This window comes from Natrix helvetica, assembly GCF_964273705.1.
Source record: "Natrix helvetica genome assembly, chromosome: 11".
Taxonomy (NCBI): domain Eukaryota; kingdom Metazoa; phylum Chordata; class Lepidosauria; order Squamata; family Natricidae; genus Natrix; species Natrix helvetica.
Window position 1 is genome coordinate 12148620 of NC_138562.1, and position 69283 is coordinate 12217902.

The window sequence follows — 69283 nt, forward strand, 5'->3', positions numbered from 1 at the left end:
GGAGGAAAACGGATAGCAAAGTCATGCTAAGTACCAGTCAGAGAGGTGAAATAATAATGCCTGTCTGGCCGAAGCAGCCATAAGAACAATAAGGGCAGGAAAAGGGGGCAGAGGAAAAATTGATATTTTTCCTCCAGATTTTTGCTCATTTCCCTGACAGCTCAACCCCAGCCTTCAAGAATCAACACAGGGGAATCAAATCAGAAGTCACAGCTCTGGATGTGTCATTGGTGAGTCAATCATTGCATTTCGGGAATAGAACCAAATGTCCAATTTTTACAACCTGTCTTTTTTCAGATGAATGTAATTTTACTCAGTGAAGTTTCAGTTCCAAGAACCAGTTTCTTCAAGCAGAAAACAGTAGTCAGGATATGTGTTTTCTAGACTCAGGCATGGATGGAAGAAGCATGGCATGGCCAATGCGGAGGGTCCTTGACTTATAACCACATTTCTGTTTGCTGAGACATTTGTTAAGTGTGTTTGGGGGCCCTTTTCACGACCTTTCTTTCCACAGTTGTGAAGTGAATCACTGCAGTACTTAAGTTAGTAACACAGTTGACTTCCAATACTTGAGGGGCTGCCACAGAGAGCAGGGGATCAAGCTGTTTTCCAAAGCACCCGAAGGTCAGACAAGGAATAATGGATGGAAACTGAACAAGGAGAGATTCAACCTGGGAATAAGGAGAGATTTTCTGACAGTGAGAGCAATCAACCCATGGAACAGAAGTTGCCTTCAGAAGTTGTGGGAGCTTCATCCCTGGAAGCTTTCAAGACGAGACTGGACTGCCATCTGTCAGAAATGGTGTAGGGTCTCCTGTTTGGGCAGGGGGTTGGATTAGATGACCTACAAGGTCCGTTCCAACTCTGTAAATCTGCATCTATCTATATGTTTGATGAATCTGGTTTCCCCATCGATATTCTCCATAAAATCCAGAAATGGCTTAAATGCAAGTTAAAAACTAAATTGTAGCAAGGCTTGGAGACAGCTGTGTCACTCAAACCCGGTTGTGGCTGACAACCTATTAGGCACAACCTATTGGCTGACTGACTGTGGCAGCTAATTTGGTACCATAGTGCTGTTGAAGTCAGTATCCAACATTCAATCATGTCTTTATTTATCAAAAGGAGAGGGCGCGATGGCTCAGCAGATAAAGACACTAAGCTAGACAGCAAGAAAGCTGACAGCCCAGGTTCAAGACCAAAGTGCCACACAATGGGGTGAGCTCCCGTCCTTGCCCCCACTGGCAGTTCGAAAGCATGCAAATGTGAGTAGATAAATAGGCACCACTTCAGTGGGAAGGTAACAGCATTCAGTGTGTCTTTGGCATACAGCCATGCTGGACCCATGACCACTGAAAATGTCTTCGGATAATGCTGGCTCCCTCGGCTAAGAAACACAGACGAACACTGCCCCGTAAGAATGAAGACGATTGGACAGTGGAAGCGTTTACCTTTTTACTTAATATAGTCTTTAAAGCCACCTTGATTTACGGGACCGTGAAAATCCCCCAGCAACATGAGGCATCGGGAACGAAGCATGTTCATTTCCAGAAAATGAAAGAGGAGAGAGAGAGAGAGAGAGAGAGAGAGAGAGAGAGAAACTCCGCTGTTGGTTGTTTTGAAGATCACAGTTTGAGGTGTCTTAGAAATGCTCGGCTAGCAGTTGTGAACCACTGGGGCTGTCCCTGGTAGGATGAGTAAGAAGAGCAGAGATGGCCTAACCGAGGAAGGGGAATTCACAAGGTTTTGGCAGCCCTACTAATACCCTGGGTCTGTCCTGACATTCTGGTCACAAGAATCAGAGCAGGGTGGCCGTGACCAGGATGGGATCAGCAAAAGCTCTCGTGTCTTCCTTCCCGTGGAGGATGAAAGGATGGTCCATGGTTCCTCAGGCTGAAACTGGAAAGCAACCACCAAACAGACTGCTCAAGAAGAGGACCTGCTCCAAGAAGGGATTCACCACCTCCAAGTCTCTCCTTCCTGGACTTTTCTGCACTCAAGGTTCGAAGGAGCACCGCTCTACTCTGAGGTTAGTGGTCTCCCCTAAGCGGGAACAGATGCCTTCATAAAAATGCAATGTTCTCGCTGGACATTTGTGGTGCTGCAGAAAAGCCTGGGAAATGTGGGAGCCCGGGAAACGTAGTTTAAGAACTGGCCTTTGATTTCTGCCCTTGCTCCCAGCAGCAGGGGAAGTGCTAGGCAGGCCAGCCTTGACCCACAGATCAGTCATTGCACCCCCTCCTTGGCCGTCTTTCATCCTGCAGCAGGAAGGAAGAGCCTCCCTCTTCATCTGTGGCTGCCAGACCGCGGCTGAGCAGGTGCATCAATGCTTCCTCTCTTGAAGCACACGAGTGAAGCCCCGTTATACTCAACAGGTTCCAAGCTAGACAGATAATCTGCAATGTTTTTATACTGAGAAAGAATGGGCATTTACTTCAAGCAAGCAGAAAGGGCTGGTTCTGTAGTTCTAAGTCTTGGGATGTCAAAAAATGGTTGTGTGTGGTTATGGCTACAGCTGATACATTGCTCTGTAGCCAGAGAGAACAGGAGAATCTGAGAAATGCTCCATGCTGGGCCACCGCAGGCAAGCTTTGATTGTTAGGACAGTTAAACCCAGCTGCTCAATAGGCTGGAATGTCTAGGTGAGGAACAAGATAATTCTGCATGCCGTTGTATCTACAGCCAGATCCCCTGGGTTAAATCAGCAAGGTTTTGGAGCTCCCGTACGTGGAACTGCCATCCCACCTACTCAGACCTGTTGGGGAAAGGAATAAAGTTTGGGTAAACCGGAGTGAAGGGTTTGCATAGAAAGATGATAGCTCTGTTTAGTTAGAATGTTGTTCTTGTCTTAATTTAACTAAGTTTGAATTTATCTTGATCTTATTTTAAATTTAACGTACACATGTAACTTGAATTTAAGAGCTAAAAGGTGGTTGAATTGGAAGCATAAGCACAAGGTCCATTTGCTGGGATTGTGGGGGGAGGTCTACTCTTTGTTTCAAGGCCGAAATAGACCTTGCTGAATTTTCTTCCATACCAACCTCTAGATGATAAATTAAGCCATAAATGTTTAGATGTTAATCTATTTTATAACATGTCTATCCTCTTGCGGGATTTTCAATCCACCAAGTTTAAACTAAACTTGTTCATTGGCAGTCACAGGTGGTTTATTTTCTCCTTCCAATTTGAATAACCCGATGAGCAACCAGGAAGAACCCAGCACATAATGATGTTGCCCTTATTTTGCCAGGGGGAAAAAAATTATTAATATTTTTGAAACCCATCGCTGTTATTTTTTAGAACTGTACCATTTCTTAGGAAGTCAGAATTTAGCACAAGTTTTTTTTAGAAATGCCAGGGCAGGAGCAGAATAACAGAAGGGACCTTGGAGGTCTTCTAGTCCAACCCCCTGCCTAGGCAGGAAACCCTACACCACTTCAGACAAATGGTTATCCAACATCTTCTTAAAAACTTCCAGTGTTGGAGCATTCACAACTTCTGGAGGCAAGTTGCTCCACTGATTAATTATTCTGTCAGGAAATTTCTCCTTAGTTTTAACTTGTTTCTTTCCTTGATTAGTTTCCATTGCCTTGAGGTGCTTTGGAGAATAGCTTAACTCCCCCTTTCATTAAACTAGGATGTGGTAAAGCCACAAGTAGGACATCATAGCTCCAGATCAACTCAACTAAGATTTGTATAAAGGAAACCTAGAACTCCCCGGAGCTATGGTGGTTTCTAAACTATTTGACCCAATTACCACTTTTCTAGGTCTCAAATAATGCAATTACTTTCAACATGCATGTGCACAAACATACAGAGACTTGTTTAAACAAATATCTCAGCAGCAACAATTCCAAAATTGAGTCAATTCCAAACTGCTCCAATTCTCCCAGGATAAGTACCAATATTACTCCTTTGGGACAACTGCCCGCAATTTAAGGATGGCTGCTTTAGAGTGTTATGGTGAGGGTCAAATGAGCAGAGGAGAATGTTCTGAGTTGCCATGAGAAAACTCTGGGCATTAGATAAATGCAAAAAAATATGGATGCTTAATTTTGATATTAATTTTGATATTGTGCAAATGTACAAAATGAAGTGGAATATAGTAAACATGAGTGAATAGAAGCACTTTTTTAAAAACAGTGAGTCCAAATAAACTATTAGAATAGAATAGTATAGAATAATAAAGATAGAATAGAATAGAAAGAATAATGAAGATAGAATAGAATAATGAAGATGCAATGGAATGGAATGGAATAGAATAGGAATAGAATTGAATTCTTTTTGGGCCAAGTGGGACAAAAGGAATTTGTCTTTGGTGCATATGCTCTCAGTGTACATAAAAAGACATGATACATTTGTCACAAATCATAAGGTACAACACTTAATGATAGTCATAGGTTACTAATGCCACCTCAAGCTGTTCCACTGATAAATTGTTCTAACTTTCAGGAAACTTCTCCTTAGTTCTAAGTTGCTTCTCTCCTTGATTAGTTTCCAACCATTGCTTCTTGTCCTGCCTTCAGGGGCTTTGGAGAAAAGCTTGACTCCCTCTTCTTTGTGGCAGTCCCTGAGATATTGGAACACTGCTATCATGTCACCCCTAGCCTTTCTTTTTATTAAACTAGACATACCCAATTCCAGCAACTGTTCTTTATATGTTTTAGTCTCCAGCCCCCTAATCATCTTTGCTGCTCTTCTCTGCACTCTTTATAGAATCTTAACATCTTTTTTACATTGTGGTGACCAAAACAATGCACAATTCCAAGTGTGGCCTTACCAAGGCATTATAAAGTGATATTAACACTTCACGTGATCTTGATTCTATCCCTCTGTTTATGCAGCCTATGAACCACTGACTTTCTTCTACCAAGTGGTCTCTCTTTTTAACCATGATATTTTTTCTTTTCTTTTGTTCTGAAAGCAGTGGAGAGAACTCCAGATCCTGGTGTGAACAGGTTGCTCAGTAGTTGATGTAGGATCTGTCCGATAATACCAACAGCTACATCTGATTACTGGGTCTCCTGTGGCATCGCAGCCTACTGCCATCTTCGACCTTTGAAACAGCTGGATTTGTTCCTTTCAACCCTTGAGACATGAAACAGCTGGATTTGTTCCTTCCACAAGTGACTTTTCTACCCCTATGTTTCTTAACCATCCCAGCAAGAGGCAAATTTAAGAAATGTGTCCCGTCCACTGTCCCTTTGGAGATCCTCAAGGTGAAGTGGATTACCCTGGAAATGTCTTTCAGGAAGAAAGGTGCAGTGTTCAGTTTATGGTATAACCAGTTTGTGGCAGACTTGATAGCAAAAGCACTTAGACTTATATACCGCTTGATAATGCTTTTACAGCCCTCTCTAAACAGTTTACAGAGTCAGCCTATTGCCCACAACAATATGGGTCCTCATTTTACCCACCCTGGAAGGATGGAAGGATGAGTCAAGCTTGAGCCTGGTGAGATTTGAACCGCCGAACTGCAGCTAGAAGTCAGTTGACTTCTAGCTGCAGTTGAAATAGCCTGCAGTACTGCACTCTAACCACTATGCCACCTCTACTCTTATCAATAGAAAGGACCATGTCCACATCTAAGTCAACCTCAACCATTTTCTCAACCTCAACAACTTTAAGATGGGTGGACTTAGACTTCCAACATTTCCCAGCCAGCGTGCTTTACAAGGGGTGGACTTCAACTATCAGAATGGTGGAAGTCGAAAGCTATAGAGCAGGGGTGTCCAAACTTGGCAACTTTAAGACTTGTGGACTTCAATTCCCAGAATTCCCCAGGCTGGGGAATTCTGGGAGTTGAAGTCCACAAGTCTTAAAGTTGCCAAGTTTGGACACCCCTGCTATAGAGTTTAAAATTGCTGAGATTCAGAAAGACCATTCTAGCCCAATAAGGAACTAGCTCCCTAAGCATGATAAAAATAGTGAAGCAGGAGTTTCCTGGAGAATCTGATCCATCCATCCATGGTCCCCAAACATGTCTTATTTTACAGGCTGCTCGAATAAGCTAATCAGTAAAGTGTGGTGCATCCCTGGAACGGACAGGTCTCGATGCTATAAACCCGTTGTAATAATTATCATTCTCATTTAGGTATCCTTGTAAATAGGAAAAACATTTTGTGCTGCATTGTCCAGGACAATAAATACGATAAAGTGCTACAGAAAAATGAATTTTTCAGAGAGCGTTGCTTTGTCTTATTTACTTTCCCTGGCAGTGTAGACATTGTGGGATGTTATTTGGATCTGGCTTGGATCGGATTCCATTGATTGCATTCTCATCTAGCTATCATTGTAGATATGACAAGCAGGAAGGTCTGAATCAAAAGTTCACTCTTCCTTTCTTGCAAGGTATTCAATAACACAACAGATACACTCAAGGTAAACTGCTCCAAACCTGATTGCAGAAAATACGACTTCAGCAGCAGGGAGGTCAAAGCCTGGAGTGCATTACCTGGCTCTGTTGTTACATCTTCAAATCCTCATACCTTTAACCTTAAACTGTCTACTATTGACCTCAGCCCATTCCTAAGAGGTCTGTAAGGGGCGTGCATAAGCACACCATCATGCCTACCGACCCTGTCCTACTGTCCCCATTTATTCGTACCTATTTCATTCATACTCATGCTTATTTTTATTCCCATTATTTTGTAAACGATTGACAAATCAAAGAAATAAATGAGGTACTACAGGACAACTTTTGGTGTTGCACACAGCCCAGGACTGGGCAAATGTCAAAATTCTTGCAATAAATGACTTTTTCGGAGAATGTTGCTTTGTCTTAATTGACTTTCCCACGGCGGTGTAGACATTGCGGGATGCTGTTTGGATCTGGCGGGGGCCTTGAATAAAATAAAACGGGATTGCATTGATTATTTTTACATATTGCACGAATCGTTCCACACATTTGAAAAAGCGTGCTGAATGTGCCACATACGCCCTGAGCCACGTTATTTCAGCGAGGCGGCTGCTGCTGCTGCCTGGTTCCCTTGCACAGCATGGATGGCTTTCAGCGGCACGGGAGGGTGAAGAGGGGGGAAAAAACTCTGCACACGCTCAGAGGCACTGCTTCACCCACTCCAGGGAATTGAAAAACCGCCTCTAGCCGCCCAGAGCTCCTTTGCTAGCATTCAAAGGGGCGGGGCCTAGCCCGATGACGCCACAACCCCACCCACAAACAGAGCGCGCGTCGGCCCTGCCCACCGCGCCGTCGCCTAGGTGATCCACTAAAACGCCGCGACGCTCGGGGCGGTGCCGCTAGTCGGCTCCCTCCACGCGCAGGCAAGAGCGCGCATGCGCCTTCCGGAGCGCGATGGAGGGCTCCGCCTACCCGGGGGAGGAGGAGGAGGAGGAAGAGGAGGAAGGGGAGGAGAGGCCGCCTAACGGCCGCGGCGCCCACTCGTGCTCCTCCCTCATCCGCCTCGAGCAGGAGGCCAAACGCAGGAGGCGGGCGCGGCAGCAGCAGCGCCGGCTCTACACCATCATGCCAGGTGAGGGTCGACCGCCGCCATCCCTTTCCCTCCCCCTGCCCCCCCCCGCCGTTGGAAATAAAGGAGTGACGTCACCGCGGGATGAGAAGGGGGCGGTTCGTTCATTTGGCTCCGCCCCCTTATGCATTCCTCCCACCCCCTTTTAGGAAGGGCTTCCTTGAAGCTGTGCTGGGTGTGCTGGTGCCTTCTGTATCTGTTTGACTCCATTACCCATCTTCCCCAGCCTCTGGAAGGGAGGACCACGCGCCTCTACCCTTGCTGGCTGGTCCTACCTTACAGGGGTGTCAGGAAGATGCCCCAAAGGGCGGGAATGGAATCAGAGAGGTCCCCATGAAAGCTGCTGGAGGAAATCCATTTCCACTATGGGCCTAGAGAGGCAAAATGAAATTATGATTGCTATTTTTTAAAAAATAAATCCCTGGCTGAACAATTCTGGGAGTTGAGTTCCAGGTGTCTTAAAGATGCCAGATTTGACAAACTTTGAACTAGAAATTGTGGTCCTTTAATTTAGAAATGTAATTTAGAAATCCTTTAATTTAGAATAGGATAGACTTTGGAAATTGTGGTCCTTTAATTTAAGCTTGCTTGGGCTACTCTGAGGTGGCATTAGTAACCTATGACTATCATTAAGTGTTGTACCTTATGATTTGTGACGAATGTATCTTGTCTTTTTATGTACACTGAGAGCATATGCACCAAAGACAAATTCCTTGTCTCCCACTTGGCCCAAAAAGAATTCAATTCTATTCCTATTCTATTCCATTCCATTCCATTGCATCTTCATTATTCTATTCTATCTTCATTATTCTTTCTATTCTATTCTATCTTTATTATTCTATACTATTCTATTCTAATAGTTTATTTGGACTCACTGTTTTTAAAAAAAGTGCTTCTATTCACTCATGTTTACTATATTCCACTTCATTTTGTACATTTGCACAATATCAAAATTAATATCAAAATTAAGCATCCATATTTTTTTGCATTTATCTAATGCCCAGAGTTTTCTCATGGCAACTCAGAACATTCTCCTCTACTCATTTGACCCTCACCATAACATTCTAAAGCAGCCATCCTTAAATTGCGGGCAGTTGTCCCAAAGGAGTAATATTGGTACTTATCCTGGGAGAATTGGAGCAGTTTGGAATTGACTCAATTTTGGAATTGTTGCTGCTGAGATATTTGTTTAAACAAGTCTCTGTATGTTTGTGCACATGCATGTTGAAAGTAATTGCATTATTTGAGACCTAGAAAAGTGGTAATTGGGTCAAATAGTTTAGAAACCACCATAGCTCCGGGGAGTTCTAGGTTTCCTTTATACAAATCTTAGTTGAGTTGATCTGGAGCTATGATGTCCTACTTGTGGCTTTACCACATCCTAGTTTAATGAAAGGGGGAGTTAAGCTATTCTCCAAAGCACCTCAAGGCAATGGAAACTAATCAAGGAAAGAAACAAGTTAAAACTAAGGAGAAATTTCCTGACAGAATAATTAATCAGTGGAGCAACTTGCCTCCAGAAGTTGTGAATGCTCCAACACTGGAAGTTTTTAAGAAGATGTTGGATAACCATTTGTCTGAAGTGGTGTAGGGTTTCCTGCCTAAGCAGGAGGTTGGACTAGAAGACCTCTAAGGTCCTTCCATCTCTGTTATTCTACATTTATATTCTATTCAAAGAGAAGTTTGGGAAGAAGATGCAATCACCACCACTTAATCCGTCTACGGTCAGGTGTCTGTTACAACTGGATCTGTGGCTGGAAATAACAAAAGCCCTCACTTTGCTTTTATTTCACTCCCCACTCATCCTTTTGCATTGTACAGCAAAAATAAAACACTATATGATTTTCATTCGTGATTCAAAAGCCATTCTTAATGAGACATTATTGCCCTTCCCACAAACCCACCCCTGGCATTCTTCTTTTTTTAAAAAAAATGTTTTATTTATTTACATGTATATTTTGTTTTGGGGAAGAAGCTCCTAAAGATTGTTTAGATAGTCCTGCTAAGTGTGTTGAGTTTGAGAGACTGTGACTGTGATGATCAGAAGTTACTTGTCTGGTGTATAAATGGGGCATCTGACGCAACTGCATCCTAGGTATCAGTTACACAACACTTGGCTGCACTAAAAAAAATACTGCCCTTGAAAAATTATCCCGTCTTCTTTTATCTCCTTATCCTGTCTAATATTTCTATTTAATACCTCCAGTGTCAACACAAATAATAACGACAGGGGGCATCCCTGCCTTGTATCCTTCTTAATATTAACCTTTTCAGTCATATCTCCATTTACCATCACCCTTGCGGTTTGTTTATATTATATTGCCTTAATCATCCTGATAAATCTCTCGCCAAAGTCCATAACCTTTAGTTGTGTCAGCATGAATTGCCACTTCACATTGTCAAACGCCTTCTGTGCTTCAAGGAAAATCAGCGCCATTTGCTTCTCTTGGATGCGCTTCGTAGTATTCCAGTGTGTCCAAGATTATTCTCATATTTGATTAATTATCTTTAATTATCCCGGCTTAGCAATCAACTAATTTGCCAGTTCTTTGTATGTTTTAGCTGGAGGTTAAACATATGAAGACCTGTTGCAGGAATTGGGTGTGGCTAGTCTAGAGAAAAGAAGGATTGGGGTCGACATGATAGCAGTGTTCAAATATTTGAGGGGCTGCCACAAAGAAGGGGGGGTGTCAACCTATTTTTCGTAGCACCAGAGAGCAGGACAAGGAGTAAGGTGGAAGCTCATTAAAGAAAGAAGCAACCTAGAACTAAGGAAAAATTTCTGACAGTGAGAACAATTAATCTGTGCAATGCCTTGCTTCCAGAAGTTGTGAATGCTCCATCCCTGGAGGTTTTTAAGAAGAGACTGGACAGCCACTTGTCTGAAATGGCATAGGCCAGGTCTCCTGCTTGTTCAGGGGGTCAGACTAGAGGATCTCCAAGGTTCCTTCTAACTCTGTTATTCTGTTAAATTCTGTTAAAAAAGCAGAGGTTCTCAATATGCCTCTTTCTGGTTTTGCAGCTTGAAAGTAGATTGTGGGAAGCAGCTCAAAATCCATGGTTGAATAAAATCTTTAATAGGGACAGACCAAAACGGAATAAAAGAATGTGCAACCTCCCAAATTCTTCAGAACACCTAATTTTTCTTTTCTTTTTTTTTCTTTTTCCATTATTCCTTTGCACTTTCTTTTTCTCTAGTGTGGTCCTTTTTAAGTTTTTTCTTGTTTTTTTTTAATGTTTTTAATCTTTCCCAGAAATTTAATAACGTATATTTTTAAAAACCCAAGAAGCTGCAGAGGGAAGGAAAAAATGCATAGTAAGAAATAGAAAAAATACCAACACATTAGATCCTTTGCAACAATACAGCAGGTTTAAAACACCAATTTAAAAAAATATGGCAATGAGGTCAATAGCAAGAATTCATTTGACAAATTATAGAACATGTTAATTCAGATTTCTTTATGGCAGCTGAATAATTTCTTACTGAAACCTCAGCTGAAAACAAGCACAAGGCAAAACAGCTCAAAAGCTGTGATATTTAACTAATAGTAATTCTAAACTAAAAGACAAGGATTCCTTTTACAGTTTTAGATATTTCAGTTCACATTAGAATATAGAATAACAGAGTTGGAAGGGACCCTGGAGATCTTCTAGCCCAACCCCCTGCTTAGGCAGGAAACCCTACACCACTTCAGACAAATGGTTATCCAATTTCTTCTTAAAACCTTCCAGTGTTGGAGCATTCACAACTTCTGGAGGCAAGTTGTTCCACTGATGAATTGTTCTCACTGTCAGGAAATTTCTCCTTAGTTCTAAGTGGCTTCTCTCACTGAATTAACGTTCAGTATACATAGTTTTGGATGTAATGTTTTGGAAAGCAAAGTAGCAAATTAATGAAACTTTCTTTCCATTCTAATCATTAATATGTTTGCATTCCATGTTAGTGGGTACAAATGAACCCTATACGGATGTAAGAAGCAACAACTACTAATTGTATTTATGAAGAGTTTTGGAAAACGCAAAATGTCTGCACTCTTGAGCTATTTAGTTGGTCCTTGTTAAGTATTCAGTATTTCTGGATTTTCCCTGTCACCATGGCTTGCATTTTGTTTGTTTGTTATGACTGACCCTTTCTGGAAACTGACACTTTCTGGAAGGAAATTGAGATGAAAAGTTCTTTTCTGTATCAAGTGTATAATGCTGTTGAGCTTTGCACCCAATACAATTGTAGGCATTGTTGGTATTTAAGATGACAATAGTTGAGCATGTTTAAGCACAAGGTTGGAAATAGAATGTGCCATTTAGAGGAGCCTATAAAATAAGTCAGTATATTTATTACAGTTCTACAACCTCCTCTGTCTACATTCATCTCTATTCAATTCATATATTTGTAGACAAGACTGGCATAATAGAGATAGTATGACTCCTGACAGTCAGCAGTGAATTAGCTTGCAATGCTGCATTCTAACCACTGCACCACCAAGACTAAAATATGCTAAATTAAAATATGTCTGACTTGTTTCTGATTTGATTAGGATTTATCCATATTTTTGCCAGTGAAGCAAAACCATTGCTGTATTTTGATTTGCTCAAATGATGTCATTTTCCATCTACTCAATAAATTATGGGTAACAACCCACGGATGAGAGCAGTGTTTGAAAAGACCTCCAAGGTCCCTTCCAGCTCTATTCTGATTGATTGATTGACTGATTGATCGATTGAATTGCATTTGAGAAAGTACTGTACGTTTCTGCCACTTCACTTCTGTTTGCATTTTTGCTGCAGAGTAAACTTTCTTCTCCTGTAAGTCACAGACGTTATTTTGGCCTGCTTTTTTTTTTTTTTTAGGGAATCAGAACAGTGACGAGGATGTGCTGGACCTGTCTGAATACACCAAGAATCAACCGTGGTGGCGCAAACTGTTTGGGCCGAGTTCAACGTCCAACGAGGAAAAATACAACGTTGCCACCCAGCTGGCAATTGGAGGCGTCACAGGATGGTGAGGTTGCTCTGTGTGCAGGTTTTGCTTGGATTGATGGTGCTCTGACCGAGGCTTTTTCCCAAGAGCATGAAGCAAACTCCTGGTCCCAACAAAAAACCCTTTTATTAATTGACTGTGAATCCTGCTCATTCACATCTAGTCTTTCAAGGGAGGATTTACAGTCACAGACCTTATCTGGCTTGGAGAACCAATTAAGCGAACTAATTGTCTCCTGCAAACTCCACTCCCCTTTTGCTCCTCTTTTATTTCCTCTGGGAGGGGCCATTCACCGTCCACGTGTGACCTCACTCCCAAGTCGACCCCTGTTCTTTAGCTGTTCCCTTCGTCTGGCAACTCTGCGCAAGCGCACACTGGGAACAGGCTCCAGCTGTCCATCTGCCTCACTGATGTCTGACTCTGAAGGCAGCTGATAACTGTCAGACGGCTCTGTCCCCATCTCTGCCTCTGACACAGAGCCCTCATCAGAGCCTTCCCCAGACTCCACGACTGGCCCATGTCCCTCCCCAACCTCCTCACTCTCCGAATCTGCTGCCAGCTCCACTGGCCGCTGGCAGGCCACAACAGAAGGATGGGTGACGGATGAGCGAGATCAGTTGATGCCATAATTCCTGGGGTTCGAATATCCACTTTTTAAAAACAGACAGATCCTTTAGCGATGCTTTAAATCATGAGTTTGTTTTTTTGTGTGTGTTTTTTTTTTTTGTGCCTTCAAGTCAGTTTTTGACTTGGCTGATTGCCCGGACTGGTCCCTGCGGGTTTTTTGACAAGGTTTTTTGGAAGTAGTCTGCCCTTGCGTCCCCCTTCCTAGAGCTGACAGAGGGGGACTGGGCCAAGGTCATCCTGCTGACTTTGAATCTAGAACTCACTGTCTCCTGATGATTGGCTCAAAGTCACTCAGCTGCTTTTCATGACTAAAGTGGGACTAGACTTCCCAATCTCCTGGTGATTGGCCCAAAGTCACCCAGCTGGCTTTCATGGCAGCACTAGAACTCCCGGTCTCCTAGCGATAAATACATCAGGTCACCCAGCCGGTTTTCATGGCTATGTCAAGACTAGAATTCCCAATCTCCTAGTGATTGGCCCAAAGTCACCCAGCCAACTCTCATGCCTAAGGTGAAACTCCCGGTGATTGGCCCAGTTTTCATGCCTAAGATGGGACTTCAGTGTCCTAGGTTCTCAGCTGGTACCCAAACCGCTACATCAAACTGATTCTCATCTAGCCTTGTTTTATTTGACACTCTCTGTTTTAATTGGCAGGTGTACTGGATTCATCTTCCAGAAAGTTGGCAAATTGGCAGCGACCGCAGTGGGAGGAGGCTTCTTTCTGCTCCAGGTTGGTTTCTGTCCACCATGGACTTGGGAGTAGTTGTCAACACAAGAAGGAACCTCTCTTCAGCAAGAGCTTCACCCTCATGTTTTAATTCATGGTAGCAGTGATAACAACCCCGTAACCCCTCGCGGGATGGAGTCTGAGCAACTGAATGGAGCATAGTGTTTACTGGCCGAGTGCCCTTCCTGTCACCAGGGCGGAGTCTTGTTCAGCCGATACATTCTCATTGGGGCCCAGAGAGAGAGATATCTGCCTCTACCTAGGATCGAACTCACTGCCTCCTGATTGTGAGGCGAGAGCTCCACCTCTAGGCCACCGCACCGCTCGGTAGCAGTGATAGTAATGGTGGTAGTTTAATGGAGCCCTTAAGTCTCTTGCTTTTTGACTTGGCCCTGTAGCACCTTCAGATCTGACATACTCGCCTTTTAATATAGAACCTTTTTAGACTATGGACCTATTCAAGTCAGGGGCAGCCTTGTACTATTGTATCTCGTGGGATGCCCTGTTGTTACCTGTAGGGCATTTTGGCTTCTAGAGATCTGGACCAGGGAACATGTGACTCTCCTGTAGTTCAATAACATCAGGACAGTTCCTTAGGGGTCTGGATCTTTCATACCTCTACTAGATTTGCAGTTTGATAAGATATTATTGTGGCCCACCAGTGGCCAGCAGAGCTGGCAGCAGATTCGGACAGTGAGGAGGTTGGGGAGGAACCTGGGCCAGTCCTGGAGTCTGGGGAAGGCTCTGATGAGGGCTCTGTGTCGGAGGCAGAGAGGGGGCCAGGGCCATCTGACAGTTATCAGCTGCCTTCAGAATCAGACATCAGTGAGGCAGACGAACAGCTGGAGCCTGTTCCCAGTTTGCGCATGCATAGAGTTGCAAGACGAAGGGAACAGCTAAAGAACAGGGGTCGACTTGGGAGTAAGGCCAGACAATGAATGGCCCCTCCCATAGGGAATAAAAGAGGAGCAACAGGGGAGTGGAGTTTGCAGGAGACAGTTAGTTCATTCCTGCACTCTTGCCAAGTATTGCAGCGTCTGAAAGATCTCGGCCTGGCCTCTCTCCAAGCCTGATCAAGGTTGGTAATTGTGAGCTATCTTGAAAGACTGTGGGAGAGGAAAGACTTTGCTGGAAAAGAATTCACTGTAAATTAAATAAAAGGGGTTTGTTTGGACGAAGACTCGGCTTCGTGCTGCTGGGGAAGCTTAGGTCAGAACAGATATAGATGGTGGTATCCTTTGGAGCTGCCTGCAAAGGTCAGGGGGTTTGAGATCCTGGTTTACAGAAGTTCTGCTCTTCCCTGGGCAGAAAATGTCTGCCTTGCATGCTTTTTTAAAAATTTTTGGTCATGAAGTGAGTCAGCTGGGGAAAGGAGCACACTGTCCAGGGAAACCTGGTTTTACGTGCAGACCCTGGCTTCAATGAAACCTCTCCCTGCTCCAGCTTGCAAACCACACGGGGTACATCAAGATCGACTGGAAGATGGTAGAGCGAGACGTGAGCAAAGCTAAGAAGCATCTGAAGTTCTCTAGTAGCACCTCCAGCAAGCTGGCGCCAGAGGTGAAGAGCCAATTCGATGAGGTGAGACTGGAGGCCAAACCTGTGAAAAGACGGGTTTTGGAGGGCTGGTCGCTGGGGTGCGAGTAAGAAAAACAGAATGATTTATGCAATAGAGACGGAGAGAGAAAGAATTAGGGGTTAGCAATCTTCAGTCCTCCCAGGACTGTGATTTCCTTCCTAGCTAAGTAACAGTTGCTGTCAGAGTTCCCATGAATGCCCTAATTAATCCATTAGCTAACGAGTCCGTCCGTCTGGAAGATGAATAGTTGTCTGCCACATCTCGTCATCTCCGCCCCCTGCCTTTTATCCCCAGAGCTAAGATGCAGCTTCGCTAGCAGCGGTGGCTCTTCCATCCCAAGACCGGCCCATAGATTTCCTCTGCTCTCCTCTCCTCTGCTTTCTGCGCATCTGTGTGTCAGGCGCTGGACCCAGCTGTTCCTCCTCTTGCTCATCAGCAACCTCCAGGGCTGTTGACTGTCCATCTGAGGGCTGCCTCTGCCTCTCTCTCTCTGCCAACTCCATTCCCTCTTTCCCCCTCTGAGCTCTCAGGTTGCCTTGATGCTGGCCCGGACTCCCGGCGTCTGACAGGCCACAACACTCATCCCAAGTGGCTTCCTTTACTCAGTGTGTCATTTTATCTCCCCGTTGATCCCAAAGGAATCCAGCTTTGTGAGGACTTTTAATAGCCCTAGCAGCAGAAGTACGGAGAGTCCAAGTGCAGACTCTGTAAACTTTTTCCTTTCTCCCTCCAGGCGGTCAGTTTCCTGAAGAGGAATGTCCTCCTATCCGGAGGTTTCGTTGGCGGCTTCTTGCTCGGCATGGCCTCTTAGGAATCCCACCCAATCCGCCTCTCCACCGGCTGGTCTTGCAGCCCCCTCCCACTGCTTGGTCCCTCCATCGCCTGATTAGCCTGCTGAAGCATTCAGCCTCCTGACTGGCCTTTCTTTTGATACTTGCAAAGTAGCATCCAGAAACACCACCGCTGGCCTTCCTTCCCCCCCCCTCTCCCTTTTTAATTCGATGCAGGAGGGAAGTTGGACCGATCTTGAAGATGCTTTCGATCCCCGCCTGAGATGCCAAAATCTGCAGAATGCCCCCTTCCCTCCCACACATCTATTTTTTCTTCTTCCGTTACTGGCATAAACTAGACAACTTCACTGTGGAAGGACCCATAGCCCCTGCTTATGCGTCCGCCTTCTCATTAAGTGTCAAGAGTCTCTCCTAGCAGACCAAGGAAGCAAGCAGTTCAGCGAGGACGGGACGGGAGCATGTCCTGGAATAACTGCCTTCAGAAATGGCTGCTTCCTCCTGGCTTCCTAACAAAGCCCATGCCTGAGAGTGCAGCTTCTTGGACTCAACTCATCCAAGATTTGTTTTGCTTTTTTTTTTTTTTTTGAAATTTATACTACAAGATGACTGGAATAATCTGTGGAAACCCTCTGACTCTGCTGTGTGGAATTCTCTGTCCTCTTTGTCTGATCGGAGGAGGCCTGGAAGGCTCAGGTAGCGCGGCTGCCTCTCAAGGAAAATATCTTAAAACTGGGGTTCTATGTAGTGGAACGGCTCCAGAGTTAGAGCTTGGCCTTTTGCAGCTGTTAAAGATAAATTCGAGTCTTGGTAGCAACTGCTAGCGAATTCCGGGGAATGGAATTAATGTGGAGGGTCTCCACCGTCTGGTTCAGAACTCCTGGGCGGGCGGTGGGATGCAGGGGGTGGGGTGTGGGGGAAGCTGGGTAGGTCTGCTTATGCCCTGAGGTCTGCATAGGAGAATTAACTTTTAGCCCAGAGCAAAAGCAGCCAAATGCTGGGCTCCCAAGTTAGTTTCCCTTTATAGGAATTGCGATATTGAGCAGAGAGAGAGGCTTTAGGTCTGCTTTCTCCTGGACTTCTTGCCATCTTATCTGTGGGATAGGGACAATAGCTCGTAGTACTGTCATTCTTTCTTTTCCCTCCCCAGTTCCTATAAATGCATACGTTATGGAATAACAGCAGCTTTCTTCGCCTGGAACCTCTTTCATTGGTTTTTATAGGTAGAGCTCTGTGCCGTAAAAGCTTACCCCGTCCCATTTTCAGCAATAGCGATAAGCATTTACACTTATGTACCGCTCTGTAGTGCTTATAGCATTCTCTGGGTGGTTTACAAGGAAAGAAATTGTATTTGCACATTGCCCCCCAACAATTTGGGTCCTCCTTTTACCAACCTCGGAAAGATGGAAGGCTGAGTCAACTTAGAGCCCTATAAGGATCAAACTCCAGACTGGGCAGAGTTTGCCTGCAATACTGCATTCTAACCATATGGATGAAAAGGAAGGAAAGAAGGAAGGAAGGAAAGAAGGAAGGACAATAGCGCTTAGATTTATATACTGCTTCACAGTGCTTTTACAGCCCTCTCTAAGTGGTTTACAGAGTCAGCCTCTTGCCCTCAACAATCTGGGGCCTCATTTTAGTGATCTCGGAAGGATGGAAGGCCGAGTCAACCTAGAACCCCATAAGGATCAAACTCTTGGCAGTGGGCAGAGTTTGCCTGCAATACTGCATTCTAACCACATGGAAGGAAGGAAGACAATAGCGCTTAGGCTTATATCTAAAGCTTCATATGCTTTACAGCCCCCTCTAAGCAGTTTACAGAGTCAGCCTCTGGCCCCCAACAATCTGGGTCCTCATTTTAGCGATCTCAGAAGGATGGAAGGCCGAGTCAACCTAGAACCCCATTAGGATCCAACTCCTGGCAGTGGGCAGAGTCAGCTTGCAATACCGCATTCTTACCACTGCGCCATCAGGGGCTTATCCTACGCACCACCAGGGTTCCTCATACGTTTCTGAGAACATAAAACAGGACTACCTTGCAAAACGTCATCCTCCGGCTTCATGAGACACTCTGAGGAAAAGAACTAGCTTGATATTCCGACCCCTTTGGAGCGTCCAGCGTTAAAGGCCGACTGGCTGTCACGGCAAATCACGCGTCTCCTCACCTGTCTTAAGGCAACTAGGGGGCTTCATTCTTAGCGCAGGGTTTTGATCAGACCAGGCGCCGTCCCCATGTTGGCGCGTTACAACCGTATTGATCGGGTAATGGGAAATTGGTCCCATTTTAAGAATCTCAGGTTAGGGAAAGCGGAAGCCATGTGTGCGGGCATCACTGTGGCTGCTCAACAGTCTTTGGCACGGGTGGGAAACTGTTGTGTCAAGGTTTACCTTGACCTGTGAAAGAAAAAGAAGCTCTTAAGCCCGTGATGGCGAACCTAAGGCACACGTGCCCAAAGTGGAATGCGGAGCCATGTTGCCTGGCACATGCTGTGTTGCCTGTTCCTCTTCTGGGTTTCTGGCGCGCATGCGCATACGACAACTGGCCTTTGGGTGTGCCGCAGTGCCGGAAATCGGAAGAGCTGTTCTCCCAGCTGATCGGCTCGTGCGCATGCGCGGCAGTAACCGGAAGACTTGCTGGCTGGTGCGCATGCACACGCCAAACCTCGGAAGTACATTTTCCAGCGTGCGCATGCCCCCTCGGCAGCTCCTTTTCCTGGTGGCAGCCCAGATGAGCACATGTGCGCAAGCGTGCACCATCACTGCTCTAAGCCGTAGGAAAGGGTTTTATTAATGGCTAAAAGCTGAAGAAACTTTTGAAAAGGTGAACTAGCAAAAAGTTACCGCAAGATACCTGCTGAGCATCAACTAACAAAGTTTCCTGTCTCTGGAGTTTCTCAGTCCTCCAGGTCATGGTTGTCCCAAAGGTGCTTTTTCAAGAGGCAACTGGATTTTCTTGGTTTTTTTTTTCTTTTGAAGATGTTTCACTTCTCATCCAAGAAGCTTCTTCGGCCCTTTCTTCTTCTTTTTTTTTTTCCCAAAGAAAAAAGCCAGAAAGTCCAGTTGCCTCTTGAAAAAGCACCTTTGGGGACAAATAAATCTCCTCTTTTCTCAGGCGCCCGTTAAGCAATCTGGAAACACTTTGAAATCCCAGTTCGGTTTGCTCACTGCTTTTGCGGGGAGTACAAGTAGACCTCGCCTTAACGACTATCCATTTGTAGTGAAGTTACGGCAATGCTGGAAAAAAGTGACTTTTTTCCAGCATCTCCACGGCCACCCGATCCAAATTTGGGCTCTTGGCATGTTTACGATGGCTGCCTTGTCATGGGGACAACAAGATGGGTGACCTTCTTTAGGGAGCATCTGATGAGCAAAGTCAAGGGGGGAGCGGAAGGGGATTTGCTTAACTGCCCCATGTTTCACTTAATGACCATGGCCAAAGTTCTAAATCGGGCGCCGCTCAGTCAATAACCACACGACTTGGAGATAAAAATTCCTGCTGTGGTCGTAACTTAAGGACTACCGTACCTGCAAAGCTTTTCCTTGTTGAGTAGAAACAGCCTCTGTCCCTGAGTTTTGGAATCAGTTGGTGAAAGAACTTAACTTTCTCTACAATTCTGAGTTGAGAACTTATTTAGCAGCTGCTGTTGGGCTCCTCAAAACTACAAATACAGCAAAACTGGAAGACAGGCCCTGAGTTAGTTGATTTTAGGCAATGGTGGGATTCAGCCAGTTCGCACTGGTTCCGCAGAAACGCTACCTAATTTTTTGTTCAGTTGGGCGAACGGGCGGAGAGAGATGGGTCTCTTCTCAGCGCCTGGCGCCCAGATGTCCTCACTTCCCCCAAGCATTTCTTTCCTACCCTGATTTCCAGCCATGTCACATTTCTCTCCATCATGTGCAGGAAAACAAGTTTGTGGGAGTAAAAAAAAAAAAAGAAATTTCAATCAATTCCAACTTATCACGAAGGGAAAAAAAAAAGATCTCGTGAAGTTGAAATTGATTTATTTATTTTTTTAGTCCCACAAACTTTTGCTTCCCTGCACACGACAGTGAGAAACGCGACGGAGCTGGAAATCAGGTTAGCAAAGAAATGCTTGGGGGAAGCGAGGGCATCTGAGCGGTGGTGGCTGGGGGCAAGCGGACCGGTTGTTAAATTATTTGAATCCCACCACTGGTTTTCGGCAACGATTCTAACCATGAACTTCCAAATCTGGGAGGCAAGAGCTGTTTGCTACCATATATTGAACTGAGCTGTCGATTCATCTTAACCAAGGATTGTCGTCTCTGACTGGCAGGGGCTTGTCATAGTCTTAATTAGCATTTCTTTAAACTTAAAAGGAATTGCCTTCCTGAATTCCCCACTCGGTATACCTGGGGAGTCCATATGTCTTTTTAAAGTTGCCAAGTTTGTGAAACACTGGCCTTTTTGTAGTTAGTTGGAGCAAAGATTTAAGGTTATACCTGTGGGACTCTTATGTATTCAAATCATGTCTCTTGTTGCTCCTGCTCCCCCAAGGAAATTGATGGTCGCTGTAGTCCTTGGTCAGTAGGATTCTGAGCTCTTGCAAGACAAGTTTCAACAGATCCTCAGAACTTTGGTGAATTTCACTGAGACCACAGGCCAGTTTCAAGGTTATTATCTACTGGGAGATGCCTAAAATATTTGCCATGCTAGGGAATCCTTTAAACACAAGAGGGAGTTTGAATAAGCCGACTGAAGCTAGTGGGAAACACAAGAGAATATAATATCACCCTTTGGGGGAGGGGGATAAAGAATGGAGGCAGGGCAAATATATATATTAAAAGCATTTAAGTAGAAGGCATTCAACTGACAGCTCTTTTATGCAGCACTTTAGATTCAGTCATCTGTTTAAATGTTTTTTTAAATATCTTTTTTCCCTGCAGGAGCACGAATCGACCTCGACGTATCTATAACATTTTAAAACAGATGTGTCTTTCTTCTAGAATCGCAAAACTATTTTTGTGCGATGCAGACACAGATGCTTGGTGTTGCAATCAGACACTGTATGTGTATATATATGTGTGTGTGTATAGGGTATGCACACAGAGAGAGAGAGACGTTTGGAGATTGTGGTTAAAACATTATAGAAACTGGGTCAATTTTAATTTACCTGGGTGGGGCAGAGTTGCAAAACTGAATTCAAATCAGCCCTCTGGGTCAGACTTGGGAGGAATCTGTGGTTCTAAATTTTTATACAATATTCAAATATTTTGAAGTAAGAATTAAATGGTTTTTGGGGGTCTCTTATTTATTCAATCTGTATGCCGTCAGATCTCTTGGAAAATGGAAGCTCTCTTGTAAGTTGTGGGGTTCATGTATTTTTTTGAATTAAGCCTCGAAGAATTAAAAGGAAAAGTTGAAAAGGCTTCCGATTGTAGTTATTCAACATAATTTTGTCTCTTGCTGAACAGAAGGCAACCTGATGCTTTGCTAATTAGTTTATATGATTAGTCAACGATCAAAGATTCTTGGAATTTCTGCCTTCCAAGAAATTAGGAAGCATCAGATTGTCAGATTTGCTGCATGTCCTACTCAGATACCTGTCTCTTTCAATACGGACATTTTTATTAATTCCAGGCTGTATAGCATTCTACCACAAATAACACTTTTCCCGAGCTTGGAAAATTCCAGTCAACACAGATCAGTCCAGCTCTGTATTATCAATGTATGGCCTTGAACTGTAACTCACATGATTCTGGCTATGCTGGTTAGGGCACATGCCTATATCTGGTTTATACTGAGCTGAAAACAGGAATACAGGATTCCATTCTAGAGCATTTTCGATTGTACTTGGAAAAGCTAGAGATTAAGCTCGAAGCCTCATATCTACCGTGTTTCCCCGAAAATACGACCTACTCAGAAAGTAAGTCCTAGCTTGATTTTTACATGTGCGCCCAATACAAGCCCTATCCCCAAAATAAGCCCTAATTAAGATCCTGCCCACTCCAGGGTGCACAGCTAAAAATTAAGCTGGGATGGGGGGGTGGTGGAGCTGCCCTACTACTTACCTTTGGACAGTTGCAACCACGCCTCGCACCCCTTGGCCCGTTTCTTCTGCAGCCTGCAAGCCTTTCCCGAAGCCTCTGTAGCTGATAACTGAGCTTCGGATCGATCCAGATGAAGTTCCTGAAGGCCTCTGATAGCGAAAAAGAGGCCCTGGGGCGATGCACACAAGTGAGGGGAGTTAGTGGATGACACCCCCTCCCCCCTAAAAAAATAAGACCTGGTGCTTTTTTTGCTGGCAAAAATAAATAAATAAGACAGTGTCTTATTTTGGGGAAAACACGGTAGAAACCAGGTATCGTCCTGCTGAGCTATACAGCAAACTCTCAACAATCCCTGACAACTTGGAACACTTTACTGAAAGTTGCAGACATGAAATATATATATATATATATTGGAGGATTCTGTTGTTTGACTTCGACTGTTGAATGTTTGCTCACGACACTCATCGGATTTGAATAAGGGATTCTCTTGGCAACTATCCAGACTTTCAACATTTATGCCTTTCTCAGTGGCTTCAGATTTTACTGCAAGATGGGAAAGCTACTTTTGTCTTGTCTTCAGCATAATTCGGTCCAAGAAAGGCGATTCAAAAATACAAGTTTTATTCTCTTGGGCTTTAAGTATCAAGATGACATGATCATATCCTTGTATGGATTGAGTATTTATTGAACTGCAACAGGGTCAGAATCTCATTCCACCAGCTTTGCTAAAAAGCCTTGCTTATGGTATACACAACATTGCAGTTATTTTGCGATGGTTTCGACACCGAGGAGGCACGAGATACAGAACAGCGAGAGTTGTCAAGGGTGCTCCCCAAATCCCTTGGGAAATATTTGATTTGGTCAAAATTGGGGGAAGGGGGTGAAGAGGAGAGGGGTGCTACACTTAACGTTCTTTTTTCCCGTCGTAGAAATGGGATTTCATCCGCATAAAATAGCAAAATGTTGAATTTCAAAAATAATACTTGCAACTCTGTCTTTCCAGAAAAGTGCCTATTGCTTTACAAATAGGGAAAGGAGGCCACTCAGCACACACAACACAGCTATCCCTGAAATCAGCTGCTTCTACCACAGCGTGACATAAAACCAATATTGTGCAATTGGGTTTTGACCTCTACCGAATCGAAAGCCCAGAGAACCGGGTGGCTTCATCTCAACTTTGCCAGCGGGCACCTCGGGGAAAACCTACCGCTGAGCTAAAAAGCTGGCGCTCTGGGCTTTATTTGCCAGCGGAAAAGGACAACTTTCAAACGGTGGGGAATGACGACCGCGAACGTAAAGGCTTTGCGTTTCAACGAAGGACTTAAGCTTACACATACCGTAAACGAGATATGTCTGAAATTTGACACCCAGCAAAAAAACCAGGCTGGATTTCACCTTCCGGTGGAATATTGCTCTTCTGGACAACAGAACCAAGAAACTGGACTATTCACAAATCAAGGCATTCTACTCCAATCTACTTTACAATAAGGCTACAGCAGGAACATCGTTTTGACAACAAAAGTGCTAGGAGCTCTACTCTTCGGCCGACCACGGGCTGCTGTTGTCTTCGGGTCTTCCGTCAGGGTCTGGAGAAAGAGGAGCCGGCTTGCGTCGTGGGAGTAAGCCCTCCCATGCAAGAGAACAGACTGAGGTATAGCGCGGTAGCTACGTCGACGGCAGGTAAGGCTGCTCGGCCCTCCTAGGGAACGGGCTTCCCTCAGGGCTTCGGAATGGGGGGTTGATTGGGATCTGGTACCTGCTTCTCTCTCTCTTTTCCCTCCCCTTGAAAGCCTGAACAAGAGAGGGATACGCCCTTAGGATACCGGGCACAGCACCGTCTCATCTCCTGGAAGACCGCTTCACATTTAGATTCCGAGTAGTGGTTTGCTGCAATGAAAGAAGAAAAACCAAGGGTGAAAGAATGGAAGCTGGGCAGAATCCCCTTCAAAATAGGCCTACAACCAGAAATGAACACATCCCACTCAATTTCCAAGAGAGAATAGAATAGAATAGAATAGAATAGAATAGAATAGAATAAGAAGGAAAAAGGAACGAGGAGGAAGAGGAGGAGGAGGACAAGAGGAGGAAGAAGAAGAAGAAAAGAAGAAGAAGAAGATGAGGAGGAGGAGGAGGAGAATAGTTGGAAGGGACCTTCTGGTCTCCAGAAGATGTAATCAAATCACAATTTTTCGACAAGGCAAGAAAACAAAATGAAGTTTATGGCTACAGTAACTGCATTTAATTTTAATTATCTTCAAATTTAATGTGAGATCAAAATACTTGGTTAGCTCAAATGTTAACGATATCAATACTCAGTGTTATATCAGGGAGACCTTGGACAGAAGGTGGGAATAGAAAACCTCTAAGGTCCCTAGCTCTATGTCTGGGAGGAAGATTTGAATTAAAGGCTACAATTTAAGCTGGCACTTTTTAGGAATTGCTCACAGAGCGCAAGGAATTGACACAAATACACAGGTATAGATCAGATACCTGTCGCATTTTGTTGTTCTGAAGAGCTTCAACATTCTTAAAATACAGCCAGTTGTAAAGGAAAGAAACACAAAGTAGAAGAAACATGGCAAAAACTACTTCATCCACCAATTTAGGATAAACATGAATAGCTAAACCGGGAAGGAAATCTTGTTTATTCCAGAAAGAAGTAACATTCAGCCCCACCATCTCAGCAAGCATTAAAAGCTGCACATGGAGTGCTGGGAAGTCATAGAAAGGCTATGGAAACAGATAGGATTTAAATCAGTGGTGAAACATAATTTGCCCCCCAAACTTTTTTTTTACTGGTTCTGTGGGCATGGCTTGGTGGTGGTATGGGGGGGTCATGTGACAGGGTGGGTGTGGCCAATTTTTTGTTTCACTTTCAGCTATTTTTTTAGCTTTTTAAAGCGTTTTTTCCTGCTGCTTCGCCCGAACCAGCAGGGAAAAAATGCTTTACAAAGCTAAAAAAAAGTAGCTTCCGACAATCGCGTGGCTCAACTGTGAACGAGGCGATCGTCGGAAGCTTTTTTTTTAAACTATCAGTTCACAGAACGAAGGACAATCGTCCCTACCGGTTCAGCGGATTCCACCCCACATTTAAATCATTCTCTGCTAAGAATTGTGCATTTTAAAATGAGGCTTTTCTGTCCTCCGCTTGGTTACAATTAAATTGTACTTTCTTTTTTTAAAAATGCTTTGAAGAGCAAGGAAAGGGCATCTATTTACTTAACAATCAAACTACAAAATTAAGGGAATCCGCTTACCTTGCAAACATTTCTGGATTTCACAGGCATGTTTCTTACAGGGGTCTTTTGCGGCCATAACCAAGGAACTAGAAAAAAATAACAGAAAGGAAAACATTATCCTGGCAAAATAGAGGGCCAGAGTTGCTAAGGTCCCATCCAAAAAAAACTCCGTCTCCCCTGCCACCCATCACCGATCCGGAATCTGGTCTTAGAGGATCCAGCCAGTCAAGGATTTTCTGAACCTTCCTTTAGAGTCCATTTTCTTGCTCATGAAAAGGGTCCACTGTCAACCTCCCCACATGCCACCTGAGAGAGTTGGCAGAGTCCAGGGGAGTTCTGCCTTGCCCAGAGCTTGCCAAGCAAGAGACAACATTGGATGGAGAAAGTTCGAGAAGGACTACAATGTCCTAACCGGGTTTGCTTTTCAACCCAGCTTGCCAAAATAAAATCTGATGGATTCATGCAACAAAGCCAAAAGCCACCATTACAGGAAACAGCTTCGTATCATAGATTAAGCCATAATCAAAACTTCTTTAGCTTAGTGTGGTAGATAAACCCAGCCAGAGAGAGATGGTCCCTCCTTGAGTAGATTCTGAGCTTTATCAACTGATAAGTTGTTAGGCTCCTATCCTAAACATTAGAATGACACTTAGAAAGACACATTGGCACCGCCTTCCTTTACTACAAACACCGTGAAACAAACTTGTCGGATAATTTAACACACTCAAAGGATGAAAACTAAAGTACTTAAAGGAGTGCATGCGTTGAAGAAATGATGTTGACTGAATGGAAGATGAATGAAAGTAATTCCTCGTGGAAGGAAAGGAAAAGAAAGGGAAGGAATGGAAGGAAGGACGGAGTGGAAGGAAGGAATGGAAGGAAGGAAGGGAGGAGTGGAAGGGAGGGGGAAGGCCCCCAATATGCTGCATTTTGGAAACTAGGTTCTCCCCTCTGAGTCATTGGTCTGGTAAAAACATGTAGGGAACAGTGTTAAGTCCTGGTGATGCTACCAGAAATTAACAAGATGAAAAACCAAACACACAACATCCTCGGTCGGTAAAAAGAGCACAGTATTTTTCAAGGCGGTTCATTCAAGGAAGAAGCTGCGACCTCCTTTACTGGATCAAGAAGCCAATGAGGTCCATCTTTCCATTTTAACCTCCCTCCCCCCCAACCCCGAAGCTCTGCAAGCAGGAGGGCAAAGGACATCATCGCCATGGCTTGCCCCTCCGCTCTTTAAATCATGGTATCCTGACCAGCTTTCCGGCAGGAGAGGAGCAGGTCCGGTCCGCCTACCTAAAACTGCCCCTCCGCTTTCAACTGACCATGGCACTCTCCTTGACTGCCTGTCCTAAGCTCTCGGGCGATGCTGCTGTGGGCGGTGAAGAGAGTGGCACACTGTGCCCTGCCTCGCAGGCAGCGGCATTTTGAGTGCTAGGAGTTAACACATTAAAAAAAGCACAAACGGGACCACCGTCCTAGCGTTTGCAGCTCCTGAAAGACAAAAAGAAAACGGCATGGAAGAACCACCGTCAGTCAAAGAAAGCGGAAACGCAACATAGGAACGCAAGGGAGGTTCGGGAGGGAGACGAGAAGGAGAAGCAAAACCTCACCGGGTTTAATTGCTGGTCAGGAGTTTCAACAGCAGCTCTTCCACTCCCATGACCTGCAAGGACCCAAAGAGTCCAGGTGAGTTTATTGTAAGAGTCCAGGTGAGTTTATTGTAAGAGCCCAGCTGATGGACGATTGTCAGGACCGCCTTTCCACCAATTCTCCACCGAGCCAGGTTGACGTCACCTACCGTTAAGTGGTGTTCGATGCCCCAGATGCGAGAGTTACTGTCCCGGTACCGCGGCCCTTCCGAGAGCTGCCACATGTGGGGCAGCTGTGAAGCAGGAAGGCGGCTGGGGCGAACAGCTTCGCCCAGGGGCACAGGGATTCTTCTGATCCGGGCTTTTAGCGTCCCTCCTTCCTAGAGGAGGGAGAAGCCCCAAAAGAGAGTCACGGCAAGCTCAAGGCCAAAATCGCCCTTATCGAACCCGGGCAGGGAAGCAAAGGAGACCAGGGAGCTTACCTCTTCTGGGGCCACCAGCCATGTTGCTTGGTTCTCATCGCAGTAGACGCCCATCCGCCGTACCCAGAGGCGGACAGGTGGGACTTGGGCGTCGTCGCCACCTTCCTCACCTTCTGCCATGCCTTGCTACTTGGCTAGGAAGGCCCACCCTCGGTTCCCATGCCTACACGTCCAACTTTACCTTTACTTTACGCAATGGTTAGTCTTGCAAAGAAGTGGAGCCAGGAGGGAGGGAGGGAGGGAGGGCCAGGTGGCATGCAGCGTCCTAGCACCGTGAAGAGCATGTTAAAAAACAAAAAAGAGTTTCAGAAATGGAGATCAAATGGATTCTACTGGAAAGGTCTTTCAAATAGACAAAAGTGTGGTTGGTCAGTTACGATATGATCTACCAGTGGCCTTCATCAATAGTTAGGACTAAGTCAATGTTTCTCAACCAAGGTAGCTTTAGGAGGCGTGGACTTCAAATCCCAGAATTCTCCAGCCAGCTGGGAGCTGAAGTCCACACACCCACAAGCTGTTGAGGGTGAAAAACACAAATGCAAGTGAATCTGCAGTCTGGATGTGGCCTTAGGAGCGCTTGATAGTTTGCCTTTCGGTTATTTAGAATAGAATAGCAGAGTTGGAAGGGACCTTGGAGGTCTTCTAGTCCAACCCCCTGCTTAGGCAGGAAATCCTACATCCCTTCAAGACAAATGGTGGTCCAATCTCTTCTTAAAAACCTCTCTTTCAATTCAATGTCTCCACAACCATGTTAGACCATTTTGGGAGGAGAAAACAAAAGAAAACTACAAAATCTGAAATTAAGAATAGGTACAACTGATGATTTGCGGGCAGTATACGTTCTGCTGCTGTTACTTGAAACCACCTTAAGTGTTGAGTAAAGTAGATACGTATACGGAATAGTAGGAAGGGCAAAAATCTCTCTCAAAAGAAGCCTCATTTTCCTTCATTAGGGGTAAAACTGAATTGCTGAAGAGTTGGCAAAGCATAGCAAAATGGAAATTATTTAGTATCCCAATTGCATTAGCTGCAAGTGTGCCCCATAGATCTTCCAGTATAAGGACAAACAAATTTAGCCCTTCTTTTTGGCAAATTAAAAAAAGGAAGATGCAAAAAAAAACATACTGCACTTTAAGCGAAATCTTTTGTAGCATTCTGCTGTCATATCCAGGACAAATCAAGAAACAAAATTCAACACCGAGAGGGTGACAGTGTTGGGAAAGGAACATATATATTTCTAGTATTCATTTTTTTAAACATCTTTAACACATGTTGAATAGAGTGACTGGAGAATGAGGGTGTTCTAAACTGACGTAAGAAAACACTTTGCGTAGCAACAGAAAAGAAAACTATGCAATTAACTGCTTTGGTGGCCAACTTTTGAAAGAAAATTTTGCATTTGATCACTGCGAAGGAATACAGAATAAGCCCAGGAAGGTACAAGGCTCTTCCTCTGAGCTTGAGACTTCTACCGCAACCTCTTGGGCTCAAAGGACTAAATATGCCAAAGGCATCAAGAGCTGCTCAAATGACACAATTAAGGACCAAACCCAAACGATGCAAGAATCTTTCCCCAAGAAACGTGTACTCCATGTAAGAACCCCATCCCCTTCTCTCACAGACGCACAACCAACAGCTTGCCGCAAATACAGAAAGCCAACAGAATTTTTAAAAAATGCTCCTGCTTGTAGTTTGCCAGCACTCAGTAGATACTCTAACGACAAAGGGCGTCTCTCACCAGGGAGCTATTTTTGAGGGTGACTCAGAGGGGAGAAATGTTGGCCTATATTTGGTTGGACGAAATAACACTTTCCCAAGCTGCACCGGAGTCCTTTCAAAGCGTCTCCTAATCCACACAGTAAGAATCAGAGCAGTATACGTTTATCGCTGCAACATCCAGCTCACATTCTATTAATAGCATTAATTCGGAGGTCGGCAATTTGCTCATAAAATACACAACGTTCGCTGAAGTCTATTTAGACTCCATTTGTGCCGAGCAGTAAGAAAACATAACCAGAGGGGTAGCTGGTGATGAATTATTATTATTTTTTCGTAATGCCACCTCCAGATCTGGAGAAAAGCAGCTCATTTCACTCCCCCCACCCTTCGGTTTGCTTCTTAAGTGCTGAATTTGGCTTGTTACGGAACACAAGGCAGAAAAGACTCAGCGTAGAGATGGTGGCAGGACTGAACCAAAAGACAGATCTGTCATAAGCAGCATTATTAAGCCACGCATCACGGCTGCAACACGCTTAACCCAAAGCAAGCCGTCTCTGCAAGCTTAGCGAGCCTCTTGTGAGCGCGATTTGTCTGTTTCCAGGCAGTTGTTCTGAAGCTCAGTTTTAGAAGGCCAAGATTCCTGCAGCCTCCTAAACATTTATCTGGTGTGTGCGTGCAGGTGTATTCTCCCAATTTCCTTGAATGTGGGACAAGGAAAGAGATTGCTTTCTGCATATGACGTACGGAGGCAAACCTACAATTCCACTCGGATTTTGGAAGCCTGGAGGAAATGGGAGGCTCTACATTCCCACATTTTAATAGAAACCTTGCAGCCAAAATCTTTCCCATCTACGTATCTCCACCCTAAAGTATCTGCTGCTACACCTGCTGGGGTTGATTTCCTGTTGATCACATTCCAATAAAGAGACAAGGGGAAGGCAGAATTGGCGTGGCAGCGTTCAGATAACACCTTGACAATGGGCTAGTTCCAACGCCCAACAGCTATATACTATATGTTGGCTAGAGTTGACCATAGTTGGATTTCTTTCGTGTGTGACTTAGCATTCTGTCCAAACCCAGATACTTGGATTAGTTTCCAGTTGAACATACTGCAAACCTGGAAAGCAGGTTTGTCTACTAAGTTGGGAGTGTCGTGTGAACCCAACTATGGAGGGGGGTAGTGGTAACCTGGCTTAGGTTACCCTCACCTCTTTCTCCAGGTCCTGGCTCCCTGCTCCAGAGTAGAATCACCAGCTCCCCCCACCCTTCTCCCCAGATAAAAAAGAAGCCCCTACAGGTAGTCCTCGACTTACCACCGCAACTGAGCCCAAACTTTCTGTTGCTAAGTGAATTTTGCCTCATTTTACGACCTTTCCCCCGTGGTGATGAAGTGAATCAGCACCACACTTAAGTTCCAAACACTGTTGTTCAGGCGAATCCGGTTTCCCCAGTGACGTTTGCTCGCCAGCAGGTCGCAAAGAGGAGCGTCGCGTGGGGGCACTGCCACCGTCATAAATACGAGCCACACGTCCAAATTTCGATCACGTGACGGTGGGCGGGTGGGTGGAAATGCTGCAACGGTCGTTAAGTGGGAGGAAGGGTCGTGAGTCGCTTTCTAACTCTGAACGGTCACTAAACGAACGGTTGTAAGTCGAGGAGCGCCTGGATTAGAGAAAGGGGTTCTGCCTATTGGGCTGCAGCCTGCCTGGCAGAGCCCCTCAACCCAGGGGTCGGGAGTGGGGGGGCTTCATCCTTTCCTCTGCGCCCTTTCCCCCCGCAAGAACGTCCCCGGGGGGAGGGGGCGTCCAAGCAGCCCCCTTCCCCACGGAGGATGAGGGGTGGGGGTGGGGGGTCGCTCTTCCCTTCGCCAGCCACACAAACACCAACCCACCCCAACACACGCTGCCTTTCCCGGCTGAAGGGCAAGCCAAGCAGGTCGGGCGGCCCACGGGAGACCCGCGCCGCCTCTTCTCCCTCGCCCCGCGGACCGACGCATACACAGCTCGCGCTGCCCAACTCCACCGCCTCCACCACCCCCTCCTCCCCAGCCGGAACCGACCTGCTGGCAGCGGCGCCGGCGGAACTCGCGAGCGCGTCAGCTGGAGCCAGGTCGGGCACTTCCGGCGAGACGGACCGGAAGTCGGCGTTGTCCGGGAAACGCGGGCCTAGGGCGGAAGGGCTCTGCCCAGCCAAGCCGAGGAACGGGCTCGACGCCTGTCCGTCGCCTCTCCCGGGACGGTGACCGTCGGAAGAGGAGGAGCGGAGCCAGCCGGGATGGCGGTGCAGGCGGCGCACTTGGAGGGCGACGCCTTCCTGGTGTGCTTGAACCACGCGCTGAGCACCGAGAAGGAGGAAGTCATGGGGCTTTGCATCGGGGAGGTACGGCCGCTGCGACGGGCAGGGGAGCCAAAGCGGGACGCAGGAAAGGGACGAGCTCCCCCCGATGTCCCCGGCCCACAGGCTCGCCTGGCTGGGGGCCGAGCAGGGAGGAGGCGAACCCGGCCTTGACCCGGGACCAGTGGAGGTTTAGCTGGCGTTTGTGTAGTTTCCTTGCTTTTTAGTGCTTTGAGTATTGTGGTTCTGCCCTGCCTTTGATAATGTTTAATCATTGAATGGTTAAATGATATTATCATCAAACGTTCGTTAAAATTATTTTATTAAATATTTTATGTATTGCCTTTGGTAATGTTCAATCATTGAATGGTTATTAAATGATATTAATGTCAAACATTCATTAAATGAATTTATTAAATATTGTACGTATTAGAAATAATGTGTTTATGTTTATATAACGTGGAGTTATATACAGACGTATAGGCACATACAAACCAAAGATACATAGGTACACTGAGAGGGAGATGATATGGGTTTTGTCATTTATTAATGTCGTTACTTTGTATTTAAATTCGATTTATTTTCTCTCTTTTAAAATAATTATTAGCTTTTAACGTTGCTCAACTGATAAGCAAGCTGGAGACTGGCTCCAGATAGGAAAAAGTTTATTAGTGCAAATTGGGGTCTGGTTTATCTCTCTTGTGAACCTTTTTCCTTACAATTTACACCGCTTCTGATGTCATTTTAATGAACCCGTGTGATATTATGGGATGCAAATATGCAACATGTTTGACTACATGTAACCGATTTCCTATGCAAAGGGGAGGTTGCTTTTATTCTATCCAATCAGTTGCTTATTGGGAAGATAAACTGAGGTAGAACCTAAGGCCAGATTTGGCTTTCAATGCATATGGCATTGAATAAAGGTAAAGGTTCCCCTCGCACATATGTGCTAGCTGTTCCCGACTCTAGGGGGCGGTGCTCATCTCCGTTTCAAAGCCGAAGAGCCAGCGCTGTCCGAAGACATCTTAGTGGTCATGTGGCTGGCATGACTAAACACCGAAGGCACACGGAACGCTGTTCCCTTCCCACCTAAGGTGTTCCCTATTTTTCTACTTGCATTTTTACATGCTTTTGCACCGCTAGGTTGGCAGAAGCTGGGACAAGTAACAGGAGCTCACTCCGTTACTCGGCGCTAGGGATTCGAACTGCCGACCTTTCTGATCGACAAGCTCAGGGTCTTAGCCACTGAGCCACTGCGTCCCTATTGTACTGAATATACATACACCTATCATATACACACACAATCATATGTACTGACATGCATGCACATATATGCTTGCATGCATGCGTGTCTCCTTTATTCCCCCCAACAACCTTTTCTTCCCTTTTCCCAAGGCTGGGCACTGCAGCATCCCTTTCTGGCTATATTGCTTAGGGAAGGCTGAATTGTAATGCTAGGCTAAGAAAGCTTAGACTGTCTTTCTGCGCAACTGGCTTTGCGACAAAAGAAGAGTTGGGTCTCCACATGTTGCCAGGGCAATTATATGCATTGCAATAATTTACAATGGGAATTATACTGGAGAGTAGAAATTGATAGGAAGGAAGCACGTGCGCCCACACACCTATTTGCAGTGACTGAATGAATATAATGTGGCGCAAAGTGCCTTTACACAACTCGTCTTTCCACAAGCTGGAACTGAACATCAAACAAGATTGGTTTCATATTGTAATACCCACAACCTAAACCAGAGTAGCTGCTCCAAGCTTGTGCGATACATAAAGTGTCACAGAGAGGTGAGATGGAGACGGATAAGATGATAGCTTGAAGGGATCTCTTTACACATGGTAACCTGATGCAGAGGCTTACTGTATCATGCAGATAGCAATAATGAAATGTATCTCGTGTTGTATTTCCTATCAAATAATATATTTTTTCTTCGTCTTTGTTATCTCCAGGTTGATACAAGCCGAATTGTTCACATTCACTCAGTGATCATACTGCGCAGGTCAGATAAAAGAAAAGACCGTGTGGAAATTTCTCCCGAGCAGCTCTCAGCTGCTTCAACAGAAGCCGAGATATCTTTTTATCGAGTTTATGGATTAATGTTAGTTTGAAAGCAGATAAATATTTGCGACCTAGAAAAGAGACTTCCAGTTTCTACTAATTTCTTTTTCTACACTACAAGAGAAGTTTGCACTGAAGTGTGTTTCCTTTGATTGTCGGTATTTCTTCCTAATGACCCTTCTTGCTTGTTTAAATGTGAGAAAAGCTTTATTCCAGGGATTTATTAAATGACTGTTTTGATGGGGCTGCAAATAAATTAAATGTAATTTAGTGCTGCTGTTGCACAATGTAAAAAGTGCTTCCTTTTCTGGCAGGGGTTTGGATTATTATTTTTTTGAACACCCTTAACTAACACACAGATTGGCTGAATTAACAGGACGCCCCATGAGAGTTGTAGGCTGGTATCACTCTCATCCTCACATAACAGTGTGGCCATCACATGTAGGTAAGACACGGTGTCCTGTAAGTAAGAGTAAGAGTACCAAACTGATTATGGTAGGAAGGATAAGATTAGATGCTTGAAATTATTTTCTGCCAGCCTCTTTCCCAAGACTATTTGAATTGGTAAAATGTTCTAATGAGAGCCTTTGCTGACTTGGATAAGATTTGAAGGGAGTCACTTAGACTGTGCTTTGATAATTAGTGAACTTGATAATTAGTTCTAATTCTAATCAGATCAGCTATTCTTGGCTGGCAGAAATATTTCTGGCAGTTGGAACTGAGTCGTTGACCTTCTGCTAAATTATGATTCTATCCAATCTGATCTGAGAAGATTGAAGTACAGAAATAGGTCATTGAAACTAAACTGTGTGTAACTGTTCTAATATGCGTGCATTGATCCAGCACTGATTCTGGCATATAGCAAAATAATATTTTTTCACCTATTCGAAAAAAATCTGCTTTATTGAACTCTTGTCTAAATTCGTTATATTTTGGTGAGGTCAGGAATATACTGCTTTAAGTCACATACACGGAAAAAGAATCAGTATTTTCCAACATTTTGAAGATAGGTTAACATCATTGCCCAGAGGATCATTGGTTGCCCTCTTCCCTCTTTGGAAGAGCTTTATAGCTCCCGCTGCCTTAAGAAAGTTCAAAACTATTACCATCTGGCAGGCGGTACAGGATAATAAAAACAAGGACAAATAGGCTGAAAAACAGCTTCTATCGCAGGGCAGTAACCATATTGAATTCTACTGTATAGTGCAATATTAATGCAATATCAGGGGGTTTTCAATTCAATTGTATAGAATGTGAAGGAGGTGTGTGTGTGTTTTATTTTTATAGCTATAATGTACACTGAAGATGGCATTTCGTTTAGATGACAGTAAAATAAACTAATTAAGATTGCAACTGGACAAGTAGCTGATTTCCAGGACTCTGTGACTGAACTCTCCTTGTTTTCATTAGCTTTTATGGTCACCTTGATTTTGGCTTAGTTTCTTTCCTGAAGCTTTCTGCTGTTTCTGGAAAAAAGGAACATTTCTTTGACGTGATCATCTGGTGCCAATAGTCCCATGACTGACATTTTCTGTACAGGAGAGATGTTTGAAATCTCACACCTTTTTTGTTGATGATTTTCTACAGATGTGCGCACACAAGCAATGTATCAGATGATGGACCAAGGCTTTGTGGGGCTTATCTTCTCTTGTTTCATTGAAGATAAAAACACAAAGGTAAATAGAACACGGATAAATGACACTTGGTCCTCTCATAGGACGGGTATCTTGCTATCTGACCTCATTCTGGAATAAGTGTTTTGCTCTCTTTCTAGTCAGTGTAGCCAGAAGCTGTTAAAATCTAGTGCCACTCCTGTGGTTTTAATTACAGCATGATTTGCAAGAGCATTGGTTTTAAAATTGGGTTTAAAAAGTAGATTCCCTGCATTTTGTTTTCTTCTTTCCACGCATGATGTTGCAGCCCTGATATGCCAATTGGGTGTGTCAGTGACCCAATACAGAATCGTAAAGTTTGAAAAATGCATGAGCTTAGCTACACAGGATGGTAACTTTGCAACAATCTGGCTTTCCTTCCCTCAAAGCATCCGTCCAGATATCCAGGCTTGTGTACTTTACCAATGGGTTTCAAAAATGATTGATAAAACAGTGGAAGATACGATAACAATTCCTAGAGGGAAGATAACGTTTCCTCTTGGGTCCTTAGTCGAAGGTTGAAATTAATGTCTTTGAGTTTAATTGTACCCGTGGATGAAATTGGTCAATGCTGATGAAAATTAAGTCGATGAATATAATGTGCTTCTAGTAGAGTATAACTGAACATTAGGAAAGAAATAAATGACAGGAGACCTTTCGTTCAAACTAAACAGAATGTGGAATATGGGGTCACATCTCAAGTACACTATATTGCCAAAAGTATCCGCTCACCCATCCAAATAATCAGAATCAGGTGTTCCAAACACTTCCATGACCACAGGTGTATAAAATCAAGTACCTAGCCATGCAGACTGTTTTTACATTTGTGAAGGAATGGGTCGCTCTCGGGAGCTCAGTGAATTCCAGCGTGGAACTGTGATAGGATGCCACCTGGGCAACAAATCCAGTCGTGACATTTCCCCACTCTTAAATATTCCACAGTCCACTGTCAGCTGTGTTATAAGAACGTGGAAGTGTTTGGGAATGACAGCAACTCAGCCACGAAGTGGTAGGCCACGTAAACTCATCCAACATCAGTGTGTGACCTCACAAATGCGCTTCTGGAAGAATGGTCAAAAATTCCCATAAACACACTCCTGAACCTTGTGGATGGCCTTCCCGGAAGAGTTGAAGCTGTTATAGCTGCCAAGGGTGGACTGACGTCATATTGAACCCTATGGATTAGGAATGGGATGTCACTTACAGTAAGTTCATATGCGAGTAAAGGCAGGTAAGCAAATACTTTTGGCAATATAGTGTATCTGGTTTCATTCTAGCTAGAAAGCAGTGAGATGAATATTTAATCAGGGTGCAGACTGAATAATATGACACCAAACCCTATTTGATAATAACCTGTCCCTCAACAGTTTCCCCTCTTCTTACTCCCAGAAAATGGTTTTGTCTGCTGTGGAAAATTGGATTGGGTGAATTTCAAGTAAACAGCTACATTGTGTGTATATGTGGGAAGGTGTGTGTGTGTGTGTGAGACAGAGAGAGAGATACAGAGAGAGAGAGAGTCACTAACATGCTTCACACCATCAATTATTATTATTTTTTGTTTGATGCAGACGGGCCGAGTCTTGTATACCTGTTTCCAGTCCATTCAAGCCCAGAAGAGCTCTGAGTAAGGATTTTGTTGAACATCCGCACAGCAAACTTAAAATGCCTCTCACACTTTTCTCTCAATTTCAGTTTTAGTAATTCTCCCCCGTGCATGTAATTCTTTCGTCTCTGTAGTAAACTATGTGAAGAGAAAAGAAATCCTGTACACCTTACCTACCCTATCTCTATCCTACTAACCCTCTGCAACAGCTATTTTGCCCCACCTTTTATACTGTGAATCCAGAGTTCCTGCAGCATTATAAAACAGTTTTAATAAGATGATTAATTGTGTGTGTGTGTGTGCACACGCATGCCAGAAGTGGGAGGAGCCACACCCATAATTCATGGGCATGGAATAAGTATCTTTTATTGACTTTGTTAACTGTAAGGCCGTGATACCAAACCTATGACACGCGTGCCACAGGTGGCACGTGTAGCTTTTTTTTAGGGCACGCGAGGCATTGCCCTGTCAGCTCCAGTACGCTGGCCAGCTGATTTCGGCCTTCAGTTTTGGCCATTTTTCGCTCTCCGGAGGCTTCCCTGAGGGAAGCCTCCAGAGGGTGAAAAACAGCCCTACGGGCAACCCGGAAATCCATTTCCAAACTTCACCCTCTGGAGGGCAAAAAACTGAACGCAAACCAGAAGTCAGGAAAACGGGACATTTCCAGTCTCTAGGGTGGGGGGGGAGGCCATTTTCGCCCTCCCCAGACTCCTAGAGAGCCTCTGGAGCCTGAGGAGGGCGAAAAACGGATCTACTGGGCCATCGTGTGCCAAAAGTGGAGAGAGTGCGGGGGGGGGCATGTGCGAGGGGAAGGCACATAGAATTATGGGTGTGGCTCCCCCCGCTTCTGGCATGCGATGGCAAAAAGGTTAACCACCACTGGTTTAAGGTGTCTGCCTTTGGTTGAAAACGACTTCTGTAGAACTGTGTACTGCCTTGAAGGGAGAGTGGAGGGTGGAGACAAGGCACATTGGTGCACCTTTTCTCTCTTTGTTTGGAGAAGAGGGAATGGAGAGGAAATCTCTGCCAGAGAGTTGAGAGAGAGGAAAAGGCAGAAAGAGGGAGAGGCAGAGGGAGGGAGGAGGAAGGGAGAGAGAGAAAGAGCAAAAGAAATGCAGAGAACAGGTGAGAAATGTAGCCATAAGTCATAAGAGCTGAAAGCAAGAAGACACGGTGGGTCAAAGGCTTCAGGTTTTGGCTGTAAAAGATCAAATACAAGACGGATGAAGCGAGTGGGTGGGACAACAAAAGGAGAATATATCAAAGTCAAAAACGCTTCATATTTATATAAACCATGTAACAACACAGTAGCTTAATAAGCAAAAGGGTAGAATGTTATTCTATATTCTATTGAGCTAGGGTGGCGCAGTGGTAAGAGTGCAGTACTGCAGGCTACTTCTGCTGCCTGCCGGCTGCCTGCAATTTGGCAGTTCGAATCTTACCAGGCTCAAGGTTGACTCAGCCTTTCCAAGGTGGGTAAAATGAGGACCCAGATTCTTGGGGGCAATAAGCTGACTCTGTAAACCTCTTAGAGAGGGCCGTAAAAGCACTGTGAAGCGGTATACAAGTCTTAAGTGCTATGGGTATTAGCTGAGCTGAGTGAGGGCCCAGCGTTTTGCTCCGTTATTTCAACAAGGGAAGCAGCTATCAGTGGGATAATGCAACTGCTTTAACACTCACATTCCCACTAACAACAGTTAGTAAACATGATTTAAGGCCTGCTCATCATTGAAAAGAAACCCGGTCTGTAACAAAGCAGACAGGCCTCTATAGTCACATAGGCAAATGTGTTTAGCAATAGCACTTAGACTTATATATCACTTTGCAGTGCTTTACAGCCCGCTCTAAGTGGTTTACAAAGTCAACATATTGCCCCCAAGAATCTGGGTCCTCATTTGACCCACCTCGGAAGGATGGAAGGCTGAGTTAACCTTGAGCCTGGTGAGATTCGATCTGCCAAATTGCTGGCAGCCGGCAGTCAGCAGAAGTAGCCTGCAGTACTGCACTCTCACCACTGGGGCCACCCTGGCTCATGCAAAAGTAGGGTCCCTCTTCCACCTGAGTCTCCTCTACCAAGCTCCTTCCAGGACCAGCAAATATGAAAAAAAAGTTACCCAAATGTTGTTATTGTTTTAAGAAAACGTGTGATTTCCACCATTGTCACCCCCTAAGTTGTGTGTGTGTGATGCTTTCCCCTCTAGGTATGAAAGGATTGAAATCCCTATTCACGTTGTCCCTCACAATACCATTGGGAAAGTTTGCCTCGAATCGGCCGTGGAACTGCCAAAAATCTTGTGTCAGGAGGAGCAGGATGCCTATAGGAAAATCCACAGGTGAGGTGAAATCCAGCTTGCTTTCGGTCTATGGAGATCCTCAACCACCCAGGCCATGGTGATCCCAAAGGTGCTTTTTTTCAAGAGGCAACTGGACTTTCCTTGATTTTCTTTCCCCCCCTTGAAGACGTTTCGCTTTTCATCCGAGAAGCTTCTTGACTTCTCTTCTTCAGAACTGAAAAAAAGCTTCTTGGATAAGAAGCGAAACATCTTCAAGGAAAAAAATCAAGGAAAGTCCAGTCGCCTCTTGAAAAAGCACCTTTGGGGCCGCTTCCTTTTTCTGTTTCCTTTTTAAATCACCTGGGCAAGATGGATATTCTACACATGGTCTCTCTCTCTTTCTCTCTCTCTCTCTCTCACACACACACACACACACACACACACACACAAACCAATAGGAGTCCCTTGTCATTAGGCCAAAAACATGCCTGTGATTTTGGGGGATTGCTCTCAGTGTTTCCTGTATACCTGTAACCCAGGTATATCTTTTCTTTCCTTGTTTAGCCTCACCCACCTGGATTCTATAACCAAGATTCACAATGGCTCAGGTAAGGTTTCCACCACCCAGAGTTTGGGGCTGCTGCTTACATCTCAAGGCTCAGAAAGATGTAATTGGGATTCCGAGACCTGAAACATCAGTCAGCAGGGTATTTTAATTGTCCTGTGTAACTAGTGAGGAGGAACTAACAGTAATACCGAGAGGTGGTGTCATCCATATTGTAGAGGGGGTGCAGTGGTTACAGTGTGCAGCACTGCAGGCTACTTCAGCTGACTGCTAGCTGCAGTTCGGCAGTTTGAATCTCCCCAGGCTCAAGGTTGACTCAGCCTTCCATCCTTCCGAGGTGGGTAAAATGAGGACCCAGATTGCCAGGGGCAAGAGGCTGACTCTGTAAACCCCTTACAGAGGGCTGTAAAGCACTGTGAAGCAGTATATAAGTCTTAAGTGCTATTGCAGTTTAACTCTGCCCATTGTCAGGAGTTCGATCCTGATTGGCTCACGGTTGACCCAGCCTTCCATCCTTCCGAGGTGGGTAAAATGAGGACCCAGATTGTTGGGGGACAATTGGCTAACTCTGTACACTGCTTAGAGAGGGCTGTAAAGCACTGTAAAGTGGTATATAAGGGCTATTGCTATAGTTAACTCTGCCCACTGCCAGCAGTTTGATCCTGACCAATTCAAGGTTGACTCAGCCTTCCATCCTTCCGAGGTGGGTAAAATGAGGACCCAGATTGTTGGGGAGCAATAGGGCCGACTCTGTAAAACTGCTTAGAGAGGGCTGTAAAAAGGACTATGACTCAGTACATGAGCCTTTAAGTGCTATTGTACGGAGCTGAAAGCTGCTGGGCCCTTCCTGCACCATTGTCTTGAGGTATCTCCTGAACGCTCACCGCTGCCCCCCTTCTTTCCTTGCCAGTCTTCACGAAGAACCTCTGCAGCCAGATGTCTGCCATCAGCGGGCCTCTGCTGCAGTGGCTTGAGGACCGTTTGGAGCAGAACAAGCAGCGAATGCACGAACTGCAGAGGGAGAAAGAAGAGCTCTTGGAGGAACTGGCTGCCTTGGAGTGAAGGAGGCCAAGGCTCCCGAGCTCCTGGGATCGGCCCCATCCCGCCTTGCCTGCTCTTTTCTCCCGCCCCTTCTTCCACCTGGCAGCCGTGACTGCTGGAGAACGCCAAGGCCACCTCTGCCAAATGGCCTTTCAAGGCGGCGAGGATTCCATCGAACAGAACAGCAGACAACTGCAGAAGAGGAAGACAACTTTTTTTACATGGTGGACTTCGTTTTTTTTTTTTTTCTTTTAACATAACGGATCTTGACGTTGTCAAGGTCAGATAACATAAGCACAGCAGCCATTGTCCTTGCTGCATCGAGTAGCAACTGATTCTTCATTTATCTCGGGAATGCACCGTTCCGGTGGGTCTTGAGAGATAGCGCTATTTCTTCTGCCTCATCCTGGTTCCTGTCACGTTTCTGATTGCAGAAGAAAGATTTTGCATGTGTTTTTTTCCCCCCTCTTTTCGAACGGAATAAAGTCAAATGATTGGATTCCTTCTGAATGTTGTCCCCCGGCAGCTCCGTTCCATATAAAAGGAGAGAGAGAGAGGAAAAAAAACATATCGCAAACAATGCAGAAGAGTCAGCAAAGCTAACTGTGGCTTTAGAACCCAATTTAATTAGGTTTAAAACTTTGAAAATCTCAGCTGGACAAGCTCATCCTAGAAGATTTCTCTTCCAGGGCATTCTATAATCGAAGACCTCAAAAGGGCCGAGGTGAATTAGTTTTGATTTTGAGGTGTGTGGGGCGGAGGGGACGACTTTCCAATTTTCAGACTGAAAGGAAAAAGTCACAAATCTGCACAGGACAAAAGGCGCTTGTTCTGTTTGTTGCAGGGCACCTAAAAACAGTGCATAACGAATAGGTTTTCCTGATTTCTGCTAGTTCCCACTCGCAACTGCTGGGCATGATGGTACTATCTCATATCACAGTGATGGCGAACGTTTTTCTGCTCACGTGCCCACACCCTTAATTCAATGCCCCCCCCTCAGCGCATGCACACACAATCCCCACGCTCCCCCCCTTTCGCGCATGCATGCAGTTCTCACTAAAGTCTGGAATTCCGGTAGGTAGGCCCGTTGGGCCGTTTTTCACCCTCCCCAGGCTTCAGGAAAATCTCCCGAAGCCCGGGGAGGGTGAAAAACGTCCTCCCCTGGCCTCTGGAAGGCAGAAAATCAGAAGGCACATGCTGGAGCTGGCATAGGGCAATGCCTCGCATGCCCTCAGATATGGCTCCGCATGCCAAAGGTGGCATGTGTGCCATAGGTTTACCATCACGGTTATACCATATGGGTGTGTTTCTTCTGCGCATGGCCTTTTTCAGGGTCTCTCCTTGAAGTCCCCTCGCCACTGGTTTAAGCAACTGCTTTCATCTCTTCTTCCCTCACCCCCCCATGGCTCCCCTCTTGGCCAGGATCAGAGCCAGGCCTTGGAGAACTGAAGGGCCCCCGGAGCATCTCCAAAGAGCTGCTGCAGCTGCAAATTCTCACCACATTCTTCTCTTAACGAAGCAGCTGTGTTGAACGTGAGCCCCAACCAGCCGTTATCCCAGAGAAAGCAAGTCCAGCCCCGGTTGGATTTCCCTCTTGCCTTGATCTCTGTTTCAACTTGCCAAGATCAATGCAGCAACTTTAGGCCTGCCTGCCTGCCAGATGAAGGTTTCCTTCCCTGGAAATTACGATTTTGTGATGGTCCTCATCTCCAGGGGATCGGTGTCTCCTTTTCATTGTTGTTTTTTTCCTGATGCAATTGTCAGGGAAGGGGTGGAGGAAGGGAAGTGGCAACCGAGGGTATTTTTCATGGCTGTGAACCTGGAAGATGCAGCCAGGTGAAACCCACCTGCCTGCAAAACTCAGCAAAAGCTTCAGCGGATACTTGCTTAACAAAATGGCACAACCTTGAGCAAACATTGTAGAAAAGGGCAACCAAGAGGATTAGAGGACTGGGGGCTAAAACATACGATGAACGGTTGCAGGAACTGGGCATGGCTAGTCTAGTGAAGAGAAGGACCAGGGGAGACATAATAGCAGTCTTCCAATATCTGAGGGGTTGCCACAGAGAGGAGGGGGTCAAGCTATTCTTCAAAGCCCCTGAAGGGTAGACAAGGAAGAATGGATGGAAACTGTTCAAGGAGAGATTCAACCTGGAAATGAGGAGACATTTTCTGACAATAACAACAACCAACCAATGGAACAGAAGTTGCCTTCAGAAGTTGTGGGAGCTTCATCCTTGGAAGCTTTCAAGAAGCTTTCAAGATTGGAGTGCCATTTGTCTTCTGCTTGGGTTGGACTAGATGACCTACAAGGTCCCTTCCAACTCTGTTAACCTGTTAAAAGTAGTTGCAATTTGTTCCCGGCTATTCAGGTAGTCCTCGACTTTCTGTTTGCTAAGTTGCTATACGTGACTTTCCCTATTTTACCACTTTTTTTTTTTTTTTGGCCACAATTGTTCCGTGAGTCACCGCAGTTGTTATGTTTATTAACACGGTTGTTAAGTGGATCAGGCTTCTCCATTGAAAGGGGATCACAGCAACGGTCATAAATAGTCAGTTGCCAAGCATCTGAATTTTGATCACGGGACTCTGGAAATGCTGCAAAGTTCATCAGTGTGAAAAACACTCATAAGGCATTATTTTTCAGTGCCGTTGTAACATTGAACGGCCATTAAATGAACTGTTGTAAGTGAAGAACGTGTTGCTGCAAAGTCGTGTCCGACCCATTACGACCCCATGGACAACGTTCCTCCAGGCCTTCCTGTCCTCTACCATCCCCCAGAGTCCATTTAAGCTCATGCCTAGTGCTTTGGTGACTCCATCCAGCCACCTCCTTCTCTGCTGTCCCCTTCTTCTTTTGCCCTCCATCGTTCCCAGCATGAGGCTCTTCTCCAGGGAGTCCTTCCTTCTCATTAGGTGGCCAAAGTATTTGAGTTCCCTCTTCAGGTTCTGGCCTTCTAAAGAGCAGTCAGGGTTGATCTCCTCTAGGACTGACCGATTTGATCGCCTTGCAGTCAAGGACTACCTGTGTTCTTATATTCTCAGCTCTAGCTGTAGGCTAAGAAATCAACTTGCCCAATTTACACAGGCCCCTGAACTCTGTAAAAATGCTCTGGAACATATCTTTGTGGGGGTTAACTCCATTGTGTTTACAATAAGCCACATGCCATCCTGCAAAATGCAATGGAACAGGAAAAATGTACTTCGGTTTCAACTTCATGAATCGAACGTGTCCCATTTACTGCCGAGTTGATGTCCCTCTGAGCGAAGCCTCCCTTCTCTTTAACCTCCCAGTGCCCTTCTTGTATGCGTCGACAAAAATGCAAACAATTGAATGTGCTATTCCTGCCTTTGCTGGAACCATCGGACTGAATGGCACCTTTTTTGGCCAACAAGTTCTTCTGTTAGCACGAGCAGAGGAGGAAGTCTGTCCCCACGCATGCCATTGGCATCGGCTGGGCCGGGTCCTCCGAGAGACTTTCGAATTCCATTCTGTTTCCTCGGTCCTTCCTGGATAATGTTTACAGCAGCATTATCTGAGTTCATGGCTCCCTGGCAGCTGGCCGGCCTATTTATAAACTCCTGGGGAGGTGGAGGGAAATGTGATTCACGAGCATAAAGCACCGGGTTGGGACAAAAGGGTGCATTCCTGCCTCGTGATACAAAGCTGAGCTTAACACCTGTCATTTCTGAACGTCAGAGAAAGTGAGGTGCCCTGCGATCAGTGGACTTTTAATCGCATCTTTACTGGCCCTTTAAAAAAAGTTTTTAAAACTTTAAAAGTTTAAATCAAGTTGTCATTCACGCACAAGAGAATAGAATACCGTGTTCCCACTAAAATAAGGCAGGGTCTTATTTTCTTCTCACCCCCGAAATAAATGCTTGGCCTTATTTTGGGGGAGGTCTTACTATTTTTTGAGGTTCAGGAGGCGGTGAGCGTGGTCACCTCGTGGCTGCTGCTGTGTTGCAATATTTTCCGGGGAGAGCTTATTTTAGCGCACGTGCTCAAAAGCCCAATTGGGTTTATTATCCGGGGAGGTCTTGTTTTCAGGGAAATAGGGTAGAATAGAATAGAATTTTTTAAGTGCGATTGGACACCCAAGGAATTTTCTTTGGTGCATATGCTCTCTGTGTACATCAAGGAGAAGAAAATAACGTTCATCAAGAATAAAAGATACTTAGTGACCGTCTTACTAATAAGCTATCAAATCGTACTAGGAAACAAATAAAACAATATAAATTGAAAGATACAAGCAACAAGGTTATAGTCCTAAGGTGGGAAGATACTATGAAGAAAGAAAAATGAGCTATCAAGAATTACGATATGAATGTCATACCATGTTTTTTAGCTTGGATGGGATCGTTTTCCAAGAAAGGAGAAGTCGTCTTGTGCGTTTGGAAAGGCGATCCAGCTCATTCTGCGATATTTTTTGGGTCTGGATATCTGGGCTGAAGTCCTGTTCGAAGGGCCTCCTCGCTCAGAAATATTATTCCATCTTATTCTGTCCTGCTTTTTCTCATTCGGGTCATGTCTTCCGTGGGTAAACTCTTTATCGCCACCAGACAACAGAAGAATGTAACAACGGGGGAGCTGGATTAGACCACAGACCAAAAGTTCCCACAGTAGCCAACCAGATGGTGGTTTCCAGTCGCTGTGTGTTTATTTTGTACACAATTTAATTTTAATTGCAACACTAGGGCCTGTGCGGTATATTTTGTTGTCCTTTAACCTATATTGTTTTTATCGTTTGTAGTGGTCTCCATTCCCACAACAGTAATGTCAAAATAAATGCACTAAGGCTGACTTGTTTATTTAAAGCATTTATAATCTACCCTGTAAAAGGGCTGTAAAAGCACTATGAAGCGGTATATAAGTCTAAGTGCTATTGCTTACATTAATTAATTCATTTATTCCTTGGAAGCATTGATATTCCACCTCTGTATTCATTTGTTTAAGTATTCATATTCCACCTTTTTATCATTTGTTTAAAGTATTCATATTCCACCTCTTTATTCATTTGTTTAAAGTATTCATATTCCACCTCTTTATTCATTTGTTTAAAGTATTCATATTCCACCTTTTTATTCATTTGCTTAAAGCATTCCTATTCCAGTTCTTTGCATTCATTTATTCCTTGATATCACACATTTCTATTCCACCTCTTTACATTTACCCATTTGTTTATTTAAATCGCTTATATAAATCGCTTAGAACTGAGGAGATATTTCCTGACAGTTAGAACAGTTAATCAGTGGAACAGCTTGCCTCCAGAAGTTGTGAATGCCCCAACACTGGAAGTCTTTAAGAAGATGTTGGATAGCTATTTGTCTGAAACAGTATAGGGTTTCCTGCCTAGGCAGGGGGTTGGACTAGAAGACTTCCAAGGTCCCTTCCAACTCTGCTATCGTATTATTGTATTATTGTATATTCCAACTCTTTACTTCCATTCATTCCTTTAAAGCATTGATATTCCACTTTTTCCTGGGAAACTCCAGAAAGGGCACCCGAGTCTCTCTCCTCAACAACACTGGAAGTCTTTAAGAAGATGTTGGAGAGCCATTTGTCGGAAATGGTATAGGGTTTCCTGCCTAGGCAGGGGGTTGGACTAGAAGACCTCCAAGGTCCCTTCCAACTCTACTATTGTATTATTGTATATTCTGGAAGTCTTTAAGAAGATGTTGGGTAGCTATTTGTCTGAAACGGTATAGGGTTTCCTGCCTAGGCAGGGGGTTGGACTAGAAGACCTCCAAGGTCCCTTCCAACTCTGCTATCGTATTATTGTATTATTGTATATTCCAACTCTTTACTTCCATTCATTCCTTTAAAGCATTGATATTCCACTTTTTCCTGGGAAACTCCAGAAAGGGCACCCGAGTCTCTCTCCTCAACAACACTGGAAGTCTTTAAGAAGATGTTGGAGAGCCATTTGTCGGAAATGGTATAGGGTTTCCTGCCTAGGCAGGGGGTTGGACTAGAAGACCTCCAAGGTCCCTTCCAACTCTGCTATTCTATTCTATTGTATTACAACAGCCCTGTGAGGTTGGTTGGGCATAAAAAGGGAGGGCGAGGAAGGGAGGGAGGAAAGGGAGCTGACTCAAAATCACCAAGACTGTTCCAGGATCAACGGGGGGAATGGGACAACTTGCCAATTTGACAATTCTATTTAATTATTTTTTGCCATTACCCATCTCGTTCTGTCCCTCCTTTGGCATCTTTTCTTTAGAATAGAAGAGAAGAGAAGTCTTTATTGGCCAAGTGTGATTTTTAATGGTTCTATCCCACTATTTCTTTGATATTAGTGTAACTCTTTTCCCACTGCAACAAGTTAATGGCAAGTTGTCCCCGCAGCCAGTTGGCCATGACAAATTGGCGGTGGGGAGTGGTCCACGGAGCCTTAAACCCTCCATCTCCTTAGGTCCAGTCACTCCAAGATTGCCAAGCCAGCAATAAACAAACACAAGACATCCTAAAAACAAACGCGTGCAGAGACACACATCAGGATCCAGAGCTATTCTAACCCCTTGGCTAAAACCAACCCAGCTCAGAAGCCCAGGAGGGGGGGGGGGCGCAGAGCTACCCCTTGCCCCTCTGTGCCGACGTCCGAAGCTGGTCCAGATTTTCGCCCTCTCCTGGGCTCTTAAAGCCAACCACACCCGTCGGCGGGTCTCCCCAATCCGGCTCATGGGAGAGGGAGGGGGGGTCTCTAGGATCCGACGGCCGTCCTCCAAGGGGGCTGGAGGGGGCGGACCTCGGGGCGGGAGGGACCCTCGCCGGCTGCCGCGCGCGTCCCTTTGGCCAACTCCGCCGCTGGAAGCGCGCAAAAGGCGAAGCGCTTCTCGGCTTTCTCCTCGCGTTTCCCACCCACCTTCTTTTCCTTCTATCCCGAGACTGTCCGGAGTGCTCCGGCCAGGATGTCGGCGTCCGAGGAGAGGGGTTTGACGGCGCGCCCCTTCAAGCTGATCGCGCTGCTCTGCGCCTTCCTGGCGCTGGCTCTGGATGTGGCTGCGCTGCTGAGCCCAGCCTGGGTCACGTCGGAACGCTACTCTCTCTCCCTTTGGAAGGAGTGTCGGCAGCTCCTGGGCGGCTGGCAATGCTTCTCCACTTTCGGAAGTGGTAAGCGCGGGTCCGGGATCCCTAGGCGGGAAGATCGGGGGGGGGGGAGCGGGGGAGGCTGATGCTGGGAGGATTGCGCGCACCGAAGTCCGGATCGTGGGAAGCGCTGGTCTGCACGCTGGCTTGTTCATTTAAGGTTGGGTGCAGCTAAGCCATGCCAGGGCGTGGTGTATCAAACTTCCAACTGGTCAATTTTAATGGCTTTTTAAAGGTCTTCCTTATTTTCCTAAGTGTAACAGATTAACAAAGTTGGAAGGGACCTTGTAGGTCATCTAGTCCAACCCTCCCTCCCCAAAAGAAGGGGGACCCTACACTATTGCTGACAGATGGCAGCCCAGTCTCTTCTTGAAAGCCTCCAGTGATGAAGCTCCCACAGCTTCAAAGACAACTTCTGTTCCATGGGTGGATTGTTCTCAATGTCAGAAAGTTCCTCCTTATTTCCAGGTTGAATCTCTCCTTGATCAGTTTCCATCCATTATTCCTTGTCTGGCCTTTGGGTGCTTTAAAGAATAGCTTGACCCCCTCCTCTCTGTGGCAGCCCCTCAGATATTGGAAGACTGCTATCCTGTCTTCCCTGGTCCTTCTCTTCACTAGACTAGCCATGCCCAGTTCCTGCAACAGTTTAGCCTCCAGTCCCCTAATCATCCTGGTTGCTCTTCTCTGCACATTTTCTAGAATCTCATCCTCTTTTTTATAGGTTGGTGACCAAAACTGGACGAAGGATTCTAGGTGTGGTCTTACTAAGGCTTTCTAGAGTGGTATTACTACCTCGTTACATTTTTAACTTGTTAAATTTTTATTTGTTTTGCTATATAAAATACAAATAAAAGAAAAGAAAATAGGCAACTCAGGATAGGAAAAGGAGCGGGGAAAAGGGCTTGTAAGATACAAGGGGGAATTAAAAAATCTCCATCTTCCCTGAAGTCCGTCTTAATAAGGACAGGAGTCCATTTAAGAAGCAAGATAGACTAGGAAAATGGAGATTATCAGCTGGATTCATAAACGATTAATTGCTTAATGATTTAACCACAGTGGCTGAGGTTCACAAGTCCCAGATAATAAACCACAAGCTTGCAAACCCCGATACCCAGATTCACCCAGCCCACCAAACCCTAAGTGTGATGGTTGTAAATTCAAGGGCTGGTTGTAGGTGACTTTTTTTTTTTCATTGCCATGGTAACTTCGAATGGTGACTAAACAAACGGTTGTAAGTCGAGAACTGCCTGTAGTTTGATCAGTGAGTGATACTAAGGTCAGATCCACAAGTGGTGTACAATCAATAAATAAACACAAGAAATGGCCACACTTTTGACTGCAGGAGCAACATTTTAAGGGTCAGAAAAATATCCTAGTACAGGAAGTCCTTGACTTACGACCATAATTGAGCCCAAAATGTATGTTGTTAAGTGAGACTTTCATTTGTTAAATGAGTCATGTCCCATTTTGCGACCTTTTGGGACAAGCATGACCTGGGTGACTGAAAATCTCCGTACACACTGATTATTTTTTAAGGTTGCATGCGATTCCTATATTTCCTTCAAAGAGGTGTAGCCTTCTTCATTTCCCCTTCCTAATTGACCCTGGCGGCAATCCAATAACCTAGAGAAGAACATTCCTTCTTCATGACTTTCTCCTCCAGAAAGCTAAAGGGATATTTTAGTCTTTGTGTCAAGTCACCGCTGCTGATTCATTGATGTGTCACTCAACACATCTGGATAATCATGAGCGGGTGAAATGGCCTTGCTGTTTATGTATAGTTTGTGGATGTCCCACAACTGTATGAGGAACAAGATGAGGTTTGGACGCTATATGTAACCCACAGAGGGTCTTCTGAAAGGCCCCTTTGCAGATGGAAATGGTTGGATCCTGTTTGTCAGGATGTGAATAAGGGGAAAACATCCTTTACAATTGAAGAGCTTCCTAGATAGAAGAAACAAGATTGATGGAGGTGGATCATTGGTTTTATTCAGGGCCAATGGTTTCCCACCCAATGGAAGTGCTGTGTGGAAGAGAGAAATAACCCCACTGTTTCAAAAAGTAGTATTAATCTGGAGTATTAAAAAAAAAAATCCTGGTTCTTTGATTATAAAATTCTATAAGGTAAAGGTAAAGGTTCCCTTTGCACCTATGTGCTAGTCGTTCCTGACTCTAGGGGGCGGTGTTTATCTCTGTTTCAAACCCGAAGAGACAGCGCTGTCCGAAGACGTCTCTGTGGTCATGTAGCCGGCATGACTCAATGCCGAAAGCGCACGGAATGCAGTTACCTTCCCACCAAAGGTGGTTCCTATTTTTCTACTTGGATTTTTTACCTGCTTTCGAACTGCTAGGTTGGCAGAAGCTGGGACACGTAACAGGAGCTCACTCCGTTACGCGGCGCTAGGGATTCAAACCGCCGAACCGCCGACCTTTCTGATCGACAAGCTCAGCGTCTTAGCCACTGAGCCACCGCATCCCCAAAATTCTACATGCAGTCACAAATTAAAAGAAGACACTCCAAAAATTAGCTCTACGGATTTTGGAAAATTCAAGTTGTGCTTATTTGTTTTCTAGCTGGTCGCTGAAGAAGTCAAAGAGATCTGAAGTGAAAGAGAAAAATCTTCCAGGAATGGAAATAATTCTTGATTTGCAAGCTGTTAAACAAACCTCTGTTGCAACCATTTCCAAGATGGTGATTCTTGGAAGGCTGAATGTTTCTCCTTCTCTGTCCCAAATGAGCTGCTTATACATTAAAAAAAAAAAAAAAGCAAATTCCAAGAAATTGGAGACACAGAAGGGCAAGGAAAACACAGCAGAAATGTTTTGCCCCTCTGTTCTAAGGGTCTTCAAAACAACATCTGTTCACCCCCTCCTTGTACCCTGTGCCTCATCCCAGACAAGGGGCCAAATTGGTAGGAGACATTCCAGGCATGCAACATTGGGCAGGTTTGGCTTTGTTTTCAGAGATTATTTGAACCCAGCAATTGTGGTTCGTAAAATATGCCTCATAGTTATGCAAACTCAGGCAATTGTGGCTAATTCGGGAAATATACTTAAACTTGTATCTTTGCTGCCCCAGGTCAGGAAAAAAAAGACTGCAATCAGATGGCTGAATAAAACATCTAAAGAAGGTTTGAACCAGGGGTGAAATCCAGCAAGTTCTGACAGGTTCTGGAGAACCAGTAGCGGAAATTTTGAGTAGTTTGGAGAACTGGCAAATGCCACCTCAGAGTGGGGTGGGAATGGAGATTTTACAGTATCTTTCCCCCTGGAGTGGGGTGGGAATGGCTATGTGGTCCTGTGACTGGGTGGGCGTGGTCAACTCAATGTCACTCATTTCAAGGGGTGCCTTGCCAGCCTCTACCCTCCCCTCCCTGGTACTCCTCGCCTCCCCGCCTAGGCTCCTTAGGGCCCCAACAGGAAGCAGTTGTTGGAGCTAAGCAGCCACCACGAGAAAGAGTTGGCAAAACAGCTGAGCTCAAATTGGATCTGACCCAGAAGGAGGCTCAGCAGGAGCACTTCACTGAGGACTAGGAGCATAGGCTTTCCAAGCAGAGGGAAGACCTGCGGGAGTGCAAGGCCAGGTACCGGCGCCTGGAGGCTCAGCCGGCTGAGATGGTCAGCCGGGTCCATGCCATGATGCAATCCCATTGGAACAAGGCCCTCTGGCTCTTTGCCACTAGCGGCGCTTCTCTCCAGCCTTCGCCCAAAGCCCCACACCAGGAGGCTGAAGCAGACCCCAAGTCGGAATTTCTGCCCCCTCCAATCCACACAAAAAGACCCTAATTGGGCAGGCTCTCTGCAGCAATACAAATGCTCACTGCATTTATATTGCTGCCGCAGTTTGAGCACCCCTGATTGAGTGGAATATAAAAAAAAAATGCAAATAATTTTTCTGGGGACCACCAAAGTTTTCTTGCAGACCACCGGTGGTCCACAGACTACCAGTTGGTGACCACTGGATGAGAAGACCTCCAAGGTCCCTTCCAGCTCTGTTTTTCGGTATGGACGTATGCCAGAGTCACGCCTGATTCAGAGAGCGTTTTGCTCTAACGAACGTGCTCATGTTTACTCCGATCGTCCTCGACAAGATTTTGGTCTCCATAACAACTCTCCAGTTCAAGTTTGCATAGTGAAAGCTTGAGCCAAAACCCACATGCAAACATCTTGAACAAGAGGACAAGGGTTGGCATTCCTGCCTATAAATTCCACTTTCTTGGAAGAAAACCAGGAGACACGGTCCAAGCCGGAGGGCCAGCGCCGGGAGCCTGCTGCAAACTTTTGTTTTTCTTTCTTCGTCGCAGTTCAAGCGTGCAAATGTGAAAGTGGGAGGAGGAGGAGGAGGGTGAGGGCAGTGTGCCAATTTGTCTTGCATGGAGGCAGCTTGTTTAGGCTTGTGATGGAGAGCAACAGATGTGTAGATTGGCTACACTGCCCCTATTCCCACCCTGTGCTTAAACCCAGTGATTTATGTGCAGTTCATTGGCTGACCACCTGTTTGGCTTCCCAAATCTTCTGCTGCCTCCTCTGATGTTTGGAGTGAAGCACAGAAGACTTCTTATTTAACGAAGACAACTGCCATTAGATAATATTTCTCTCAGGGGTCCTTGGTGCTCTCTGAGCTTGGTTGTTCTCTTACAGACGTTTCATTACCCAACTAGGTAATATCATCAGGGCTAGTAAGGAAGGCGGTTTGCTCTCAGTTGATATTCTGTCAGTGTTGGGGGGGAATGGTCTTGGAGGTTCTTTGTTTGGGCTGTTTAGTGCTGGCTTGTTTGCCCGTTCCTTGATTGGGGTTTTGCTTACTTGGTTTGATGAAGGAATTGCTAAACAAGCCAACATTGTTGGTCTGATAAAGGAACTGCCAAACAAGCCAACACTAAACAGCCCCACCCCCCACCAACACTGCCAGAGCAAGCCACTAGAATATAAATGGAGAGAAAAACCACACTCCTTAGTAGCACTGAGTTTAGAGTTCAAAAGGTGACAAAGGAAACTGAGCTAAGAAAGACGGGTCATTTAATACATACCAATTTTATTTGGACACAAACCAATTTGCAGGAACTGGGAAATCATAGAGAAGGTGGCTTGGAAGAGATATACTATATGAAGGTGGGAGAGAGAGGTGTAAATGGCAGATTTTGTTTAATATACTTTGCCTTAAAAGAAAGTTTTGCATCAGATTAAAAAAAACCCGGAAGCATAAAAAGAAAAGTAGAAAAAAGAAATATAAAAGAAAAAGTGAAAGAGAGAAGAAAAAGGAGGGGGGAAAGAAAGATATTTAAAGAAGTGACTTTGCAACAACCATAAACATCGACATTAGTATTTCTCCCTCCAAATGATATAGAATAGAATAGAATAGAATAGAATAGAATAGAATAGAATAGAATAGAATAGAATTCTTTATTGGCCAAGTGTGATTGGACACACAAGGAATTTTGTCTTTGGTGCATAAGTTCTCAGTGTACATAAAGAAAAATAAAATAGAATACATTCATCAAGAATCATAAGATACAACACTTAGTGATAGTCATAGATTACTAATAAGCAATCAAATTATACTAGGAAACAAATGAAACAATATAAATTTTAAAGATACAAGTACCATGGTTATAAGTTGAAAGAGATAGGTACTAGGAAAGAGATAAGTACTAGGAAAGAAATAGGTACTAGGAAGAAGAAGAAGAAGAAGAAGAGTAATACATTCTTGGTAGATAATTTGACAGCGTTGTGGGAATTAGTTATTTAGCAGAGTGATGGCATTTGGGGAAAAAACTGTCCTTGTGTCTAGTTGTTCTGGTGTGCAGTGCCCTATAGCGTCGTTTTGTGAGTAGAAGTTGAAACAATTTATGTCCAGGATGTGAGGGGTCTGTAGATATTTTCACATAACATAACATAGGATGGTTCCTTCCTTTTCATAAACAGACCTTCCTAATCAAGAAAAACCACCAATTCACTTCTATCGATTTTTCGGTAAAAAGTCCATAAAGGGTTTCCAGGCCTTCATGAAAGTCACTGTTGTTCCAGGTATCATCAACAGCAGCTGATGGTTTTTTTTTTGAAACTCTCCTCTTTGAGAATACGAAAGAGCCAGCAGAAAATAGTTGGAAAGTGAAAAATAGCCAAGGGGCTGAAGCAGGAAAAGCCACTGATAGCGAGGAATCTGACCACGCAGTCTACTGCTTCGTCCTTGATTTGATCACCTTGAATTTAAAATCAACAGGAGGTGTAAAGCCTGATTGAGTTTTGGGTTTCTCCGTTTCCATGCCCTTACAGGAAGCATCTGTTGAGACGGAGTCTTTTCCAGCCCGCCTAACTGCCTCTCCTTTCAGACAAAAGAGCCCCTTGTTCTTTAAACCCCTTGCAAACCAGGGAGCAGTTTTCTTCGTTTATTCCATAGCTAGCCACGATGAGCCTCGCTATAAATCTTGGGTTGGTTTTGTGAGTGGCTTGTTCAGCCAGGCGTTCTCGCAGAGCCCCGAGTCTACAACTCCCCAGTTGAGAAGGAACAGAAAGAATAGTTCGCTTTGGGTGACCCAGAGGTTTCCTGGAACTTTTAAACACTTCTTTTAAAAAGGAAAGAAAAAACAAATCTGTGTCTAAACGTCCCGGGAACCTTTTCCTTACTAGAAAGGCCGAAGGGAGCAAGCTCTCCAGGGCTGAGTCTAAGGGCAGGTCATTTGGCCCTGTTGGGACCAGAGTGAATGGGGACGGAGAGATGTCCACATAACCATCCCAGAGCTGACAGCTGTTTCCAAATCTTAGAACCAGGCATCCAATTCAGACCAGGCTGCTCCTGTTTTTATTGATTTCAAAAGTGGGCATTCGGAAGAGTTTGGCAGTGGGGCAGGACAGAAAGTTTGTAAACATGGTCAGATTCTCTCCTCTCCTCTCCTTTCCCCTCCCCTCCCCTATCCTACCCACCTCCCCTCCCTACTCCCCTTCCTTTTCCTTCCCCATCCCCCTGCCTCATTTTCCTTTCCTTTCTCCTTTCCCCTTCCCTTCTTTCTCTTCCGTTCCTTTCCTCCTTTTCTTTCCCTCCCTTCCCTCCCTCCCTTTCCTCCTTCCCTTCCCTTCTTTTCATTTTCTTTCCTTCCTTTCATTTCCTCCTTTCCTTCCTGTTCCTTCCCTTTCCTTCCCTTTCCTTCCCTTTCCTTCCCTTTCCTTCCTTTCCTCCTTCCCTCCCTTCCTTTCCTCCTTCCCTTCCTTTCCTCTCCTCTCCTTCCCTTCTCTTCCCTTCCCTTCCCTCCCTTTCTTTTCTCCTTCCCTCCCTTCCCTTCCTTTTCTTCCCTTTCCTTCCCTCCCTTCCTTTCCTCCTTTCCTTTCTTTTCCTTTCCTCCTTTCCTTTCCTTCCCTTCCCTCCCTTCTTTTCCTCCTTTCCTTTCTTTTCCTTTCCTCCTTTCCTTTCCTTTCCTTCCCTCCCTTCCTTTCCTCCTTTCCTTTCTTTTCCTTTCCTCCTTTCCTTTCCTTCCCTCCCTTCTTTTCCTCCTTTCCTTTCCTTTCCTTTCCTTTCCTGTCCTGTCCTGTCCTATCCTTCCCTTCCCAGAACCTAAACGCTCTGTTTCTTGCATAATCCAGCTTCAGTTAAAGACTGATGATCAGAGCCGGGAAATCAGCCCTTTCGTTACGAAAGGCGTCCATGAAAGGGATTGTCATTCCAGATTGGTCTCTTTGTGCCTCGCACATGTTGATCTGGAATAATTCCCCGGGGGTGGGGGGCGACCCACTCGCTCTTTCTGGGTGACTCAGTTTGGCATTAAGGCCCCTTTGCCACACATTCAGACTCTCCTTTGCCTGGATATTTTGGCCAACTGGGGGAAGAAGATGCTTTTAGAAGCTGGCTGGACAACCTTCCTCTCCTGGGTTTATTTAATGATTTATGTAAGCCCCCCCCTCCCCCCCGAGGACTGTTTCAGCCCCACAACGGAAGCCTCTGCAAGAATCAGCGCTGCCATTCTAAACTGCAAAAAACAACACACATACACACATTCTGCTGAAAGTAATAGTTTTACTGCTGAATTCCAGCCGCCCGGTTCTAGAGGGCTCTGTGAGTTTCATAAACAGACCTAGAAAGTTCATGTGATTTGCAGCTATCCTACCCTCCACCTTCTGCTTCATTGATAATTAAACCTGATTGGGGTAGACTGCGGAAGTGATACAGAAATATAATTTTATGTCATTTTATTCGATTTGACATATTTATGTTTTAAATTGTTGTATTTTATCCTTTAACTCTTGTATTTTACCCTTGTTGTTGTTAGTTGCAAAGTTGTGTCTGACCCATCGCGATCCCCATGGACAACGTTTCTCCAGGCCTTCCTGTCCCCTACCATCCTCTGGAGTCCATTGAAGCTCACACCTACTACTTCAGTGACTCCATCCATCCACCTCCTTCTTTGTCGTTCCCTTCTTCTTTTGCCCTCAGTCTTTCCCAGCATGCGGCTCTTCTCCAGGGAGTCCTTCCTTCTCATTAGGTGGCCAAAGTGTTTGAGTTTCCTCTTCAGGATCTGGCCTTCTAAAGAGCAATTAGGGTTGATCTCCTCTAGGACTCATCTATTCTATTCTATTCTTCTTGTTGTTGTTCTTAGTTGTGCAGTCATGTCTGACCCATCGTGACCCCATGGACAACGTTCCTCCAGGCCTTCCTGTCCTCTACCATCCTCTGGAGTCCATTTAAGCTCATGCCTACTGCTTTGGTGACTCCATCCAGCGACCTCATTCTCTGTCGTCCCATTCTTCTTTTGCCCTCCATCGTTCCCAGCATGAGGCTCTTCTCCAGGGAGTCCTTCCTTCTCATGAGGTGGCCAAAGTGTTTGAGTTTCCTCTTCAGGATCTGGCCTTCTAAAGAGCAGTCAGGGTTGTTTTCTGCCATTTTGTGTGTCTGTGTAACTCGCCCCACTAGCGATCTTATGTATGCAAAGGGAATGGCTGATTGGAATTTTAAACAGGTTAATTTTACATGACAATATTTGGTGGAAAACCTTTTTTCCCCCTTCCTCTCTTTTTATTAACAACTAGTTGATAACCCAGCGTTGCCCAGGTATTTATTAATAGGGGGACAATGTCCGGACCAAATGTAATTTCTAATGTTGGATTTTCCCCACAGTGGAGTACTGTGAAGCCATTACCATGGCAACTAAACTGCACTGTACAGTAGAATCCATTTTACAGCAGTACAGTAGAAGCCATGTTAAGGCACAACAGGCTGTATCTTAACAGAACAAACCCCCCAGGGGCTTTAGGGGTGTCTTACCCCCACAGTATTTGTTTCCAGAGAGTAAGTCATCTGTGTACCAGGTTTGGTTGAAATTGCTCGAGGCGTTCCAGAGTTATGCTGGAACGTACACACACAGAGCCGTTTTTATATATGTAAAAGAGAAGATAGAAGAAGATTCCTGACTTCTAGTTCCTTAGAGGCACTCAGGATGGTTTGGTGCCTTGTTCAAGGTCTGAATGAAATGATGGGTAAACAGCAAATTTGAATCAGTTCAGACTCATGCTTATATCGGATTCTGTCACCTAGGAAAGAGTGCAGAGAAGAGCAACAAAGATGATTAGGGGACTGGCGGCTAAAATATATGAAGAATGGTTGCAGGAACTGGGTATGTCTAGTTTGATGAAAAGAAGGACTAGGGGAGACATGATAGCAGTCTTCCAATATCTCAGGGGTTTCCACAAAGAAGAAGGAGTCAAGCTATTCTCCAAAGAACCTGAGGGCAGAACAAGAAGCAATGGATGGAAATTAATGCAGGAGAGAAGTAACTTAGAACCAAGGAGAAATTTCCTGACAGTGAGAACAATTAATCAGTGGAACAGCTTGCCTCCAGAAGTTGTGAATGCTCCAACACTGGAAGTTTTTAAGACGAGATTGGACAATCATTTGTCCGAAATGGTATAAGGCTTCCTGCCTGAGCAGGGGGTTGGACTAGAAGACCTCCAAGGTCCCTTCCAACTCTGCTATTGTATTATTGTATAATATTTGGAATATTCAAGAGAGTGGTTGGAAGCAGAGGGGGATCTCCTCATCTCTGAACCTTGACAAGGTCTTCAAAAGTGGGGCCTAGGAGAAAAGCTTTCAAAGATGAGCTTTATATCTCAGCAAACAAAACTTGTAAGAAGAGATGCTGTCTTCTCATTCTCATGGGGGAGTTGAATAAACTGGTGGTTGTGGCATGGCCCTAATGGTGGTGGTGGTGGAGGAGCGTTTCATGCTAAGTACGTTAAGGAGGTATCTGGAGATGTTGGCAGGATCTTCTCCAGGAAAAACAAAGAGAGATCCTGGCACCCAGATGCTTTATTGTATTAGAGCCTTGCCATTTGGCAGCATACCCCTGAAACAACATTTTTTTTTTAAAAAAAAGGAGGGGGGGGGGCTACCCAAGCAGCATTTGCTTGAAGTTCTTTCTTAAAGAAGAAAATATTTAAAAATAAATAAATATAGGGGATGAAAAACTGAAATTATTTCTGGAGGTACTGAAAAGCTCAATTCCAAGAAAGGCAGTGAACAGCTTCCTGGAATATAAAAGTAAACACAAGGGAACAGTTTCTTTGGAGGCTAAAACATAGGAAGAACGGTTGCTGGAATTGGGTATGTCTAGTTAAATGAAAAGAAGGACCAGGGGAGACATGAGAGCAGTCTTCCAATATTTCAGAGGTTGCCACAAAGAAGAGGGAGTCAAGCTATTCTCCAAAGCACCTGAGGGTAGAACAAGAAGCAATGGGTGGAAACTAATCAAGGAGAGAAGCAACTTAGAACTGAGGAGAAATTTCCTGACAGTTAGAACAATTAATCAGTGGAACAACTTGCCTCCAGAAGTTGTGAATGCTCTAACACTGGAAGTTTTTAAGAAGATGTTAGATAACTATTTGTCTGAAGTGGTGTAGGGTTTCCTGCCAAAGCAGGGGGTTGGACTAGAAGACCTCCAAGGTCCCTTCCAACTCTGTTATTCTATTCTGTTCTGTTCTGTTCTATTCTGAATTCTATTCTATTCTGAATTCTATTCTATTCTATTCTGAATTCTATTCTATTCTGAATTCTATTCTATTCTATTCTGAATTCTATTCTGAATTCTATTCTATTCTATTCTATTCTGAATTCTATTCTACTCGACTCGACTCTCATTCTCATTTTCATTCAATTCCATTCTATTCCAAATTAAAGAAGCAAAGCAAAAGGACCCAATCCCCAATATAATATCTGCCTACCATGGATACTGACTGTAACTGAAGTTTCTTCTTTATTTGTTTTTTCTTCTTCTTCTTCTTCTTCTTCTGCCTTTTAATTTTGCAGACTGGCAAATCACGACCCTGGTGTTAATCCTGACAGCTGCCACCATCACTCTGCTGTCGTTCCTCATGTCTCTGGTAGCCTTGTGCCTGGGGAACTATAAATACTATTATCGGATAGTGTCGATCCTTCTCTTTGCAGCAGGTAGGTCTTCTCATTCTCTAGCCCCCACTTCCACTCCCACCCCCCTTGGCTAAATATTGACAACTTGGCCAGTGGTTTTAACAGAACTTGTTTCTCCTATTGTTCCATTGATCTAGTGGTTCTCCAGATCTGTGCCTTAATTCTCTACCCCATCAAGTTCATCGACAGTAGCCCGCTGAGAAGCTACCATGAGTTCAACTGGGGATATGGGTTGGGTTGGGGTTCCGCCATCTTTATGCTGGGAGCAGCCATCCTTTACTGCCTACGAACTGATGCCTATGAAGATGCTTACTACTAGGACAACTTGTGAGCAGGTCCCTGGATTATCAGATCTGGAAGCCTCTTCAATAAACGGAGAGCAACAGAAGAGGAAGGACGATGGGTTTCTTCTGGGGACATTCAAGCACATTATGGATGGACATTTTGACCAGGTGAAGACGTTGAAGGCTTCCATTGGACACGCTTCCACCATCACCAGGACTCGTCACTGCCAGCCAATCACACACTTCTCTGCGGCACAACCTGCTTTTAAGATTTCTCGTGTATTTTGGTTTCTTTTTTTTAAAAAAAAAGCATTATTTTTCTTTACTTTGATCTTCTATGTATGAAATTTTGTCTTTATTTTATTTATGAGAGGGGAGCTCCTACGGTGGAAGAGCAGCTTGGTTTAGCTTTTATTGGGCGGCGTCTTGTGTGCAGATCTTCAACACGAAGGAACAATGTTGTGTGAATGGGGGGGGAGGGGTTCTATAAATGCATGGAGGCTAAATCCACTTCATACCAAGAAGCCCGAAACACCGAAAATATACAGGTTTATGAGCCGCTGATGAATAAAACCATGGAAAAAACCGAGATGGGTATCTTGCATACTTCTACATCGACCGGTATATAGCATACCTGGCAACTTTATGAGTTGACATTGGCGTCGTTTGGAAATCTGACAATATCTCTATGTTTATATATCCATCTCTCTGTCTCTCTATATTAGGGGTGTCAAACTCAAGGCCCACCCGCTCTCCTTACCTCTATTTGAGCCGAATGGGGCATTTGCCCACGTGCACAGGGAGTATGGCGCCTGCGTGACGCTCCACCGAGCAGCTGGAGCATCGCGGGTGGTGGGGTATGCATGGGCAACCTGCACACATGCACATCGTGGACGCCCGGCCCTATTGCAGCGTACCGGTTGCAACGGAAGCCGGAATCCACCACTGACTGACATGCACACAAGCTTTGAAGCAGCTCTTATCAAATCTCTACTTCAATGGTCTTACACTATGGGTAATTATCCCAATCAGGTCTTGGGGCATATTTTGAAGGTAGTGGAGCTACTCAGGAGGGATCCTTGGTATTCTCTGAATTTGGTTGTTTTGATGCAGACGTTTCATTACCCAAAGAGATAACATCATCTGGGGTTGTTTTTCTATTGATGCTCCATTACCCAATTAAGTAACATCATCAACGACACATTGCACTGACGATGTTATCTAATTGGATCCTGAAATGCCTGCCAGAAAGCAACTAAGGTTCAAAGAGCACCAAAGGGTTCCATAATTCAACTCTGCCACAGATCAGGGGTGGGTTCTATCTGGCGTTACTGCCGATTTGCTCGTGGGCACGCTTTGCTCATGGGCGCGCTTCGCATGCACTCATGCCCTGGATGCACCCTGGGTGCGCATGCACAATTCAATAGGAATTGTTCTGCGCATGCGCAGAACTCAAAAACAAGATGGTGGCAGCGATGGCGGCAACCGGGGAACAGGTTCGGGGGCGCGGCCAGCCTGGGTCTCTGCCGGTTCTGTGACTCAGGCTGGCATGCCACTAACAGTTTGGCTGAACCAGGCCGAACCGGTAGGAACCCACCACTGCTACAGATATTCTCTTCTGTCGGGGTTGCACTTGATGATTGATTGTTTCAGAGCCCTGGATCTTCCTGGAGGGGAAGGGGGAAGTAGGCTGGGTCAAACAGTTTAAGGACAATTGTTCTTCAATGCAAGAAAGGTGTGTAAATCTGTGTGTCACTGCAACACTGTTGAACTGAGGATCCTGTTCTTTTTCTCTGCATTTGCAAATGTGCAACACTTCACACACACACACACACGGACACACACACAGTCATTCAGCTAGTAAATCAATGAGTCCCTCCGAATGCAGCAGCACTGGGCCTTTCCCCCCCCCCCCAAATATAATTGTGTTTGTGTGCCTGACTTATCAGATTGAGAGTCCTTTTCCAGTTGCTTTTGTCTGAGTCTTTTTGCAACACGCTGACAAAAGAACGTGTCACGGTGCTTATGTCCCTTCCTCTTTACTGCTGTCCCTCGAGGGCAAGCTGCTGACCCGAGAACGTTGTAACTGTGCCAGTTTCTGTTTGGGTTGTCCCATGCAGTGGTGCTATTCGGCAGACACTTTGGGACTCGCCACCTGGTTGACAAGAATAGAATATGGATTTTTATAGGGTTCTGGGGTTTGGTGATTGAGATGCTCCAGGGAGGTTGTACAATGTAGTGAGCCTTGTGTCTTTGGCTATTCTAATAGTGGTGGGTAAATCCTAATATGTCCTAAAGGTCATGCCCTGTCCTTAGACTTTGGGTGGGGGAATGTACATTCTTAATCCCATTAGCTCCACCCTTAGATGTGAATTGTGGCTGAAGGTGTTTTGTTTATGAATAGACTGTCTTTCTGAACAGATACAAAATCTGCATTCCTAAAAGTCAGCCTCGTCAAGCTTCTTCGTTTGAAGCTGTTTTCCTACGGCAGGAAGATTGGAGCTGTTTTCTGCCCCCGTTGAGATTTTTCTCCATTTCTCCTTTGGGGAAATATAATATTTTGCCTCTTTTAATACCCATCCCCCAAATATTTCACTCTCTAGGAGGGGGGGGGTAGACTTCCTACATGACCATTGAACCAGGATCTCTGTATTTATGAATATAGATGAGGAAGCTTTGAGGAATGCAATGTTTCAACGGAGCTGACCTCTGCGTACTCATGGAACGAATGCCTTGGTAAGGATAGTGGTGGTTGAGCTGGCAGCTTCTGAAGAACGGCTTGTTCTGATGTACAAATATTTACTTTTATCTGATCCACTCAGTGGGGAGAGGAGGAGGAGGAGGAGGAGGAGGAGGAGGAGGAGGAGGAGGAGGAGGAGGAGGAGGAGGAGGGGAAGAAGAAGAAGAAGAAGAAGAAGAAGAAGAAGAAGAAGAAGAAGAAGAAGAAGAAGAAGAAGAAGAAGAAGAAGAAGAAGACACATGTATCATTTGTCCTGCCTTTCAGTACACTTTGGCTTCTAAGTCTCCTTTAACACATATCTTCGTTGCTAGAATCAACTAGAATAGGAGGAAGAGGAGGAAGAGGAGGAAGAGGAGGAGAAGGAGAATCATCATCTTTGAAAATCAAGATTCAGCTTTTCTTTCCTGCCCTAATTTAGCTGAGAATATTGTTTGGAAAAACGGAGGATAGGGACACTGCCTTAACAAGCTTCCTAAACTCCTTGAGGGATATAAATTAACAACTTAATTGAAGGGCTAATATGTTTTTTCCATTTCCCTTACTTTTCCTTAATGGAATCTTCTGCTGTGGTTTTAATCAAACACAAGGCTTTGAAGTTTTAGATCAAGCCAAATCAACAGACCCAACGTTCCAGGAAGTGCCTTTCAGTTTGATTTGGGAAGAATGATAAAGGGATTGCTTTAATTATTAGTTTAGCAAAGAGAGCAGGGAGGGCACGATTAAAAATAATAACAATAATCTGGATGATTAAATATAATCAAAAAAATAATCTAGACAATAAAATGGAATACGAATACAATACTAGCTAGTGTTGATAAAGCTGGACAGATCTGTTATGTTTACAGGAATCAAAGTAATAGTTTCACTTTCAGCAATGATTTGCAGAGCCCTCTAGAGGTTTTTAAGCAAAAGCAACATTTTTTCCCTGTTTTTGCTAGAAGCCTTTCAGTTCTTTTGGGGGACACAGTAGAATTAAGTGCTGAAGTTCCTAGGGAGTGCATTAAATAAATCACGCATAACTTTGAAATCCCTGTTTGCAGTTTTACAGCTTGAAGTGAAAGAGGAGAAGGGAAAATCAATTTAGTTTCATTCCAGGTTGTTTGCTCACAAAATAGCAGAGTAATTAAGATGCCGCTATAATGAACACATTTTAAGCAATCCATGATCTCTGCCTCCCACAGAGATGGCTATCACTTCCCACTCAGGATTGTATGCGACACCTTAAGCTCAACAGTGAATTTAAAGTAGGCTCACATATCTGTTAATCTTGATGGCTGTTTATTTTCTGGTTTCAGGCAGCTGTAGGTTACATATGGTAGAAACTACTACGAGGGAGCAATAGTAAAAGAGGTTGATTTTTCTCTTCTACATATGTTTGTGTGTGTGTGTGTGTGTGTGTATGAATATGTTTCAGTGGTGGGTTCCTACTGGTTTGGACTGGTTCAGCTGAACCGGTAGTGGTTTGGCGGCCTGGGTCACTGGAACCAGTAGCGGCCCAGGCCTGCCACACCCCTGAACTGGTTCTCCGGGCAGCGCCGCTTCTGCGTAAGCACAGAACAATTTTTATTTCCCCTGAACTACTACCCTAAACTGACTTTCCAGTATAATCCTCAGTCCTGCTGGCTGGGAAATCTAAGCCCTGTAGTAGTCCCAACTCTTTTGAAAGCCTCGGGGTTGGAGAAAGGTGCCCTCTGGATGATGGTTGGAACAGTCAAGGACTGTTAGATGAGAGGAAGGATAAATGGATGGATGGATGGAAGGAAGGAAGGAAGGAAGGAAGGAAGGAAGAAGGAGGGAGGGAGGAAGATAAGTGGAAGGATAAAAGGAAGAAGGGAAAGAAGATAATGTAACAAGATAATGTTATTGTTATCAGAGATCAGTATAGGTCAGGGGTGTCCAAACTTGGGAACTTTAAGACTTGTGGACTTCAACTCCCAGAATTCCCCAGCCAGCCATGGCTGGGGAATTCTGGGAGTTGAAGTCCACAAGTCTTAAAGTTCCCAAGTTTGGACACCCCTGGTATAGGTAGTACCTTGCTCAACAGTAGTAACTGTGAAAGGGATGTTGGAGTCCTAGATCTGGTGTTCCTCAGCTTTTCTTCCCAGGCCCTCAGATGGTGCCGTACAAAAGCTTAAACAGCTCCTTCTGATTTTTGTTTTCAGAGTTATCCCTCTCCGGCTAGAATGCGACCATATTGTAGAATCCATCAAGTGGGGAGGATCATGCAATGCTGCCACCCCGTGGCTGAGCATTACCAAGCAAAATACGTGAGCGAAGACATTCATGGGACGGGTGAGAGTAATATGAGCCCCATTCAGGACCAGCTTTGAGCCCAGAGCAATGTTTCTCAACCTTGAAAATTTTAAGATGTGTGGAGTTCAATTTCCAGAATTCCTCAGCTAGCTAGCTAGCTTGCTTTTCTTCCTTCTTTCCTTCCTTCCTTTTATCCTTCCTCTCATCTTCCTCCCTCCCTCCCTTCTTCTTCCTTCATTCCATCCTTCCATCCACCCATCAATGTATCCTTCCTCTCATCTTCCTCCCTTCCTCTCTTCTTCTTCCTTCTTTCCATCCATCCATCCATTTATCCTTCCTCTCATTTTCCTCCCTCCTGCCCTCCCTCCCTCCCTGCCTTCTTCTTCCTTGCTTCCATCCATCCATCCACCCATCCATCCATCCATTTATCCTTCCTCTCATCTTCCTGCCTCCCTCCCTTCTTCTTTCTTCCTTCCTTCCATCTATCCATCCATCCATCCATTTATCCTTCCTCTCATCTTCCTCTCTCCTGCCCGCCCTCCCGTCCTTCCTCCCTCCCTGCCTTCTTCTTCCTTCCTTCCTTGCTTCCATCCATCCATCCATTTATCCTTCCCCTCATCTTCCTCCCTCCCTCCCTTCCTTCCATCCATCCATTTATCCTTCCTCTCATCTTCCTCCCTCCCTCCCTTCTTCTTTCTTCCATCCATCCACCCATTTATCCTTCCCCTCATCTTCCTCTCTCCCTCCCACCCTCCCATCCATTTATCCTTCCTCTCATCTTCCTTGCTCCTGCCCTCCCTCCCTCTCTCCCTCCCTGACTTCTTCTTCCTTCCTTCCATCTATCCATCTATCTTCCTCCCTCCCTGCCTTCTTCTTCCTTCCTTCCTTGCTTCCATCCATCCATCCATTTATCCTTCCCCTCATCTTCCTCCCTCCCTCCCTTCCTCCCTTCCATCCATTTATCCTTCCTCTCATCTTCCTTCCTCCTGCCCTCCCTTCCTTCCTCCCATCCATCTGGGTTCAGTTCCAAGTGGGAAGAAAGACACTGGAAACATGGAGAATGCTTGGAAAGATGGTTTAATGGTAGACAGGATCATCTGGTTTGAGATCCTGGGCATAAAGGAGCACATAAGTGAGAGAGGGAGAGAAATTTATACTCTCTCTTGGGCCCCGCCTTGGAGCTTCCTGTTCCTGTGTAAGAAATGTACTCGGATTGGTTGTCAGACTCCCATGGGGTCATGCAGGGGTAACTTTGTAGGTTGTCTTGAGTCCCAGGCCTGGTTGAATCTTGCTGGTTGATGTTGATGATGTAATGAAGGTCTTTGGGCAAATCCTATTATGGCTTAATGGCTTTGTCCTGGTCTGGATCTTGAGTAAGGGCTAATCCTATCATGACCTGAGGGCCATGTCTTTTGAGTTGTAGATAAGCTGGCCCAGGCTTTTTTCTTGTAGATAGGTTGGCACCAAAATATCTGTTGGGGGGCAGGGAGCTGAGATACTGAGCTTGTCTTTAGAAACATGTTTCTCCTTTAGGGAAAATATAATATTCATCCTTTTTAATATTTCCTAGAATATTTCATGTTCCTAGGAGAGGGGTGGGTGCTAGCTTCCTTTCCTTTCCTTCCTTCCTTCCTTCCTTCCTTCCTTCCTTCCTTCCTTCCTTCCTTCCTTCCTCCCTCCCTCCCTCCCTCCCTCCCTCCCTCCCAGCCTCCCTTGTTATGCACCTTCACTCCCAATTACACTTCAAAGCAATAGAGCCTCTGTGTTGCATTGTTGATACACAACATTTTTTCCACGTTATGGGAGAGCTGTGTTGGCCTATCGTGGCAAAAAAAATAATAATGAAAAAAGTCAGGCGTGAAATTGCACAATCAAATTTTATGAAAAGCCTTTGATTTTATGAGCTGCCACTCATTGCATCAGAAACAAAGACTGATGATGTAATTTTCATGAGGGTAGGAGACGGTTGTCTGTAACTATGTTAAGTAAGATCAGCATTTGCCTGCTTGCTTGCTTATTTATTTATGTGAAATATTTGCATAAAGCTGCCCATTAGTGGTGGGTTTCAAAGGTTTTTAGAACCTCTTCTGTAGGTGTGGCCTGCTTTGTGGGAGTGGCTTGCCGGCCATGTGACAGGGTGGGAGTGGCTTGCCGGCCATGTGACCAGGTGGGAGTGGCTTGCCAGCCATGTGACTGGGTAGGCGTGGCCAACTTATAAAATGTGGTGAAACTCACTTAACAACGCTCTTGCTTAGCAACCAAAATGTTGGCTCAGAAACTCTGGCATTTGAAGCACGCAAGTCTTAAAGCTGTCAAGTTACAAGACCTTTGCACCCCTAACCCTTTAGAAAAAAACCCCAGGGGTGTTCAAACTTGACAGCTTTAAGACTTGCGGATTTCAACTCCCAGAATTCCTCCTTTGCTCTTCATCTTGATGATGTGCGGACGGGCGGGGGGAGGGAGCTGGAACCGGTTCTAAACGGCACTGTAGATTTGTGGAACCTCTTTTATAGAAGAGGTTAGAACTGGCAGGGACCCACTCCTGCTGCCCATCTTATAATCAGCTCTGGGCAGCTCCAAATTAAAAGTTAAAACCGCATAAAAGCTATATTAAAGCTATAAAAACTAAATGCATTAAAAAGAACTATAAATCTTTTCTGTTCTATTTGTATTTCTTTTTTACCCTTTTCCTGCTTTTTGCTTCACAATATTCTTTTAATTCTTATTTTGCATGTAAGATACAGAATTTCATGTTTATCTTTTTGCTCTGAATCTCTCTCTCTCTTCAGAGAGAACAGATAAACATGAAATTATGTATCTTAAATTTATAATAAGTATATACAAACATACATACATACATATACATATGTAAATACATACATACATACATACATACATATATACCCATGTGTATATACACACACATACATACATGCAGGTCTTGGCATATTCGGGTCTTTTCCCGTGTAAGATTGAGAGTATCTTTGTGACGTTTTGACAAGGTCCCACTCGCCATCTTCAGGCTGTGCGAGCAAAGCGTGATCGGAGCTGCCGTCTTTCTATAAATATTGGTGGGTGTGTGTGGAGTGCTGACTTTGTTGCTGTAAGCGGATTGGTTGGCTGTGTTGCAACATCTTGATTAGTTGATGGAGTTGATGTTTGGAGATTAGTCGGCTGTATCGTAACATTCTGTGTGGCTGAGGTACTGGCTGTGTACCTAGTGTTCTTTTGTGTTGTAATGACCTGGGTAATGGGCTGTGTGATGACATAGTGACATAATGGGTATGATATAGCCACACACCCAATTAATGCACTTACTGAAACAAAGCCAGCACTCCACACACACACACACACCAAGATTTATAGAAAGACGGCAGCTCCAGCCACGTTTTAAGCCAAAAACACCAGCCTGAGGATGGCGAGTGAGACCTCGCTGAAACAGCCCAGGTTCAATTCCCAGTAAGGGTATGGCTAGCTGATGAGAGCTAAGTAGCTTGAAATAGATCTATACTAGTCTCCCTTTATTTATCAGCACAAATACAACACACACACAGACACAGACACAGACACAGACACACACACACACACACACAAATACACACTATTTCTCACTCTTTCCCCAGAAAAGCTTCTCAGGACAGCTCATCAGTCATCAAACAGAAAGTCAAAGAGGCACATATTTTGATGTTTGCATTTGTAACTTTCTCTTGGTGTGGCTGTGATTGCCTGAAAAGCAATCAAATATATTTGCACAACATTTCTTCACTTATTTGGGTGGGATAGAGAAGATAAGGTTGGAGAGGAGCCACGCTGGAAACATCAGGAATTAGGTAGCACTTTCCCCAACCCTTTTCTGTGTTTGTACCTTTGAACCAGTTTTAACTTCTGGCTAAGATTTCAAAACTGGTTTGTTATCGCCGCTTTTCCAGGGCTGAGTGACAGAGAATGACCACCGAGCTGGCTTTGTAATAAACCATAACTAAAAGCACTGATGAAACCTGATGCTTTAATTATCCCACCAAACCAGCTTTCTGGATAACCTGTTCTATTTAAAAGGCTTACATGTCCATGACCTGCAGCTTCCTTTCCCAGATGCCCAAAGTCACTACCCCAAAGCCAGCTGTCTGACCTTGGGCCAGTCTCTCTCTCTCTCTCTTTTTCAGCCCTGGGAAGGAGGCAATGGCAAACCACATCTGAAATCTTGTCCAGGCAGTTTAATGTCTAGTTTAATGAGAAGAAGGAGTAGGGAGTTCCAATTTCTAAAGGGTTGCCACAAAGAAGAGGGAGTAAAACCTATTCTCCAAAGCACCTGACGGCAGGATAGGAAGCAATGGGTGGAAAATAATTAAGGAGAGACACAGCCTAGAATTAAGGAGAAGCTTCCTGACAGTGAGAACAATCAACCAGTGGGACAACGTGCCTCCAAGAAGTTGAGGAGGCTCCATCACTGGAGGTTTTTAAGAAGAGATTGGACAACCGTTTGTCTGAACTGGTATAGGGCTTCCTTCTTGAGCAAGGTGTCCAACTAGAAAGAAGGCCTCCAAGGTCACTTTCAACTCTGTTATTCTGCTTTCTCATCTGTGGCCTTTAATAGGAGAAGACTTCAACTCCCAGAATTCCTCAGCCAACCCTCCCGCAGTTGAATCCTGGGAGTTGAAGCCCACCCCTCTTCAAGATGCCGCAGCTCAGAAGCCACACTCAATGCCCGATGCCGGAGTCTACCCCTGCCATTGTGTAGGTGTA

General features: G+C 44.9%; 5 protein-coding genes across 5 annotated transcripts; 3 read left to right on the top strand and 2 right to left on the bottom strand.

The window, feature by feature from the left end:
* Window positions 1-7286: 7286 nt before the first annotated feature.
* FUNDC2 (FUN14 domain containing 2) lies at window positions 7287-21576 on the top strand. Its single transcript, XM_081964156.1, has 5 exons — window positions 7287-7490; window positions 12336-12486; window positions 13747-13822; window positions 15263-15400; window positions 16132-21576. The coding sequence occupies exons 1-5, from the start codon at window positions 7313-7315 to the stop codon at window positions 16207-16209; spliced, it is 621 nt and encodes a 206-aa protein (XP_081820282.1). The 5' UTR covers window positions 7287-7312; the 3' UTR covers window positions 16210-21576.
* Window positions 21577-22511: 935 nt separating this feature from the next.
* CMC4 (C-X9-C motif containing 4) lies at window positions 22512-31409 on the bottom strand. Its single transcript, XM_081964163.1, has 3 exons — window positions 31287-31409; window positions 25453-25520; window positions 22512-24082 (listed from the first exon to the last, which is right to left on the bottom strand). The coding sequence occupies exons 2-3, from the start codon at window positions 25508-25510 to the stop codon at window positions 23913-23915; spliced, it is 228 nt and encodes a 75-aa protein (XP_081820289.1). The 5' UTR covers window positions 25511-25520; window positions 31287-31409; the 3' UTR covers window positions 22512-23912.
* Window positions 26737-31111, bottom strand: MTCP1 (mature T cell proliferation 1). Its single transcript, XM_081964162.1, has 4 exons — window positions 27509-31111; window positions 27236-27406; window positions 27048-27100; window positions 26737-26928 (listed from the first exon to the last, which is right to left on the bottom strand). The coding sequence occupies exons 1-3, from the start codon at window positions 27626-27628 to the stop codon at window positions 27053-27055; spliced, it is 339 nt and encodes a 112-aa protein (XP_081820288.1). The 5' UTR covers window positions 27629-31111; the 3' UTR covers window positions 26737-26928; window positions 27048-27052.
* BRCC3 (BRCA1/BRCA2-containing complex subunit 3) lies at window positions 31369-41273 on the top strand. The gene is made up of 8 exons (XM_081964151.1): window positions 31369-31606; window positions 33521-33640; window positions 33987-34074; window positions 35217-35305; window positions 36850-36905; window positions 39086-39217; window positions 39722-39765; window positions 40633-41273. Exons 1-8 carry the CDS (start codon window positions 31502-31504, stop codon window positions 40782-40784), a joined length of 786 nt encoding a protein of 261 aa, XP_081820277.1. The 5' UTR covers window positions 31369-31501; the 3' UTR covers window positions 40785-41273.
* A 6266-nt stretch (window positions 41274-47539) lies between these two features.
* LOC309397817 (transmembrane protein 47-like) lies at window positions 47540-60122 on the top strand. Its single transcript, XM_081964175.1, has 3 exons — window positions 47540-47877; window positions 59144-59284; window positions 59401-60122. The coding sequence occupies exons 1-3, from the start codon at window positions 47676-47678 to the stop codon at window positions 59580-59582; spliced, it is 525 nt and encodes a 174-aa protein (XP_081820301.1). The 5' UTR covers window positions 47540-47675; the 3' UTR covers window positions 59583-60122.
* Window positions 60123-69283: the final 9161 nt, after the last annotated feature.

Bases quoted from the DNA above. Each gene is read 5' to 3' on its own strand.
- FUNDC2 (XM_081964156.1), top strand. From the start codon at position 7,313: ATGGAGGGCTCCGCCTACCCGGGGGAGGAGGAGGAGGAGGAAGAGGAG. The intron at 7,491-12,335 runs GTGAGGGTCGAC...TTTTTTTTTTAG, and splicing joins GCTCTACACCATCATGCCAG to GGAATCAGAACAGTGACGAG. The intron at 15,401-16,131 runs GTGAGACTGGAG...TTCTCCCTCCAG, and splicing joins TGAAGAGCCAATTCGATGAG to GCGGTCAGTTTCCTGAAGAG.
- CMC4 (XM_081964163.1), bottom strand. From the start codon at position 25,510: ATGGCCGCAAAAGACCCCTGTAAGAAACATGCCTGTGAAATCCAGAAA. The intron at 24,083-25,452 runs GTAAGCGGATTC...CTTTCATTGCAG, and splicing joins AATCCAGAAATGTTTGCAAG to CAAACCACTACTCGGAATCT.
- MTCP1 (XM_081964162.1), bottom strand. From the start codon at position 27,628: ATGGCAGAAGGTGAGGAAGGTGGCGACGACGCCCAAGTCCCACCTGTC. The intron at 27,407-27,508 runs GTAAGCTCCCTG...TCCCTCCTCTAG, and splicing joins GGCTGGTGGCCCCAGAAGAG to GAAGGAGGGACGCTAAAAGC. The intron at 27,101-27,235 runs GTAGGTGACGTC...GGGTCCTTGCAG, and splicing joins GCATCGAACACCACTTAACG to GTCATGGGAGTGGAAGAGCT.
- BRCC3 (XM_081964151.1), top strand. From the start codon at position 31,502: ATGGCGGTGCAGGCGGCGCACTTGGAGGGCGACGCCTTCCTGGTGTGC. The intron at 31,607-33,520 runs GTACGGCCGCTG...TGTTATCTCCAG, and splicing joins TGGGGCTTTGCATCGGGGAG to GTTGATACAAGCCGAATTGT. The intron at 34,075-35,216 runs GTAAGACACGGT...GATTTTCTACAG, and splicing joins AGTGTGGCCATCACATGTAG to ATGTGCGCACACAAGCAATG.
- LOC309397817 (XM_081964175.1), top strand. From the start codon at position 47,676: ATGTCGGCGTCCGAGGAGAGGGGTTTGACGGCGCGCCCCTTCAAGCTG. The intron at 47,878-59,143 runs GTAAGCGCGGGT...TTAATTTTGCAG, and splicing joins CTTCTCCACTTTCGGAAGTG to ACTGGCAAATCACGACCCTG. The intron at 59,285-59,400 runs GTAGGTCTTCTC...CCATTGATCTAG, and splicing joins GATCCTTCTCTTTGCAGCAG to TGGTTCTCCAGATCTGTGCC.